General features: G+C 38.2%; 3 protein-coding genes across 3 annotated transcripts; 2 read left to right on the top strand and 1 right to left on the bottom strand.

The window, feature by feature from the left end:
* The first annotated feature begins 2,810 nt into the window (after positions 1-2,810).
* Positions 2,811-3,908, top strand: LOC110797062 (uncharacterized mitochondrial protein AtMg00810-like). Its single transcript, XM_022002157.2, has one exon. The coding sequence runs from the start codon at positions 2,811-2,813 to the stop codon at positions 3,906-3,908; it is 1,098 nt and encodes a 365-aa protein (XP_021857849.2).
* A 28,507-nt stretch (positions 3,909-32,415) lies between these two features.
* Positions 32,416-33,892, top strand: LOC110797066 (E3 ubiquitin-protein ligase PUB23-like). Its single transcript, XM_022002160.2, has one exon. The coding sequence runs from the start codon at positions 32,502-32,504 to the stop codon at positions 33,765-33,767; it is 1,266 nt and encodes a 421-aa protein (XP_021857852.1). The 5' UTR covers positions 32,416-32,501; the 3' UTR covers positions 33,768-33,892.
* Positions 33,893-41,258: 7,366 nt separating this feature from the next.
* On the bottom strand, positions 41,259-42,574 carry LOC110797064 (E3 ubiquitin-protein ligase PUB24-like). The gene is given in 2 exon segments (XM_056828898.1): positions 41,259-41,956; positions 41,959-42,574. Coding segments are annotated over 2 exon segments (1,314 nt in total).
* Positions 42,575-72,089: the final 29,515 nt, after the last annotated feature.

Below are 72,089 nucleotides of genomic sequence, written 5' to 3'. Positions count from 1 at the left end.
ACCTAAGAGGATTGAGAATGGGAAACCCCACCTATGGTCCGAAGTGGCGTTCCCACCACCAAGATCCCTCGAGTAACGATCCGCCACCAGGCCTCGATTGCGGAGGTCATCACCGCACAATGAAAGGGGCCGCTCGCCCACTCGATCATTAATTGGTCGATCACCTCCAAGAAGGGAAAGGTCTAGGCACGACGTCGGAGGGTACGTCATGAAGGGGAATACAGTTAAACATATAACATGTGCGGAACATCCCCAAAGCCAGGAAACATGTATAAAGCAAAGATTAAGTATACTTACATTTGAAGTGTGTTTTCCCGAGTTTAGTATCAACGAACACGAACAAAGAACTCCAATTTTCGTTCCTCTATTTGGTTCACCGACACGTTCAGATCCGTCTTGATAATTGTAGCTTAGACAACGTTCAAGAGTGTTTTCTTTTTCGGGAAGAACAGTTTTGAGTAGAGAGCAAAACTGAACATACGTAATTTCAGAATTAGGTTTATGGTTATGGAAAAACTGATTGGGTGTTTGGAAATATAACATAATATTATATTTAGTGTAACCGGCCAAGACACAAGGCCTTGACCGGCCACACACACACACACCGCAAGCCTTGCGCGCGCAGCCCACTACAGGCTGAAGCCCACAGCGCAGCCGAGCAGCGATGGGACATGGGCCACGCTTTGCTTGCTCGCTGCTGCTGCTCTCCTTATGCCCGCACTCGCAGCCACGCGGGCTGGCTTGCTTCTCTGCGCGAGCTCGCTGGCTCGTTGGGCCTTGCGCGCATGCGCGCTTAGCTCGACGGGCCGGCAGCTCCGTTGCGGCTCGTATTCGCGACGAACGCCTTACGGCTATTATTTATCGTATCGTACACGACGAATCACCATCGTACAATATGATTATTCGTTTCGCCAAGCTTACGAATATTCGCGATACGATATACGATTCCGATGCAAGGTCGTATCGTATATTATGTTTTTCCGAACTAATTCCCGAAAAGCTATTAAATGAATTTCAGATTCATTTAATCCGTGATCTGTTACATATCATGTCCTTGGTGTGACCTTATAGGTTCAGTCAAGAGTAAGTTGTGAGCCTAATATAGATTATAAATCACTGATCGGAAGCATTGCTCCAACTAGCTGTTCCGATCACTTGATCTCACTAAATTAATTGTTTATAATTAATCTAAACCTTGGTATTAGACTCAATGCACCTTGGGTAAAGGACACATTTCCTTCAGTCTCCCACTTGTCATTCAGACAAGTGTGCATTCACATTCCTTTTTCACTTAGTGTTACTTGCTGAACATAAGGTAAGATCCAAGCCATCCTTATTAGGTCAAGAAGTGTTTCTCGGATTACTGAGCTCAACTGTTAAACTTTTACAGAAGGTTAAGCCTTAACCATTATGATCACGACCATGCATTTTCACAGTGTCTAACTCTCCGAGAGGCCTTGTTACACAACAACACCATATCCTATCAAAGATAGGAGGACAATCCATTCATGCAATCTATGAACACTCACTTTGATTCATAGTACGCCCAATAACTTCTTTTATAGCCTCCTTTTACGGTGCGACGTTTTGCTAGCATTAGAGCGAACTAATTCTCAAACGAGCGGACATAATCACTCATGTTCTGAGGAATGGTTCTAATCACCATTAATGAGAACTACTTATGACATGACTTTAATCTCTTAAAGTGTTCTCATGGTCAATCTGATACAAGATCCAATAAGTATCTATGCAAAAGATTCTGACATCCGGTCAATCTAGTTCAAGAAACCGAACTACAAATCTACTTGCAATCTAGTCTTCATTAGTCATTGGTCGTCCACCTTTCAATGACCTGGATTAGGGATCCTTTGTGACTTCAATATTCAAGTTCACTTATGGGTGTTTCTTTGTCAATCAATCCATCTTGACATCCCATTTGAATGTTTTGAATCACATGGACTTATCATTTAATACTAAACCACATTAAATGAATATGAAATAATAAATTTCATAAATATGAAATGGTTAAATCAATTGTTTTAAACACAGATCTAACAGATGTTCTAAAACAAAACTTAGAAAATCAAAGCCATTCTCCAATATGCTTGATTCCCATGGTTGCTACAAGTGCGTTGTGCTTCGCTTGTGGCAACGTTTTAGTCAATGGATCCGCGACGTTGTCGTTAGTTCCAACCTTGCAAATCTAGATTTCTTTCCTTTCAACGATTTCTCGAAGTATATAAAATTACCGCAGTACGTGCTTGGACTTCTGGTGGCTCCTATGCTCCTTTGCCCTGGCAATGGCTCCGCTATTGTCGCAATACAAAGCCATTGGTCCTTTAATGGAGGGGACAACCCCAAGCTCATCAGATGGGGTACCCAACAACATTCCCCTCCCTTCACTGTAGCTCACCGAAGCCCAACCACCGCCTTGGACCAGGCCACTGTGCAACGCCACCTTTCCTTAACTGATTCAAGTCAGCCACAGTACACCCCTCCACCAATGTGTGGCCAGAAACCCATCACCCCTACTAGGCCATAGCCTAATTCTCCGCAGATGCAAACCCGAGCTCGGCATGGTATTTTTAAACCTAACCCCAAGTATGGTTTAGCAGTCTAACCCATTGGCCCAACTCCTCGCAGTTCTCCATTACCTAAAAATCATAAACTATCCTTGGCCGACCCTAATTGGAATGTGGAGATGCAAGATAAATATGGTGCTTTAGTTAATACAGGGACATGGGATTTAGTGCCTCGGCCTACGGGGGTGAATATTGTTAATTGCATGTGGATTTTTACTCATAAGGAAAATGATAAAGGCCGGTGACCTTATAAGGCACAAAAGTCATCTTGTTTGTGATGGAAGGTCTCAAGAGGTTGGTGTTGATTGTGATGAGACATTTAGTCCGGTTGTAAAGACGACTACTATTCACACAGTGTTGGGCCTTGCTATGGCTCAAAAGTGGATTATTCATCAACTTGATGTTAAAAATGCATTCCTTCATGGTGATTTAAAAGAGACAGTTTATATGTATCAACCTCTAGATTTTGTTGATCGTAGGGCTCCTAATCATGTTTGTCTCCTCCGTAAGGCATTATATGGTCTCAAGGAAGCACCTCGTGCTTGGTACCAAAGGTTTGCTAACTTTTTATTGCAGATGGGGTTTATCATTGCCATGAGCGATACTTCCTTGTTCACATTCAAGCATGGTGATGATATTGCCTATCTCCTACTCTATGTTGATGACATTATTTTGGTCACCTCCTCAAATAATTTGCGTGGCCACATGATTACTACCTTACAGACCGAGTTTCCTATGTCTGATTTGGGACCTCTTAATTATTTTTTGGGTATTTCTGTTACTCGTACTCCTTCTTTTATGCTTCTATCTCAACAGAAGTACGCACATGATATTTTAGAGCGCGCAGGTATGTGCAATTGTAAGCTTGCTGCTACTCCTGTGGACACTCAGTCCAAACTGAGTGTAGAATCGGGTCCGAAAGTTCAGGATCCTACTAAGTACCGAAACTTAGCAGGTGCTCTACAGTACCTCACTTTTACTCGCCCTGATGTAGCTTATGCGATACGGCAAGTGTGTCTTTTTATGCATGACCGACGGGAGCCCTACTTTGATGCATTAAAGCGCATTTTGCGATATGTTCAAGGCACCATTGATCACGGGTTACATTTATATCCTACTACTGTCTTGCAATTTATTACTTATACTGATGCAGATTGGGCCGGGTGCCCAGACACCCGCCGGTCGACTTCCGGTTATTGTTGTTTTCTAGGCAACAATTTAATTTCTTGGCCCTCCAAGCGTCAGCATACATTATCTAGATCTAGTGCAGAAGCAGAGTATAGAGGCGTCGCAAATGTTGTTGCTGGAGGCATGTTGGATTCGTAATCTCTTACTTGAGTTGCATTGTCCTCTCCGAAAGGCTACTTTTATTTATTGTGATAATGTTAGTGCAATCTACCTCACTCGGAACCCAGTATAACACCAACGTACTAAACACGTTGAGTTGGATATTCATTTTGTTCTGGAGAAAGTTGCATTGGATCAAGTACGAGTACTTCATGTTCCTTCGAGATATCAGTTTGCCGACATATTCACGAAAGGCCTTCCACGATAATTATTTTTAGATTTCAGAGACAGTCTTAGCGTACGACCTCCTCCCGCTATGGCTGCGGGGGTGTGATAGAGAATAGAATTCTCTTAGGATATAAATTGTACAATTCTAGTCACATTAGGTTTCCTAATATAATTAGGACTATTGTAACACTATAAATATGATCAATGGAATACACTCCAATTCACGGAGTTTCACGATATCTAACAGGCAGCATACCTCCCAGCTGAGGTTTCCTCCATACTCAAGCCTCGAATCCGAAACATTAATTAAAGAATAAAAGACCCTTAACCACTCATGTCAACTCCAATTGTACATTTGATGGAAGCTAGCTACTCCGTACATACATGGAAAACGAGGAAACAAAAAGGCGGGGTTTTACTTATTACTCCGTACGAGTATATACAACATGCATGTTGTTAATTATGTGTGCATGTGTACTTGCCTTGGGAATTCTATTCTATATTCTCACACACACAAGCATGTATACGTATCACGTTAAAGATAAAAATTGAAAACCCCATAATGTTTATCTTGATCTAATGCTCCCTTTATATTTATTTTTTAGAAAATAATTAATGCTACCTTCATACTACCTCCGTTCCTAAAAATTCTTTACGCTTTTCATTTAAGTCCGATTCTGAAAGTTTTTTACGCTTATGCTTTATTCTATTTTTAAAATACAACTAGTTTTTGATCCCCGGCGATGTCCCGGGTCGTTACATGAAAAACCATATTTATGCCATTACATACAAAGAACGTGATTAAGTGCTTATATTATTTTTCTTCTTCACCATTTTGTCATTTGTTATATTTTGTTTTAAAAGAAAGAAATTAGATATGACATATAGCTTGGTGGTTGAGTCTTTATTGTTTGAAATCTGAGGTCAAGGGTTCAAGTCTTACATAAACAATATTTCTATTTTTTTTTAGTGTACGCATATGCATGGAGTACCACCATTTAAGAAGGAAGAGGGGGCCGGGAGCGCCACGTGGAAGATGAACTTGATTGTAAACGCATTTTAATATATAGTATAGATGTTGACAATTATACTCTCTATTCTGATTTTTTATTCATCCACTTGCAACATTTATTGACCCACTTGCATAATTATACCCTTTATTTTGATTTTTTTATTCATCTATTTTCACACGTAAATAAGATGTCACTTTCGTCCACTTGAAAAATAACTAAATCACTTGCTCACCCTCTCTTTTACCTTAATTTCCGTGAAAACAGTAACCGTAAAAAATATATAGGAAAGGAGGTAATATTTCATATTAATTTCATAGATTTTTGATACTTAATTATCACGTTTTTGTATTTACCACCTTATAAAATGTAATTTCATATTTACCACTTTAATTTATGGATAGTTTTACAATGGCTACAATAATTCTGTAGCCATTGTAATTTTTTGATCAGAACCGTTGATTTTCTAAATTAAATCTGGACCATTTATTAGGTTGACTTGGTAATTTAAAATATCTTAACAATAAAATAGTTCACAAGAATAAAATTAATATCAACATACGAAAATTTCAGTTTCTTACCATCCAATTTATCTGCTTCCATAATTGATTTCTAAATTTCAGATTTTAAAATCATATGGTGTCTGTTAAAACATATACGACTTTGAGATTTATGGAAGCAGTTAAAAACCAATTTCACAAATTGTATAGAATATGAAAGAGAAAAGAAAAGTAGTTAGTTGATCATTATTAATGGTGATATATATGTGTCCGGCATTTTTTCCGATATGTTAAATTTTATGTTGTTCCATTTGGATGGACATTAATGGAGATAATGATATGTTGACAACAATGATAATGTCTTCACTTCAAGATAAAATAAACATTGAACACACGGATATGGAATAATATGGCAATATCATGGCTTTCATTTTGGAGGCACAACAATGGAGATTGCAAAACATGTTGCCTGAGGTATCAGTTTTTTATTGAACAATGATTTTTTTTAAAGCACGGTTTCCTCAAAAATTAAAACTGAAATACATTTTATTTAATTGTGTTTAAAAAAAATTAACTTTTTGAAAATGTAATAGTCAAACAATTGGATGGTTAAGATTAGTCTTAGAAATTAAAGAGTTGAGATTGAAAGTAACTACAATGGCTACAGTTTTATTGTAGCCATTGAAAAGTCTTCCTTAATTTATATTATAATACATTATGTATTCTCCACTTTTTAACGAATTTTATCCAGCTTCTTTTCCACGTTAATTTAGATTTTAAACGATTGAAACCATTGATAGAAAGATAAGTTATGTAGGTTCCAAAATGGCAACCTACTAAGAAAGAGCAAAGCTTGTTCTTTTCACCCCCGGCTCATCAGTCATCAGTCATCAGTCATCAGGTACATAATCTTAACTACCTTTCATTAGTCCCAAAAAAATGAAATATTCCAAGGTGCAATTGGGCAGAATAATGCAGAATAGGAAAGAGCAGAGGAACCTTTTCAACTTGTGTGCGATAGAGTTCCGTGCGATTTATGCAATATCTACGGAACTAACTCATCAGAGACTTAATTAAAATGGATTGTACTATTTTATTGATTATCAATATTCCATATTTTACAGCATGAGACACGAAAATTTAAGAAGATTTAGTTTCAAACATACGGATAATGTTAAGCGGTACGTTGTTGGCTACCTTGCTCTTTTTAAATATGTCCGGTAAGGTGTACTAGGTAGACAATGCTACAGACGCACATCAAATTAATTTAGCTACGATAGTTTTGTACTTAATAGAGTATGAAGTATTCAAGTGTGTTGGTAGTGATAGGTTGCTTTGGTTAATTATTTAACTTGCATTTTTAATAAATTTTGTAAATAACGGATATTTATAAAAGATATTTAATTATTTTGGAGAGTGAGGCAATGCATATGATAAATAGCATATAACAAAAGGTCCTTCTATTATCAAAAGAAAAAAACAAAAAAAAAAAAACAAAAAAAGGTTAAGTTATTCTCCTGCAATATTCGTAGTGGAGAATAGGATGGTCAAATAGAAGCCTATGAACACAAGTTCAATTCAAGATGCATCGCGCGCGGAATGTTCCTTGTGGCTTATGCTCTAAGATATATCCTTACTTCTTTTTTTTTCATTTTTTTTCCATTATCATGCATCATTATTCACCTTTTATTTGTTACAACAAAATATTTTTATTATTTTATCGGAATATAAGAGTAATTTATTACGTCGTTTAAATTTATGGTTCACAATTTTTCTTCTTCTACTTAATTTATGGTTCACAATTTATTTACAATTTATGTATTTATATAAGAGAATTTATTATCGTAGTAAATATGTTGATATTGATAAAGGTCGCCACTTTCAATTTTAAAATTTATACTCCTTCCGTATTTTTTTTAAGAGATACACTTGGTCGGGCAAGAGTATTAAGAAGAATAATTGAATGAAATAAAATAATAAAGCAAGTGGGGTTGGATAGATATTTTAATAATTAAATATGTGGGGACCATGTCATTTTGGTGGGTGGAGGGTGGGGTGGGTTTATGAAAATATTTGTTTAATAGGATGGTGGGTGATATGGTATATTAGATGTATTATTTAATTAGATGGTGGGGTTGATAAGTTACTAAAAATGGCAAGTGTATCTCTTAAATAAATACGGCCGGAAAAGGCAAGTGTATCTCTTGAAAAAATACGGAGGGAGTACTAGTACTAATATCATGTTGATTTATTAGTGGATGATTTTACAATGGCTATGTATATGTAGCCACTCTACACCCTTAATTTTTTGTATTCAACTAGAACAGTTTGATATTGTTGACCAAAAAATTACCCCCCAAAAAAGTAACTATTTCCTCTCCTTTAAACGGTTTTCTCAAATAATTCTACAAAAACTAATTAAAAAATCTAAAGATATAATTTCTCCTTTCTTATTTACATGATCGACACAATTGAGTTTTTGACATTATTCACACAAACTCATTTGACTTGCTTTTGTGATTTATACACAAGAAAAAACATAACCGTTTGGGGTCTTATTAGATTCGTCTCAATAAATATTTTTTAAATATCAACTTTTAATAACTTTTTCTTGTCTATAACAGAATATATTTATGTTTGAAATCGTGCATTGGCAAACGTGCCTAAATAATTGTGACATTTAAAAAAGAACAGATGAAGTAATTGATAATCCTCTTCTACTGTATGACAAATTAACAAATGTCAAATCAGTGCAAACATAATCCTCTTCTAAAGTAGCAGACCATTCAACTTTAAGATCTGTGTATTAAAAAAAATTGTATATTTAACGACAACCTAATTACGACGGAGTCGAGATTTTCCGTTAACGACGACCCCTTTTTCATGACGGATTCGCGACAGGAAATCCCGTCATTAATCAACTATTATTGACTTTTAGCGACAGGATTTTCCGTCGTTAATGATACAAATTTTTGTAATGCTAGTACGTTCCTTGTAGTTGAAGTGGATGGGAGACGGAAAGGAATTCATGCATTCCTAAAAAATTGTATATTGATGTATCTAAACATGTCCTAAATGACCTAACGGATCCAATTATCAAACTAGTTGGAATAGGGAGTACAAAATTGAATGAGCGGATCCGTACCCGATAGATAGGAAGTACTCCATAAAAGTGAAAAGAGAGAAAAGACAAGTAGTGTGTATGAGCTGAGGTAAGAAAGTATGTGTGTGGGAGATTGAAAGGGAGAAAGATATTCGGACACAACAAAAATGCAATGTAAGATGATTATGATAAAGCTTTTATAGGAAAAAAAAAAAGTGTGTTAAAACAAACAACTTTCTGTCATTCTTGAATGTGTTGAAAAATCAGAAGATCTTCCCTTAAATTTCATCCCACTTTGATTGGATGATTATGATCTGATGGTACACAACCAAAGGACAACATTGAGAATATGTTTTTTATTTTTTGAAAGAAATTCTCACTTCCACTTATCGAATGAAAACGACCCACGTTTCGGAACCCTCTTTGACCACGTATCTTCTTTTCTTCTCTTCCTTTTTTTTTAAAAAAAATATATTAAAATAATAATTATAAGAATGTGTTTGGCTATGGCTTTATTTGTTGCGCCTTTGTTCCATGGTCCAAGCCTCTTCTTTAAGCTAAGCAAGCCCATGATGGTGAAGACCAGTCACCACTCACCACTTGTCTGTTTTTCTTTTTTCAGAAATTGGCAGCCAGCCTAGCAAAGTAGCAAGAACGTTGGATTTTTATTTCATTTTCTTACTTGTCTATTTCTACAATTCTACTATTCCTTCAACTACCATCAATAATAGGTTCAAAAAAAATCTACAAATTCTCTACTCCTACATTTTCTCATTCACATTTTCCACGAGCTTATATATATATACGGTAGTTGATACATACGCAAGTACATAATAAAAAATACAATATAAAATAGAGATATATGACTGTATATAATTATTGAAGAATTTTTATCAATATAAATCGACAATAAACATATAATGGCATGCAAAGAGTTGAACCAACCTAACAAAAATTTAAAACAGTTAATTTAAGTGAAATACATTTTGATACTGTCAAGGGACCAACTCAACCAAAAGCTTAAGCTGATGGTTGAAGCCCCAATATTAGTTTTATACTCTATCAAAGTTAATATGGAGTAATAAAGTATGTTACCTAAAAACTACATAGTAACAATAACTATAAAGCATAAAACGGACTTGTAAAAAAAAACATAATTAAAACGGAGGATCACAATGCTAATTGTTACATTCTCATTCGTGGTGGCTAAAAGGAGTGAGAAAAAGAAAAGAAAATTAAAGAAGAATTAATAATGTAATAAGTAATGAAAAGTATAAAGTGAAGAGAATTATAGGTTGTTTGTGTTTTTTTCTGTTTGTAATTTCTGCCCAAAAAAAAGGAAGAGAATTATTAGAGAAGGGTCCAATTTATCTCGTGAACGATAGGTCAACTTTGGTTGATTACCGTACCTCTGTTTATCGACGGTTCTTAGAGGGGAAAGGCCGGTTACGAAGAGAGTCGTGAGGACTATGAACTGGTGTTTTTCGCGGTGGTTTTCGATATAGTTTGATGGTGATTCGGTTGTGCCGAAAGTTGATGAATTTATCTCGTAACATGAATTTGCATACATGGCGCAATGGTGTAAACCCAACACAACCCCAACTCAATTCCTAATATCTCATTCTTTCCGCACTATAATATACGAAGTAATTAATACATAGCTAGACGCACTCGATCTACTATCGTAAACTCTCTTGACCATGACTGCAAGTTATTCTCAAAACCATATACTTCCTCCGTTCCGGAAATATTGCACCATTTGTTTTTTAACACTATTCACACTCGACTTTTGCCATTTTTTGTGATCCGTACGTAAGGAAATTTTGGTCATGTGGGGTCATGTTGGATTCGTATCGATATATATTTTCTAAACATTAATTTTTTATAATTTTTACTTACACACGATTAGAGATATTAAGAGTCAAAGTAATGGTTAGAAGAATAAAAGTCAACCATGGTGCGATATTTCCGGAACGGATGAAGTATATAGCATGAGGAATGAATTTCGTTTATCATTTATCAGTCTATCACCATCGACTTAAAGTTTCATAGTTAAAAAAGTTATAAATTCCTCGTCCATAATTAAATTATTTTGTTACTATTCAATTTAGGTTTCGTTTGTTTTGTAAAACATTTTCATGGAAAACTCAACCAAAAGTTTAAGCTGATGGTTGAAGTCCCAAGATTAGTTTTATACTCTATCACGCCCTCTCACATGAAAGCCCTTTGGGCTTGAAGTGGGGATATGATGCATCATAGGCCTCCGCATACCCAACGCGAAATATTCCACTTTGAAAGGAGAGGTGGATGAGATTTGAACCCGTGACCTTTGCGTCACGCTAGCTCTGATACCATGTGAATATAATGATATGACTTACCCTAATATGGGTGTCTGAGACGCATCTATTACTATATACTAAAAGAGACACCAGGAATGACACGTGTCAATTCCTGGTGCGGTTTTTCCCGCCAAAAATCACTTTCCCAAAAAATTGTATCTGTTTGATTTTCTTTTTATTCTCTACCTTTTTTTTATAAACTATTTATGTATGGAAACAAAATTTAGTTTATAAATTATGACAATAATAGATACGACGTAATAGTAATTATTCTAAATTGGTAATATTTTAGTCAAATCGCTATATTAATAATGGAAAATATATCACTCAATATTTTGGTCAAATTACCATATTAGCATTTTAAATATGCAATTAGATGAATATTTTTTTGGTTCTACTACGAGGAGTTCCCACCGCCTTCGGCGAGGTAATCTCCTGTGGGAGTTTGCATGGGTACCTCGATGGGCAGCATCCCTCCCAGTTGAGATTTTTTCCATTCCCAAGGCTCGAACCCGAGACCTTGGTTAAGGAGCAAGAGGCCCTTAACCACTCATGCTAACCTCAATTGGTCCAATTAGATGAATATGAATACATTGAAACGAGTATGTTAAAAATGTTATAACTATGCAGTAGTTTGGGAGGTATTCAGTTAAATATTTTGTAAAAAAAAATGATCAAAATCCGTGCGTGCACGGGATCTAATGTAGTATATATATATATATATATATATATATAATAGTACAATTACGAGTATACCCTTAGTATCCTCTATTAAAAACGATTTTTCCCTTTTCAATCATTTTACGTTGTTTGGTTTAAAAAGAGTTGAAAAAAAAATTCTCATAACTCTCTCAAATTAAAGGTTGAAAAATCATATCTTTTCAATTTGAAAGGAAAGGAAAACACTTTTCCACATTTTCTCCTTACTTCACTCTCTTTTTCCCCTCAATCTTCACCTACTTTTCTTTTTCTATTAATTATGTTTTAAGAAATCAAACAAAAGAAAACTAGGTTGGAATTGTGTGTTTCCTGGAAAAATGTTCTCTTCAATGAAAACGCGCGTTTTACACCAAACCAAACGGAGCCTTAATATTTTTTTTCCCATAGGGATAATCTACATAGGCAAATAATGTAGAAGATATGAGATCGATCTCAAGTAATGTATCGAGTTGAGGGGTGTTGTTTGTGTATTTCATGTTGAAAATTGTGTTGTTTCTACGATGTATGCACTTTGAAGATCAAGATCAATTCGAGATATGTAGCAGATTCAGTTTTCAAGATAACTATAACGTTTGTAACGAGGTCCTCCATACAACGAAAAGATGCTTTGACATCGAAGTTATTTCAAGGCTACACATATACCATGATTTCGGAGCCGTTCTTCAATATTTGCTCATTTAGTTACTTGGAAAAGAGAATTTGTTTATATTTAGATTGGTTCTTGTTCTTGTTTAGGGAAATTTTGGTTGTAGATGCCGTATGGCTTTATTTTAATGAAAATTTCCCTTACCCGCTCCTCAAATCATTAACTAACTAGGATAATTGACATACAGGCGGGATGTGTAAACAACTAATTTACTTGTTAATATTTAGTTATTTATAAAAATTATTTATAAAATTCCAAAAAAAATGCTTTAGGGTAAGTAAAATGGGACGAAGTAAATACTAAAAAAATAGAAAATGATTTTGGCACACAAAAAAATTGATTTGACCCACCAATGTGTGTTTGGGAGAGCGCGCGCTCTGTGTCTGTATATAAATGAGTCACAAGGGCAATAAATTACCAATGGGGGGGGGGGGGGGGGTTGAACTTAATACCTACAGTACACAAGCCCTTAATCTTAAATATTAGGCAAGACTTCATGGTCTTTTGACACACGATTATGAGACACAATTTTTTGGATCCTACTCCCACATAATTTGACAATTTTTTTTTTTTTTGATTTGATAAAATCAGTTTCCTAAAGAACTATAAAAATTAGGAAAATTTGTAATTATTAATCCAACCTTTGCCCGATTTTCTTTAATTAAGCCTACCTATGCGATATTTCTAAATAATCCAACCTTTATGACCCAACTACTATTATTAAACCTAACAAGTTACTAACCTGCTATAGGCGGTATTCACCCTTACGTGGCATATAACAATTATAATTTATTTTTATTTTATTTTTCCCTTATTTTCTTTAATTGCTATTTTAATTTTCGTTCCTCTCTCCTCTGCGATTTTCTGCTTCATCTCTGCACTGCTCTCCATTATTTCTCTTCTACCTCTTCTCCACCATTGTCGATCCCTCATGCCTCTCCATTCGAAGTTCATCAAAAATAATCAGCAATTGCTATGGTTGGGGTAAAGCAATTGCCTGTTGGATCTGGATCTTCTTCAAATTCAAGGTTTTTATTTTCTTTCTAATTTTCCAATAAGACCAAAATAACCAACATCCCACAACATAAAAATAAACTATATTATTGCAACAGCTCGGGTTTTTACGAACTGACCATCAAGGAAGCCCAAAATTCAAAACTTACCAAAAAAGGAACAAAAACGCTAAGGTTCATAAGTTCACCTTCAATTGTACGATTTTGGAGACGAAATTTGAATGCACGTGGATGAAGTCACCTAATTCCACAAGAAAATCGTTGATGATGTCATGAACCAGTACAATTGTGGTTGAAGCAGCAGTAATGGAGGAGAGAGGAATTGAAACACGGTACAGAAAAGAGAAGGGTTAAGGGTTTTTTGGAAAAAAAAATGAAATCCTTGTTTAGGTGGCAAGTGATGATGACGTGTCCAATATTTTAGGAGGGAAACTAACTTTAGGTTGTCAACGTTTTTAACGTTGACTTTGTAGCAGGTAACTGGTCATCCAGGCTTAATAATAGTAGTTGGGTCATAAAGGTTAGATTATTTAGAAATATCGCATAGGTAGGCTTAATTAAAGAAAATCGGGCAAAGTTTGGATTAATAATTACAAATTTTTCTTGACTTTGTAGCAGGTAACCGGTCATCTAGGCTTAATAATAGTAGTTGGGTCATAAAGGTTGGATTATTTAGAAATATCGCATAGGTAGGCTTAATTAAAGAAAACCGGGAAAAGGTTGGATTAATAATTACAAATTTTCCTAAAAATTATGCATAGAATATATAGGTTAACTTTATGTATGAGCTCATGCATGACATGGTCCCTCAGTGTATATTAAAAATTTCTTAGACATTAAGCCAAGCTAAAACAAAGGGACATTGAAAAGGTGTTAGAAGGAAGATGAAACTTAAGTAGGGTACATAATAAGACATAACAAGATGGATGTGGTCCGACATATTAGGCCCAATTATCATTTTAATGTCACACGTAATTCTTGTCCATTCGACACCAGTTTTTTTGTGTGTGATTATGGACTATTTTTATTGCCTAGTTGCCCTTCTTTATTTCCCTAAAACTTTGTTTATGATTAGAAGGTAAAGTTGTATGCAAAATTGGAAATATAAGGCATCCAATACAGTAATTTGTGTTCTATTTAGACCCTATCACATTCCCACTTTAATATGCACTAACTACCTATATTTCCCATTAATTAATAATGTAATTTGTGTCACAATCACTAAACTTTATTAGGATTAGGGACAAGTCGGAAAAAGGGCATATTAGCATCGCGCGTAAAGATGTTAGCCCTGCTTAATTGATAGATGAATTAAACTTTATATACTTCATACTTCGTGTTTGGATGATATTTCATCAATGAAAAAACAATTTTTTTTTGGGTGTTAGTACCCGGTTCACCTTTAGGTTAATCCGAATTCAGGGCGAGTTCTAGGTGGATAGGTTCCAGTTCCCTCCCAATTGTTGTTGCGGGAGATCGAACGCGGGTTCTCCCTACCAAGTTCAGCCCCAATCACCACTGAACCAACAAGCAATTGGTAAAAAAAAATACTCCCTCCGTCCTAGATTAGTTGTTACACTTTCCTTTTTCGTCCGTCTCAGATTAGTTGTTACACACTTACACTTCTAAATTAGGAATGACCCCACAATTATTATATTGTCTCTTTCTTCCCACTAAATATTTTTTTTGTCCCCACACTCTTTCTCATTCAATTAAAAAAATACCCACCAACTATTATCACATACGAAGTATAATTTTTCAATAAAATAATAATTGATAACCAAATAACCATTTATCACCTAAAATTTTGTGCAAAAAAAGTGTAACAAGTAATATGAGACTAATTTCTTACTACTCCGTATAAACTTGTATTTAGATGTGTGCACTGCCCCCATTTGGTCCTTTGAAAATTTATGTTATTTTTCAGGATTTTTTACGTTATTTGGCCAGAGATATAAGCATTGTCAGTATTTATTGTAATAAACATAGATTTCAGTTGGGAATCACAAGCAAGTTGCAATTTGATGCAACATATTGCTGTAAAAATGGCTGAAGTAAGCAAGTCTAGGATCTTTGATTAGGCTCGCTCCATTAATTAACGCAAAAGCATCAGACACATTTTTTAAAGTATGCAAATATCAAGCAATGATTACAGCTTTTAAACAACTTAATTTGAGAGAAGAACAACACCTAATTCTAGAAAGATTGGACACGGCTGTATGCCTGTATGTCTGAGGAATGGGTTTACTGATTTTCCTTGATAGCAGATTAATTGACCAACTTATTGCAATTGTTTTTGAAACAATGGCCTTAGAAGTCAAGAAAAATAGGCCATACCAATTGGAGAATTGGTAATTTTCCTTTAAGCAAGTTGTTGAAATTATTGAAGAGGTGTGGAGATTACAATTTATAGGATCACCAATGTTTAACTTGACTAGGAAGTTAACTGTTGTTCGACATCGCTTACGGGATTGGTGTCTTACAAATAAGAAGTGTTGGGGGTGTCAATTGACAAAGGTTTTCAGATCCACTTACTAATGTTTTTTTTTTGGTTCTACTACGAGGAGTTCCCACCGCCTTCGGCGAGGTAATCTCCCGTGGGAGTTTGCATGGGTACCTCGATGGGCAGCATCCCTCCCAGTTGAGATTTTTTCCATTTCCAAGGCTCGAACCCGAGACCTTGGTTAAGGAGCAAGAGGCCCTTAACCACTCATGCCAACCTCAATTGGTACTTACTAATGTGGTTGAACAAGTCTCAGATTTGGCCACAGGTATGTTGTATCTGCAGAATGTGGCAGACTCTCATGACTGCGCTCAAATGCAATATAAGTTTTGGTCACAAAGGATGAAAGAAGTGTGGGTCGCCAAGGGGGACTGCCCTTCAAGGTTACTATTTGCTAGAGTCAAAAATACCACCTCAGCTCCAATATAGTTAGAGCATTGAAAGATGTGGATGGTGATTTAAAATAGGGACAAGAAGATCTGAACGCATAGTGGTTTCAAAGTTGAAACAAGTTTTTCAGTAAAAACTATCACCGACTTTATCAGAAGATTTTTATGGTGTATTAAGGGAAATCGATTTACCCCATCTTTCCCCCCTCTCATTGCTCATGTCTAATTCGACCTATGTCGTCTCAGGAAATTCATGGTGCTATATTTTCAATGCAAAATGATAAATCTTCGGGTCCATATGGGGTTTCGATTAAATTTTTTAAGTAACACTGGGAAGTGGTAGGAGAATCAGTGGTTCATAATATCCAACATTTTATGACTACTGGTTTTTTGATGAAATAATGTAATAGAACTTTGCTTGTCATAATCCCTAAATCAATTGATCCCCTTAAGGATTTAGTCAACTCCACCCAATTAGCTTGTGCAACACAATTTATAACAAGTGTGCATCTAAATGCTTGGAAACCCGTCTGAAGGTTGTTCACCCATATTTGATTTAGGATGGACAACATGCTTTTATCCCAGGAAGTTACATGTTTGACAACATTCTTTTAAACCATGAATTGCTTTCCTTTATTAATAGTAGAAGTAGCATTAGTTCAAATTTGGTGGCTATAAAGATTGACAAGAGAAAAGTTATGATCGAGTAAACTGGAGTTTGAGTTTTTTTTAATCAAGATATTACACGCTTATGGTTTCCTGCTCACTGGGTAAACTTAATTCATCAATGTATCTCGACAACTTTGTTCAAAGTGTTGTTAAATTGAACAGCATCTCCTTCCTTCCGTCCTAATTGTGGACTTCGACAAGGGGTTGAGAGTGGGGAGTGGGGGTGTGAATTTTTAAATGATTTTTTGTAGAGAGTAGGAGTGTAAGTGGGTTAGTAGGTAAGTAGGTAAGTGTGAGAAATAATATAATATTGATAAAATTTTCCATTTATAGAAACGGTACAAGTATTAAGGGACGGTTCGTAGAAGCGGTGCGAGTATTAAGGGACGGAGGGAATATATGATTGTTTCATAAAAAAAAAACGTATAAAATTGTTTATAACCATAAACATCAACTAATTGGACACTAAAGGCTCGGAATGACAGAACAAGCAAACGATGTGTGTTTATGGACTATAGTGGATTGTAGGAGGAGTAGAGGACGACAGGACCAGGCCCAAAAAAACAGAAAAAGAGTATTGGACTTCAAATCTCTTTCACAGTAAGCCCAATCCTTTTTCACTATCCTAGATTCCAATCCATATCAACCGTAATTCTTAAAGAAGGCAACAGAAGCCTAGATTTATAATTTAAGGTTGTGTCATATTCACGGAATTTTCACTTATTTTTTCTAAACTTATCATACCTGAACTTATCTGAATTTAACACAACTTATCTGAACTTATCAAAACTTATGTTAGATATAAATTGTACTTGGCCAACCCTTATTTTTCCTGAACTTATCTTATCTGAACTTATCTAAAATTAACTGAACTTATCTGAACTTATTTTTTCGGAAATCAGTGGAAATAAGGTGAACGAAACAGAGCCTCAATCAAACGTTTTTCATACACTAATCGAGTAAACGGTGTAGCAAGTCTGCATGTGTAAAGACTGCCGAGCAACTGGGTTGTCCGGAAATTTCAGTAAAATGGGAAAAATAAAAGTTACGGAATAATTTATTTATTTTTATGACGGGAAACTTCCACTTGCGTGGAAGCAAACCCCGACCTGCGTGAAGACCCCGTACCCCACGCAAGCAGGAGCTATACCACGCATTGGGGGTGAGCACAACAGGGTACCCCGTCAAAATTTCAGGAACCGGAACGGAAACCTGTTGCAACAGGTTCCAGAAAATGAGAACTGGAATCGGAACCTGTTGCAACAGGTTCCTAAAAATGAGAACCGCAACCGGAACATGTATCAACAGGTTCCGATTCAGGGTACCCTGTCATTTTAAAAGTTTGGAAAATTGTCAGAAATGACCTTTTAAAACATAAAAATTGTGAGAAAGGACATTTTAAAAAAAAAGTTGTGAAAAAAGGCCCAATTGGGTTTTTTGTTGTGAATAAGGAACATAAGTGATTTTCCGTTGGTCAACAACTGTTTTCCGGCGTTGACCATCACGTGACACGCACGTGTCTTAAATTTTAACAATTTTTTTAAAAAAGTTTCCCACCAATATGTTCCCTCACCTCCAACTAACTAATTCAGATGTAAAAATTAAAAAAAAATAAATCAATTTTCTCTCTCCTGCTCTGCTGCTCCTCCGCCATTTTCTTCTTCCTCCAACCACGAATTTCTTCTCCTCATTTGAAATCAACCAAATTCGCGCAACCCAATTGCTTTGTCGGTCCTTTTCGTACAAGGTAACACTAAAAGCCCCAATTTTTTTGCTCAACTTTCTCCAATTTTTGGATTCTTGAAATTAGGGTTCTTTAGCCTTTTTTTTTTTTTTGATTTTTCTATACAGGATTTTAATTCTGATTTTACCCAATTGCTTGTTTTTTTTACATCTGAATAAGTTAGTTGGGGGTGGGGGGACATATTGGAGAAAAACTTTTTAAAAAAAATTGTTAAAATTTAAGACACGTGTGTGTCACGTGATGGTCAACGCCGAAAACAGTTGCTGACTACCGGAAAATCGCTTATGGTCCTTATTCACAAAAAAAAACTCAATTGGGCCTTCTTTCACAACTTTTTTTAAAAAGTCTTTTCTCACAATTTTTGTGTTTTAAAAAGTCCTTTCTGATAAATTTTCCTAAAATGTTAAATAAATTATTGCTAATCTATTGAGAAAAAAAGAATCTATATTGTAGTTTGGGATTTGATTGTTTTATGGCTTAAATTGTAATTCATATTTATATTTTCCAAAAAGTAGCTTGGATTGTTTTATATTTTAGGCATAGGAAGCATTTTTATAAGGCCCGAACTCTTATTTTGGGTAATTCATATTAGAATTGGTGTGTACAGAGTACCCAACAGGGTACCCGTTCCGAAAAATTGAGAACCGAAACCGGAACCTGGTTTAACATGTTCCCAATTTTGTTACCCGGAACCGGAACATGCACAACAGGTTCCGATTCTGGAACCGCGGGTTCCTAACAGGTTCCTGTTCCGATTCAGGGTACCCTAACTTTTTGCTCAACCCTACCATGCATGCAGGATGTCATTCGCGGGGATCGAACACTGATCCCTCCTGCAGAGGCCTGACGCTCTAACCACTGAGCTCTTGACAAGGCGGGTTACGGAGTAATAATTAACAATATAATATTATACTTCCTCCGATTTTTATTATTTGCAACGTTGGTAACTTTCACGCATGCCTACGCAAACCTTTATTTTTTAATATCTTTTATTCTCTTTAAGCAAAAATTATAAAAAGTTGATATTTCGAAAACACAAATTGAGACGAATCTAACAAGATCTTACATTATTATGTTTTATCTTACGTATAAATATAAACAATTGTCAAAAAATAATATGTGAATATTGTAAAATACACAAACGTTGCGAGTATTAAAAATCAGAGGAAGTATTATATTAATTATATTATATGCACAAATCACATATAGACGATGTAGTACCAATAACGTATTGATATAGTGGTTAAGATTGAGAACTTGCGTACAACAAGTTTTAAAGTCGAATCTCCATGCCCCATTAATAATTTTATATGACATAGTCATATATGCCGCAAAGCATGGTACTGGGATTTACCAGAAACCATCTGTTAAATGTTAAGATTGAACTACGTTACGTTGGACTATTTAGGGCGTGTTCGGCGGTAGCGTTTGAGGTAGCGGGTAGCGTTTTGACCTAGTCAAGACGCTACTTGTAAAATTTGTAAGTGTTTGGTAAAGTAGCGATTTAGGTAGCGGTTAACGGTTGAGGTAGCGGTTGGGTAGCTTTTGTCAAACGTTAAAATTAGTAGCGGTTAAGGTAGCAGGTAGCGTTTGACAAATTTATAATAAAGTTTTAAATAATATTCTTGCTTTTATTTTTATTTTTATAATATCAACCGCTACTTTTACCGAACACTCATATTAGTTACCGCTACTTCGACAGCTAACTGTTACCCGCTACTATTCACCGCTACTCGCTACTTTAACCGCTACCCGCTACTTAACCGCTAACCGCTACCCGCTACTGCTAATTTTGCCGAACATGGCCTTAGCTTGCTCTTGGCTGTTCCCTGCTACTCCTGCTAGTGCTAACTGCTCTTTTTATTTTATGTTTTTAATAATAAAAAATCGTAAAAATGGTTGAACATCTAAAGATGCTTTTTTTTCTTTTTTTTTTTTTTAATAACATCTAAGATGCTTCAGTATTACTAGTACGTATGATCGAAGTAGTGGGAGATGGAAGTGTGAGGTAGATTAGAAATATAAGGCCGCAAATAATGAGTTTGCCAACTCTCAACTCGGTATTGGTTGGGTAGGATATGAGAGTCAATGCAATTAATAAAACTACTTCTAAAAAATTCAATTTGAAATTTACAGAAATCACAGGCCAGAGGAAGGTGGAAAATGGCAGATGATAATGTTTTATTATTGAATTAAATTTATTTTATATGATAATGTTATATGGACCATTATTTATAACTTGTAAATCAATTAAGATATACATGCATGTATATGCGTGCCTACTTCCAGCAACTCACCACTTAGCTTGCTATATCACATTTTCACATTATCACATTATCACATGATCCCTCCAATCCTTCATCACTACTACTACTACAACATTTGAGAACAATTGAAGTTCTGAAACTCCAGCAATGCACAGAGATATTTAGCCATTCAACCCAGCTTGTTCATTCATTCATTTTGTGATAAAAACTGCTCAAAACAAGGAGCATTACATGCCTTATATAGGCGGCGTATCAGCATGGGAGTTGGTGCCCTAAAACACCTCACTAATCCCTAGACATGTGACTAAGGAAAAGGACAAAATAGTGGATACACCACCACATGTGATAGCATAAAGAGAAAGCAGCAGAAAGGGCTAACAACTACTACTCTACTCTAGGCTGGGTTGGGCTTCATTAGTGGCTCATTTAGGCCACTATTCTCAACACTCCCCCTCAAGCTGAGAGTGAGGAGGAAGAACACACTCCCAGCTTGGAAAGAAGATGATTGTGTTGCTTTGTTGACAGCAGCTTAGTGAACACATCAGCAAGTTGGTTAGTGGTGTGGACATAGGTTGGTTTGATGACCCCATCAGTAGCTTTGTCTCTGATGAAATGGCAGTCAATGTCCACATGCTTGGTTTTCTCATGGTGCACTGGATTTGCAGCTATAGCCAGGGCAGCTTGATTATCACACATGATAGGAGTGTTGGTGAGATGGTTTAATCCAAGGTCTTTGAGTAACTGTTTCAACCACATAACCTCACACACAGTTAAGGCCATTGACCTGTATTCAGCTTCAGCAGATGACCTTGCAACAACAGATTGTCTCTTTGATTTCCAAGAGATGGGGGAATGACCAAGGAGGATGCAGAATCCAGAAGTGGATCTTCTGGTAGAAGGGCATCCAGCCCAATCACTGTCACAGTATGCAGTGAGTTTAGCTGCAGAAGTGTTAGCTAGTAAAATGCCTTGGTCAGGAGAGCCAGCAAGGTACCTTAATACCCTTTTTGCTGCCTGAAAATGAACTGTTGTGGGTTTGTGCATGAATTTGCTTAGAATATGGACAGTAAAGGAGATATCAGGCCTAGTGATGGTTAGGTAGATTAGTTTTCCCACCAACTTCTGATACTGCTCAGGGTGTTCAAGAACATCACCAGAATCTGGAGTGAGTTTCAGGTGACTGTCCATAGGGAGTTTTAGAGGTTTGCAATTTAGGAGACCATATTCAGTGAGCAAGTCCATGATGTACTTCTTTTGAGACAAAAATATCCCCTCCTGTGGTCTATCAACCTCTAACCCCAAGAAGTACCTGAGTTCACCCAAATCTTTCATGTGAAATTGAGATGACAGAAATGTTTTAGCTGCACAGATGGAGTCCATGTTATTTCCAGTGATCACCAAATAATCAACATACACCAGAATGGCAGTAAAGGAGTCACCCTCTTGTTTTGTGAATAGAGAGTAATCAGCTTTGGATTGTTTGAAGTTGTGTGTCTTCAAAGCAGTGCTGAGCTTGGCAAACCATTGTCTAGGAGCTTGTTTGAGGCCATAGAGAGATTTTCTCAGTTTACAAACTTTGCCAGACTGATCTTTAGGATGAGTTTCACCATCTTTGCAAACATGCAGTCTAGATCCTATTCCAGTGTATCCTGATGGCATGTTCATGTAGACATTCTCCTGTAAATCACCATGTAAAAATGCATTTTTAACATCCATTTGATGTAAAAACCAGTGTTCTATAGCAGCTACAGCCAAAATTGATCTAACTGTGGCAAGTTTTGCCACAGGGGCAAAGGTTTGGTCATAATCTATTCCATATTTCTGTCTGTTACCCAACACAACAAGTCTTGATTTATGTCTATCAAGATTTCCATCTCTGTCAAATTTAGTCTTATACAACCACTTGTTTCCTATGGCTTTCTTTCCTGGTGGCAAGTCTGTGATATCCCAGGTGTGGTTTGCTTCTAAAGCATCAAGTTCATCATTCATTGCTTTCACCCATTTGGGATCTTGAACAGCTTTTTTGAACTGAACAGGTTCACCAGCTTTTGCTTTAGATGCCATTTTGGTTAGATGAGTCATAAAACAGGAGAATTTAGGTGTGGGTGTTGTGTAGGTAATAGATTTTGCTTGAGTAGCAGGACTGTTGGTAGCAAGATTGAGAGAGTAATCTCCCATCCAAGCTGGTTTTTTGAGAGATCTGGTGGATCTTCTGATTTGAGGGGGGCTTACTGGGTTAGGACTGTCATTAGTGGGCTGTTCTGTGTGGTTGTCTGTGTTGTTTGGTTGGCTGTTTGTGGTTTCATGAGGGAGAGGTATGTTAGGCAAGGTGTCAGTGTCAATCCAGGGGTTTACATGGATAGGTTCTGAGGTATTTGAAGATTTGGATTTTGAGTTATGGAAAAGTTGATAGGGAAAGATGTGCTCATGGAATGTCACATCCCTAGAGACAAAGGTTGTGTTTGTAGTCAAGTTCAGAAGTCTGTAACCTTTCTGAGAGAAAGGGTACCCTAGAAATACACAGGGAACACCTCTAAATGCAAACTTATCACTGACAATATTAGGATTAGAGGCCATAGCTAAACAACCAAACACTTTCAAATGATCATAAGAGGGAGTAGTTTGGTATAATACCTCATGGGGTGATTTGTTGTGCAAAAGAGGAATAGGAAGCTTGTTGGTGATATGAACAGCAGTTTGTACACAATCTCCCCAGAATTGAAGTGGTAAGCCTGCTTGAAACCTAAGAGCTCTTCCCATTTCAAGAATGTTTCTGTGTTTTCTCTCCACTCTCCCATTCTGTTGAGGTCTCCCTACACATGATGTTTGATGAGTGATGCCCAATTCAGAAAAGAATGGCCTGCAGAGTTTGTCATCAAACTCCAGAGCATTATCAGATCTCACTTTCTTCACAACTTTTTGGAACTGAGTTTTAGCCATGTTGACAAAACCTCTGAGTGCTTCATATGCATCTGACTTTACTTTCAACAGATGAATCCAGGTTGCCCTTGAGTGATCATCCACAACAGTCAGAAAGTATCTGTAACCACCTCTAGTGCTCACCTTATAGGGCCCCCATGTATCAATATGGATTAGTTCGAATGGTTCTGCAGCTCTGGACTTGCTTTGTTGATAGGGAAGTTTAGTGAACTTTGCTAGAGGGCATGTAATACACACATCATTGCATTCAGTTTTGAATCCTTTTAAACCCTGAATATTGTTGAGCTTTGCCACTGGTGCATGTCCAAGTCTGTGATGCCACAGTGTAGTTGCATTCATTGGACTGGTGTCTTTCACTGTTGTGGGGACAGCAAGATCTCCTGTGACTGTCATGGCTGTTTTCTTGCATCCTGCAGCTGTGTTGTGATTCACATTCTTGGTAATATGTCTCATTGCCTGATTTACAGGTTCATTAACCAAGTAGTACAGCCCATTGATGACCTTACCAAGAGCAATAACTTTGGATGTCAGATTGTCTTGTATCAGACAATACTCAGAGTGGAACACCACCTTGCATTTTCCATCTTGAGCAAGTTTCTTTACTGACAGGAGATTGTGCTTGAAAGCTGGAACACATAGCACATTGTTGAGTTGAAGGTGATTGTGTAATTTCACAATCCCAGTGTGAGAGATGTCAGAAGTTTGCCCTGTAGGCAAGTTTATTTGTGGGAAATCGTTACATTTGACAGAGTTAAGCAGCATATTCAGATTTCCAGTCATATGGTGAGAAGCTCCAGTGTCAATGATCCACTCTTGACCTGATGCATCTGCATAATAGCAGCTGACCATACCAGCAAACCCTGTATCCATTTCATCTTCAGTATCTGAACCAGGAGTTGTTTTAGAAGGGACAGGAAGCATTTTCAGAAGTTGTTCAAGCTGTTGGGTGGTGAAGGTTGATCCAGTAGAGCTGGATGCAGTATCATTGTGTGTGTGAGCATTTGCAGCCATTCTATTCTTATTTCCACCCTTGCCTTTGTTCCACTTTTGTGCACCTTTGGAGTTGTTATAGGGAGATTTAGAGTAATCTCTTCCTTGGTGCTTGCTGTTGTCTCTTCCTTTTCCCTTTGATTCTTTCTTTCCCAGGGGGTGCCAACTTGGGTATCCAACAACAAACCAACATGTTTCTTTTGTATGTCCAGGTTTAGCACATTGAGAGCATACTGTGTCACTGTTTTTACTATACATAGCCACAACATCAGATTCTTCTTTGATTGGCCTATGTATATCTCTTTGGGATTCTTCTTGCTGCAAACAGCTACAGGCACTGTCCACAGTGGGAAGTGGTGTCATCATCAACAGCTGACTTCTCTGAGCACTATAGCCATCATCCAATCCATTCAGAAATTGGAACAGCTTTTGTTCTTCCTGTTGCTGATTCAAAGCTCCAATGAAAGCATTGATTTCAGGTGTCATGGTGGTTATAGGTGGATATATGTTCAAGGCCTCAAGTTCTTCCCACAAAGCTTTCATTTCTGTGTAATATTCTGAGATAAGCTTGCCTTGTTGCTTAGTCTCATAAATATCTTTGCATATTTTATATTTCCTTGACCCATTTGACACAGTATACCTTTGTTCCAGCTGTTTCCATATGGTTGCACTATCAGTCACAAACATAATGGACTTTTTTATGGATTCAGTGACATTAGACATGATCCATGAGATGACCATGTTGTTGCAAGTATCCCAATGATCTTGCTTAACTGAATCATTGGGATCTCGCTTGACAACACCAGTCACAAAACCAAGTTTTCTCTTTGCACCAAGAGAAATCTCTAAGGATCTCCTCCATGACCTGTAATTTGAGGCTCCCTGAAGTTTTTCTATGTTTATAGAACTACTGCCATCTGAAGGGTGAAGGTAAAGGGGGCTTGTTGTTTCTATTGTAGTCATAGTGTTGTTATTTCTAGATTTTCTTCTAGATATATAAGGAAAGCAAGCATACAGCAGACCCTAATATTAACTGACTACAGATTTGAATGAAAGACTAAATATAAAGCTTCAACCTTTAGGAAGAAAAATAGCCTAACAACATTGAATGAAGTGATTGAATGACATAATTTGTACAATAAACGAACCTGCAGCTCTGATACCATGAGAACAATTGAAGTTCTGAAACTCCAGCAATGCACAGAGATATTTAGCCATTCAACCCAGCTTGTTCATTCATTCATTTTGTGATAAAAACTGCTCAAAACAAGGAGCATTACATGCCTTATATAGGCGGCGTATCAGCATGGGAGTTGGTGCCCTAAAACACCTCACTAATCCCTAGACATGTGACTAAGGAAAAGGACAAAATAGTGGATACACCACCACATGTGATAGCATAAAGAGAAAGCAGCAGAAAGGGCTAACAACTACTACTCTACTCTAGGCTGGGTTGGGCTTCATTAGTGGCTCATTTAGGCCACTATTCTCAACAACATTGTTGAAGTTGAAGTTGAAGTTGAAATTAATACGGACTAGGACTTTTATTATAAATTATCACTATGAATTTAAAAAGGGTGCTAGAGAAAACTATTAATTTTGGGTCTACAATTAATATTGATTTTGGGTCCACACTAATATTAATTGTGGACTAGGTCCATGCAAGAATAATCCTAATTTTTTTATAAAGAAGAAGTAAGTAGCAAGACACACTTCATTACAGCCACAGAGTTGGGGATCATTTACAAATTAAGCTAGGATAAAATACATGCATTACCGTTGTGTAGGTCATCATCATATCATCTTGTATTGTTTTTGGATTCAATAGCATATTACTCCAACTTGTATTTTTGCGACTTGGTACTTTTATAAGAACTGCAACTTCTTTCTGATAGATTGTCCGTCCGGATAAATATTCCCAGCATATTTGAATAGGGTTCGATTTGGATATATAATATATGAAGTAGTTTTATTGACAGCCTATATATTACAAAGAATGGGTAACTATTATTGCCATTGCATGTACAAGTGGCATGTTATGACTTATGAGTGATTTTCTCATCTATTTAATTTTTTCAACTATTAATTTCATTTCTATTTTAGCATGTACTACTTCCGTTTTAGAAAGTTCTTTACAGTTACTATTTGCACGGACTCCAATGCAATATTTAACTACTAATATATCCAATTTTGTATGTGGAAAAAAATATAAAAAGTTGATATTCTGAAAATATATACCGAGACCAATCTAACAAGATCTTACATGTAACATTTTGATGTATATAATAGTGAGAATTTACAAACAAAGTTTTCATATTTTGGACACATATTCCTAAGCGTAAAGAACTTTCCGAAACGGAGGAAGTACGTAGTATGAGACAAAATGATCGATCTATTCATCGCGCATATCGCTAATAACAAGAATTAAAGAGATAACCAGGTCAATTGTTTGAAAAACAACAATGTCCTAAAATGTAAGTATTAATATTAATATGATTGATACTTAAGGATTGAAAACTTCATTCTTAATTGCCTTAATTTGTGATAGACCTTTTTTTTTGACAGAATTTGTGATAGACTTGAATTGGTAGTAGATTGGCTGGAGAGAATTGAAACCATTTTGGACCATGTTAATCACTATATTTAATGTATGTCCCCATGTGCTTGGTGCTCCAACAATTAATCCCACAAAACTTAATCAAATTTCACCTTCCAATTGTTGCGGAAGGCTTCCATACGCGCGCTATATATTACTCTAATCGTGATTTAATTATGAACATATTTGTCGGTACAACGCACACCACATGTACAATATGTATATACTTCCTCCATTTTTTTATTATTGCACCATCTACCTTGGGCACAAGAATTAAGAAAGGAGGTAAAATGTGAAAGATTGACAAAAATACCCATGTGATTAAGTACAAGTTTTTATGTAAAGAACAAGTGGGGTTTGGTCCCCACCACCCATATAAGGATACAAATGTCAGTAAACTTGCCAAAAAAGAAAATGGTGCAATTAATATGCAACTTCCGAAAAAAGAAAACGGTGTAATAATAAAAAAATGGAGGAAGTACTTCGTACCTTTTTGTCCTATTTTAACTTTTACATACTCCTTCCGTATTTATTTAAAGGATACACTTGGTCGGACACGAGTATTAAGAAGAAAAATTAAAGGCAAATTTGTTAAAAAGGACCTTTTATAATCCAAATTTTGCGAGAAATGACCTTATATATTTTTTTTTGTGAAATAACACCTTAATGTAAATTTTTTTGCGAGAAAGGACCTTATATAAATTTTTTTTTGTGAAATCACACATTAATGTAATTTTTTTTGCGAAAGACAACCAAGAGTAAATTTCCGGCATTGACTGAGTTTTTTCCGGCCATTGACTTGCACGTGAGAAGCACGTGTGGCATTATTTTGCTAATCACACCCAATTTTCCTCCAAAATTCTAAGCTTTAAAACCTAAAGTTGAAAAGAAAAACCGAAATAAAATCAAGTTTGAAAATTCAAGAGTCAGGAAAATCATTGTCTTTAGCCAACGTAAGCCACACGTGCTGCTCACGTGCAAGTTAATGGCCGGAAAAGCTCAGTCAATGCCGGAAACATTCCTTAGGTCATTTCTCGCAAAAAAAATTACTTTAAGGTGTGTTTTCACAAAAAAAATTATATAAGGTCCTTTCTCGCAAAATTTGAGTTATAAAAGGTCCTTTTTGGCAAATGGGATTGTGTAGATATTTTAATAAGTAAACAAGTGGGGACCATGTCATTTTGGGGGTGGGAGGTGGGGTAGGTTTATAAAATTATTTGTTTAATACTACCTCCGATCCGTTCCTAAATGATCTTTACGGTTACTATTTGCACGGTAATTAAGGAATTTTGGTGAACATGTGATGGTGGGGGTAACAAATGGAAAATGAGTGGCGATAAATTGTCCAATAATGTGAGTGGGTGGAAACTAATATTAAAGTATTGTGAGTGGGTAAGTTATGGTGGGCCAAATAAGAGTAAAAATGGAATAAAGTAGGAGTGTAAAGAATTTTCAGGAACGGACTAAAACGGAAAGCGTAAAGAACTTTTAGGAACGGAGGTAGTAAGATGGTGGGTCAAAAGGTAAATTAGATGTATTATTTAATTAGATGGTGGGGTTGATAAGTTACTAAAAATGACAAGTGTATCTCTTAAATAAATACGGCCGGAAAAGACAAGTGTATCCCTTAAATAAATACGGAGGGAGTAATAGATAATAGAAAAGGATACATTTTAACTTGTATTGACTGATTTACACAATCTTATCCATTACAAAGTAACACGCAACAATCATATTAACATCCATTGTATTAACAGTTAAAAGTATTCTTCTAACCAATGTAGTCACGTATGTACAACACATATTTTGATTTCTTTAATGTGCGCCCCTATGTGGAGGGAGGATCGCCATATATTTCATTGTCCTTGGTAAAAGTTTTATAGGTCATCCATCATGTTACGAAGGTACATTTTAACACAAGTTTGATAAATTATATTCTTAATTATTACAAGAATTTCTCAAAATAATGATAGAGAAGGAGACTTTCACTAAAAAGGATGTTTTATTTTAATTAATACGGCTGAAGTTAATTATTGTACACGTCATTATCAAAATAGAAGTTGAATACTTGATGGGAGATCATGCAAAAGTAAACGTTTAAGCTAGGAAAATATAACATTATCCAAGATTAAAAAAAAAAAAAAACATAGTAGAACGTGAAATATGGATCCTTGCCTTCCTTGGACTTTAAAGAAAGTCAAAAGAAAGGAGCCCCTTTCTTCAATGAATACATTACACCGACCGTTTCGAGTCTCAATACCACCCATTTCCATTCCTCCTTCTAACTCTATCATGTGGCTTCTCTTTCCTCCCCATACAACTTCCACTTTTTGTCTTTTTATTTTTATTTTTATTTTTATTTTTTACTCCGTATTTCTAAAGAATGTCTTAATTAAAGAGCCCATTAGCTTTCATTCATTGGCAATACATAAATTCAACTCTAACAAAGGAACAATACAAGACGGAAATTTCGCTAGACAGACTTTTCTATAGATTATCCAAGCAATTAATGAGCTAACTCAGATCAACCATAGGAAACCTTAGCTTACTATGTACCATCTCTACATAGAAACATAATCGATTTTAACTTCTACTTTTAGGCCTTGCTTGACATTCACTTTCTATTAGCCTTTGGATTGACTTTTCGATTTTTCATTTGGTCAAACAACGAATATTATATTTGGTAATTAGCTTTTTCAACCAGCTTAATTTTCAAGTAATGAAACAACAATTGAGGTAGCTTTTGACTTTTCGCCTTTGAAATTGTTAACTAGTATGTGGTCCGGGTGTTGCCCCGGGTTTTGAATTTTATTCGGATTTATTTGTTGTGATGGGATGACACAATATTAGCGGCCGATCAGCAACCTTCCCAAGCTGAAAGCCCACATCCGAAAATCAAAATAAAGTCGGATTCTTTTCTTCATCATTAGTTGATTCATTAATCTGGACATTATTATGCATCGTCCACCCAATAGAACTTTTATATCCATTGGTGGTCACTATCACATTTTCTCCTCACATGTAAGGATAAGATGTGAGAGAGTTCACGGTGCACCCGTGTGCATGTATATTGTTCTATAATTACTCAACCACCGTCAATGTTTTTCCTCTTACCCCGGGATTTTTTTAGGCTTAATCTAAAAAAATAATAATTGTACATTTATAAATGAAGTAATCATTCCCCTTTTTTGCATTCAATTTGTTATTTATTGTAAAAAGAACATATATGTTTATATAGAAAATATAACATAAGCTGTAGTTGGTTAAGATGGTAGGAAGTGCAACGTTTAACAAAGAGTTCTGGTGTTCGATCCTTGCTACATGTTTTTTTGGTTGTCAATGACATGTCATGATACTGATTAGTGGTGATGTGACGTAAGAAGGAGGGATATACGTGACACGTATACGTTCTCAAGAACGCCTTTTAATATATTAGTATAGACACTACAAAATTATGCATCAATTAGAGATGGATTTTGAGACGGATACAATAAACGTCTCAAACTTGAGACGAGTTACTAAAACTTGGTCTCTAAATTAAAATTGAGATGAAATTGTACATAGTGTTTCAAAAATTCCGTCTCAAGTTTGTAATGGATTCGCAAAAATTCCGTCTCAAATTCTTTTGAGACGCCCTCTATAGAGACGCCCTATTTATGTCTCAAATCCGTCTCTAAACATCATTTTAAGACGGATTTGGACTATATAGAGATGAAATTCCTCGTCTCTATAAAATGATTATTTTGTAGTGAGATAGTATACAAAGGTCGATTTTACTAAACATATTTTTAAACAAATAAAAACTCAAACAACCAACCAAAACCGAAAAAACAATACAAACTGTAAATCAAACCAGCAAAGTGAATGAACAATGACCAATTGCTAAACAAAGCCTTAATTTCACTATACTATATTTTCTACTCCCTTCATTCGTTTTTTGTTCTTTGCATGTGATATGATGCACACGATTTAACGACTGGTGAATGTAGATTGAAATTCCTTTTATTTTTTATTTAATCAATGCAAAGTACGTTTATTTATAATGTTTTTACTTTATCCTTAATCTGATATTAAGAAAGTGCACTGACTCCACCCCATTTTTTTCATCACGTATTCCGTTTAAGGTGTCTCATTTTGTTCTTTACATTGAAAATATTTCTTTTTATATCATCACATAAATGTCCTTAATATTCTATAAAAAGTGTGCTAAGTGATTATTTAACAAATTAAATTCATTAAAATATTTAATCTCTCACACTTTTTCATTGGGGCATTAAATATTTCACACTTTTTCAATGTCGGATTTTAGATAAATTAAAAGTGAAAATATTATAAATAAATAAACGTAATGCATTGTTTGAATAATAAATAAAATGAATTTCAACCTACATTGATTAGTCGTTAAATCAGATGCATGGTACCAAACATAAAGAACAAATATGGGACGAAGGGAGTAAAAGATATAATACCCTTATGAAAAAGTGTGAGATATAAAATTCTCCAATGAATTTAATTGGTTAAAATAATCACCCGCATAAACTTTTGACATAATTATTAAAGACATTGAAGTTTTACGTAAAGAATAAAGGAGACACCCAAAATAAAATACGTAAGTAAAGAAAGGGACGGAGGGAGTAACTTTTTAATTTTTTTTCATAAATTTTACTGTAATAATTATTGAGCTGGCAATAGGTCAAATTTCCACTTTTGTCCTCCCAACCAATAATAAAAAGTCAAAAGAAAATAAAAGGAAAAATAAAAGTTTATATTAAATTCCTTTCAAATCTCCCGCTTTGAAAACAGCGTGTTTGACTTTGTATCTGTAATTAAGAAACAAGTTGTAAACATACAATTCTCACATATATAAGCTCCCCCTTTTCACCTTCTTTCTCCAACCAATTTAAGTTTTCCTTCTAAAATAACTTCTAGATAATACAAACAATAAAAAATAAAAAATAAAAAATAAAAAATAAAAATGGAGGTGAGTAATATTGAGATCCCATCACATTTTCTATGCCCAATCTCTCTCCAACTCATGAGAGATCCAGTTACAATTTCAACAGGTATTACTTTTGATAGAGATTTTATTGAGAAATGGCTTTTCTGTTGTAAAAACACCATTTGTCCTGTTACCAAACAGCCCCTTATGACGAAATTGAATGATGAGGATGATCTTAGCTTGATGATCATCCCTAATCACACTCTACGCCGTCTGATTCAATCATGGTGCATCCTCCATGTATCCGACGGTGTAGAGCGTATTCCTACTCCTACGCAGCCCCCTACTCTAACCCGGTCAATCATATGTAAGCTCATCTCTGATGCGAAGAAGTCAACTCAGATGCGGTATACCTTCTTGCAGAGGATCCGATCCTTTCTTACTAGTTCAAGAACAAAGAAGCTTCTGGTATCTTCTGGAGCTTTCGAGTATGTAGCTTCTGTGTTAACAGAAAAGGATGTTACGAATGTTGAGAAGGAAGAGGTGATATCAGTCCTTGCGCAGATGGACGGCTATGATCAAGAGCTTAAGGATGTAATGTTTAGAAATGATGATGATGCTAGCTTATTTGTAGATTCGTTAGTTGGGTCGTTGCGCAGTGAATCATCTTCTCAACAAGAGAGGGAAAATGGCATCAAGGTGTTGAGGTTGGTTTACAGTGTAGCGGACCCCACAAAGTTGAGTAACGTTAAACATGAGATGTTTGATGAGATTGTTAGCATTTTAAGAGATCAGATATCTAACAACGCTACAAAAAATGCGTTGAAGTTACTTGTTGAGCTTAATCCTTGGGGAAGGAATCGGGTTAAGGCGGTCGGGTCTGGGGCAGTCCAAGTGTTGGTGGAGCTTCTTTTAAGCGAGTTATTGGAACGACGAATCTCGGAGCTTGGGTTAGTAGTGTTAGACCAGCTATGTGGATGTGCAGAGGGAAGGGCGGATCTGGTAGGGCACGGTGCAGGGTTAGCAGTTGTGTCTAAGAAGATTTTACGGGTGTCACACGTGGCAAGTGATCGGGCGGTGAGGATTTTGTCATCGATATCGAGGTACGTTGGAACAGGGAAGGTGATAGGGGAGATGATGGAGGTTGGGGTGGTGGCCAAGTTGTGCTTGGTCCTACAAGTGGATTGTAGTTCAAAGACTAAGGAGAGGGCTAAAGAAATGTTGAGGTTGCATTCTAGGGTTTGGAAGAATTCTCCCTGCATCCCTCCTCATTTGATCTCTGCTTATCCATCTTCTAATTAGATTTTATTTGTCAATCAATGGGAATTTGACAATTTTTGTGACAATTTTTTTCACTTTTTTCACTTACAACTAATTGTTAACACTGAGAAAACATCGAAATTAATTATATTTAATTTGGTTGTTTGCACAAATTATTCTCCTACATGCAATGCATTAGTTTACTTTGTACGAGAAATGTATACCTCCAATCTCCATGTACATTAATATTATTTATTATCAAGAAAAAAAATCGTACAAAACCTGCAGATGTGATGCTAATTAATTTTTGTACTAGCATCTTAACTTTGAAAATGTATCAAATTAAATGATCATATATAAGTATTATATTATACGTATTCTGTACTCCGTATTATGCAAGGGAACGATATCATCTGTATAGTCCGTGAGATGGATAATCGAGTATTGAAGAATAATTTAATGTTGGCAAAAACATCATCGTGGAGATAGCTAGGTTCTTGCAGTAAGGAAGAGGGCAGCCACACATAATTAATTTACTTCTCAGGCTATGTCGTTCGAATATCAGCATTTTTTGTCAAGTGGCCATTTTTATTACATACTTGTAGTATGATTTAAATTAATGTTACTATATTTAATCTGTACAATATATTTCATTCTTTAAAGCAATTTAATCTATAAAATATAAATACCCATGAATTGAACTTAATATGCACCATTTCGATTTCAATTTAATTACGAGTCCTCTCCTTCGTCATTTCATACAAATTCATTATCATCAAATTGTCTATATATAAAAATATTCAAACTTATCAATGATCGATCTAGCGCCTGAGGGCGAAGGTAGTTGACAAATACAAAAATAAGACCACTTTTTAGTCGCGACCAGAACATCTCCGACAACCATTTTCCGACTACTTTTAGTCGGTAAATTTTTTACCGACCAAAAACGCTCTTTTTCCGACTATTTTTGACGGTCGAAAATTTGCCTTTTTCTTGTAGTGGGAGAGGAATGATATCGATGTTTTTAATCCATATAAGGATTAAGGAGTAAGTCGTGATTGGCACAATTCTATATGAAATGACAAAGTACAGTTGAGTTCTTCACATAAGGAACGTACACATTTGTAAGACATCCATCTAGATTACTCCATCCGTCCCTTAATACTTGCACCGGTTTGATCGGTGCGGAGTTTAAGACATTTGAATTGACTTATTAATTTAATGGTGTTAGGCTCTGTTCTCTTCACCTTATTTTCACTTATTTCAGGTCTGATAAGATAAAATAAGGGCCAATAAGTTCAGATAAGATAAGATAAGATAAGTTCAAGGTCAATAAGATAATATAAAATAAGATAAGTTCATGGCCAATAAGATAAGATAAGATCAGATAAGATAAGATAATATAAGATAAGGTAAATATTACATAAGGGCTTCCTATAAGTTTCAATAAGATAAGATAAGATAAGATAAGGGTCAATAAGATAAGATAAGATAAGATAAGATAAGATAAGGGTCAATAAGTTCATATAAGATAAGATAAGATAAGATAAGATAAGTTCAGAGCCAATAAGATAAGATAAGATAAGTGAAATTCAGGTGAAGAGAACACTACCTTAATTGATAGTGGAGTATTTTTTTAATATTGTTAGTGGGAAATGTGTAAGAGATGGGGAGTGGTGAATGAAGGATGTGAATTTTTAATTAATTTTTTGTAAAGAATAGGGGTGTATGTGGGGTAGTAGATAAGTGTGAGAAATAATATAATATTGATAAAAATTTCCATTTATAAAAGCGATTCAAGTATTAAGGGACGGCCCGAAAAGGAAAGCGGTGCGAGTATTAAGGGACGGAGGGAGTATATAATCATTGCTCTTAGTCTCATTCACTCTCCGAGTCTCTGGGGATATAATTACAATTTTTAATTTCAATACTTTATCAGTAATAAAAAAAGGAATGCGAACCTTCCCCAAGTTGCACCCACGGTTTGCTAGAGATAGGAACCTAGGGTTAACTTAGCTTTGTATATAAGCTACTGAATTCGCTCAAGCCAGACTATGAATGTGATGCATCTATGAAGTACTTTAGAAAGCGATATATCTCTCTTAAGGAACTACACGTTTGCATTCAAAGCCATTGAAAGGAAACTTGCAGGCTTATTATGGGCAATGTAATGGCTAGTCTAGAGTGTAGGAATAGTTGTATGTTATTTGTTCAACTCTATAAAAGCTTCCATTGTTTAGGTTGATCCAAAATATTGGGAAGAACGCTGGAAGAAGCATCGGACAGAGGGAAGATCTTTAAAGGCAATTGAAGCAGCAAAGAAATTTTATGATATAGTATACAGAGACAAGAAAGGTAAAAATGTTAATGAAGAAGAGTCTACGGGAACTACCGATTCAGAGTTGTTATGTGATTTAGGGTCAGTTTTAAATTATAAGACTTGAATACTTTACACAATTTAGTTTTATGCCGCCTTTATTTATTTATTATTATTATTATTATTTTCTTATTGCAGAATTCATTTTATAACTGAAGCTTATCTTGTACTAGATTATTAGATCCCGTGCACGCAATTATGAGTAATTATTTTTTACAAAATATTTAACCAAATATTCCCAAACTACTGCATAATTATAATTTTTTTTAACATACTCAATTAAATTTATTCATCTAATATGCATATTATATATGTGTAATATGCTAATTTGATCGACATATCGAGGGAATATATTTTCCATTACTATAATACCGATTTTACTAAAATATAATCAAAAAATATTTAGCAAAGTTATTATTACGTGATAATTATTGCCATAATTTATAAAAAAAAATTTCCATACAAAGATAGTTTACGAAAAGGTAGAGAATAAAGACAAAATAAAAAGATATATATTTTTGGAAAGTATTTTAGGCGGGGAAATTTTACACCAAGAAGTGACATGTGTCCTTCCTGGTGTCTGTTTTAGTATATATATAAGTAATAGATGTAAGGTTGGACAAGAGATTCTTTCTGAATTCAAAACGGGTAGAGAATTTAAGGATTCGAACACTGTCAATGGTTCAAAGAAAAAGTAGCATGGCTTAAACAAATATGGGAGCAAACGCAGGCTGAGTGGATTGAATCTGAGCCATCTAAACCTAAAGCTAAACGTAAACATTCAAAAGATTCACCTTCTCCTTCAACTAAAGATTCTCCTCCTCTATTTCAGTTTTCAGTGAGAGCTAATTATTCTATAACAGAACACGTTGGTAATTATATTTACAGTGGATGTGTAACGATTTCGTCTTTTCTCCAATTAAAGAGTTTCATAAGTGTTCATAGTAATTTGAAGATCGATAACTATATAGAGACACTTAGCCGACTCGCACAGGCTGACACTTGCATTTTAAACTGCACTAACTTTGTCCAGGAAGGTTCGCATTCCTTTCTCATTATGATGAAATTTCATCCGTTGATGGCTTCTTTAAAAAACGCTCATTTAACAAAGTGATTTTTTTTACTTTTAATTCGATGATTTCTAAAAATTTTAAGATATTTACCATAATTATGATTACTTATTTTTAACAAAATAATAATTAAATTATATGAAAAAAAAACAAAATTTTTTATAAAACCATAAATGACATAATAATGTTTACTAAAAGAATAAATAACATAGAATTTATTACAGAGTATTAAACTATGTATTTATTTACACAACCTAGCTACAACGCGTAAGAATAAACCTCAACTTTTATGAATTTTAAATGTAATTTTCATTAATGATTTGAATATGAACAAAGAAAATTTGAATATATGTGATACTGTAGGTATGGATTTTTATTTCATTTAAATTTGTTGTAACTATTTCATTAAAATGTTATTATTTTTGTGATTTGATTATAAAATTGTACAATCATTTTTGGAAATGTTTTTCATATTTAAGTTTTTACAGGAAACTAAAATTAGTTAAATATATGGAGTATAAAAAACAATCAGACATTTCATTATATTATTTTTAACCGCGGTTGAATTATGACATCAATTCATATTCAACTTAATTTTTTATTTATTATATGTCGAATAAAAATTAAATCAATTAATATATGAAAAATTCATTTACGAAATATAGTTTATTTTATTAACTTTTCTGTAAATAATTGTCAAATTATTAAAAATATTAATACGGTGTATTAATTATCGCACGTTGTACATGTCCTAATCTTATGACATCACAAAAAACTTTAATACTACATTTTTTTTAACATACAAGATGATATGAGTTTGATATAGATCGTTTTTTTCATGATAAATTATTCCATTAAAACATTATTAAATACTAGGTTTGCTCATCATTATATTTTTTATTTGATTAAAATATTGTAATTAAATTTTGGAAAAAAAAAATTGTACTTATATTAATTTTATGGGAAATTAAAATAATGAAACATAATAAATAAAATATTTTAATGTATGGTTTTAAATTGTAGTTCAAATGATAGCATCCAATCTATATCATTTAATTTATGTTTTTTAATTATTTATTTAAGGAAAATTAAATCAATTGGTGTGAACTCATTTACGAAATATATTTTATTTTATTAACTTTTTGTAAATAATTATTAAATTATCAAAAATATTTAAGGAGCAGTAATCATTGTGCGTTGCACGAGTACAATAGAATTAATTAAAGCCTGCTGGTGTGTTTGTTTGGTTGTGCCAACAACTAGCTTTTGCCTCTCTTCCACTCCTTTACTCTCTTCTTGCTGTAGACCAGACCAAAACAGGAGTGTTCAAGTTATCTTAATATAATATATTCGAAACATAATTCATGCATTACATTATATCCACAACTCAATACGAAATAGTAAATATAGCACTCACCTTTATTCACTATACAAACCATCTCATTCGAAAACTACCAAAACAAACTATATATACCATTCTTATATCTCAAACTTTTTAACTAGCAAATGTCCTTGCTAGTATCGAAGATCAACAACAATTCAATTTCAGTCACGATCATGTAATACAATTATTTGATACAACTAATGGAATACCAGATTATGTTGAGGAACACTACTCCACCCAAACTTAACAAAATGGTAGCAAACCAGCCCCAAATCCAGAGATGTGGCTTAAGGATCATATGGATATAGAGGTTGATAGACACAACTTACTTTTTTTTTTTGTTTTGGACACACCTCACTTGATGTGGCAAGAACTTCCTACAATTTCCAAAAGATCGTAATCACCGGAAAGAAAAAAAAGTTGTTAACGTACAAGATCCATAAAAGCATAATAATTTAAAAAATTCTTTGAAGCGTTGTTGAAAGAATCCATCAAGGGGTGAAACTTCATCAGTAATGAAAAAGGAATGCGAACCTTGCCCAAGTTGCGCCCACAAGTCTGCTAGAGATAGGAGCATAGGGTTAACTTAGCTTTGTATATAAGCTGATGAATTCCCTCAAGCCAGGCTATGAATGTGATGCATCTATGAAGTAATTTAGAAAGAGATATATCTCTTAAGGAACTACACGTTTGCATTCAATGCCATTGAAAGGAAACTTGCAGGCTTATTATGGTCAATGTAATGGCTAGTCTAGAGTGTAGGACTAGTTGGATGTTATTTGTTCAACTCTCTAAAAGCTTCCATTGTTTAGGTTGATCCAAAATATTGGGAAGAACGCTGGAAGAAACATCGGACAGAGGGAAGATCTTTAGAGGCAATTGAACCAGCAAAGAAATTTTATGATATAGTGTACATAGACAAGAAGGGTAAAAATGTTAATGAAGAAGAGTCCACGGGAACTACCGATTCAGAGTTGTTATGTGATTTAGGGTTAGTTTTAAATTATAAGACTTGAATACTTTACACAGTTTAGTTTAATGTCGCCTTTATTTATTTATTATTATTTTCTTATTGCAGAATTCATTTTATAACTGAAGCTTATCTTGTATGTGAGGTTGGAAAAGTGATTCTTTCTGAATTCAAAACGGGTGGAGAAGGATTCGAACGCTGTCAATGGTTCAAAGAAAAAGTAGCAGGGCATAAACAAGTGTGGGAGCAAACGCAGGCTGAGTGGATTGAATTTGAGCCATCTAAACCTAAGCCTAATCTTAATCTAAAGCTAAACGTAAACATTCAAAAGATTTTCCTCCTCTTTCACCTAAAGATTATCCTCTTTCACCTAAAAATTCTCCTCTTTCACCTAAAGATTCTCCTCCTCGTCATGATTCTCAAGATTATCCTCTTCTATTTCAGTTTTCAGTGAGAGCTAATTATTCTATAACTGAACACGTTGGTAACTGTCTTTACAGTGGATGTGTAACGATTTCTTCTTTTCTCCAACCAAAGAGTTTCATAAGTGTTCATAGTAATTTGAAGATCGATAACTATATAGAGACACTTAGCCGACTCGCACAGGCTGACACTTGCATTTAAAACTGCACTAACTTTATTCAGGAAGGTTCGCATTCCTTTCTCATTAATGATGATGTTTCACCCCTTGATGGCTCCTTTCATGGTAAGTACGGTGTTTCGTGGAGACGGAGGTTGGATTTCTCGAGTGGGGGTAGCTTTTCTAGTGGGGCTGGCAAGGAAGAGGGGTGCGATGCTGCTTGTAGTGGGGTACGTTGTTGTGGAGGAGTGAGAAAGAGAGGGGATATGCGAGGGTGATGGGGTTGTAGACTTGTAGTATATGGGTATTTCTTGTGGTGATTATGAGCATTGAGTTAGGGTATTTTGTGGGTATCTCCGATTCTCCGGTGTGGTTAGTGTATAAATGGGCGGCGATAATGGTGGTCTTCCCTGAATGAAATGTAAAAGCTAGAGTTTTAACTTAAAGAACAAAACAGAAGAAAGAGGAGGGAGAAGGAAAAAGGAAGCAGAAAATAAAAATAAAAAATAAATAAAAGCTGACCTTCTTAGTTGATTCTCGGTCATTAGGGTGTAGTAAAAGTGGGTGGGGGTGCAAAGGTTGAATTATTAAATAATAATTCAAAGGTTGGATTCATAACAAGAAATCGTCTAAACGTTTAATTATTTAAAACAAAATTTCCATAATATATATTCATATATATAGTAAGGTCATTTCTCGCAAAATTTGGGTTATAAAAGATCATTTCTCGCAAATTTGCCTACAACATACATACCATAAATGTCAACTTGTATTAATATTTTTGGAAGGTACAATTAGACCTTGTCAAACATAATTCACTGTCTACCCAAAAGTCAGCAATCAAATATGATCCAATTACTAGTTGTGAAATCAATCAAAACTAAAATCTGATAAGGATGTGAAAGAGTGTATTGTATCCTTATATCCTTGGTCCAAATAGCTCTCTAATTGTACGTACCTCGCACTACTTTACACTCCGTATACCACCTCGATCTCTCAAATTATAATATGGAATCGATATTAATAATTGAAAATGATATGAAAATTTTGTATTAGGATCATGTATATAAGTAGTAGGAAGTGAAGTAGTAATTTACAATTGTAAAAGAAAATCCCAAATTAAAAAGAAGCAAGTAAGCTTATAAAGTATTATCAAAATTGCAACATAGGATACCTTGTTAAAAGGTAAACCTGAACACAAGGTGAGTTGTTCCAAACATGGGAATGCATCCTTAGTATTTCCCTCACTTTATCTTTCAAATATTTTGCACTATCTGCCTGCAACACCATGCACAACTTTGATACTGCACCCACCTTTAACATCTCATGCAACACTTCTTTTGTGCCCGAGAATTTCGATATTAGCCCGAAAATATGAACCGCCCGGTCATCCACCACCGCTGACACCCGCAATATCCTCTTTGATACCACTGCTATACCCCCTGAATGGGCTAGGAACTGGGCTCTCCCGTCCGCACAGGAGCATAATTGGGCTAAGAGGCAAAACACTAGCTCGCTCACTTTTTTAATCTTGTCGGGTTGGGCCAGGCCCAACTCTAATTCAAGCTCAATTAGGTGGAAAATGGTGTTGGCATCAATGATTCTATGCCTGTTCCGCCCATGTTTACACACCTCCAGTAAAACTCGGAGGGCTGCCTTTACAGGGCCCACATTGATGTTTTCATTATTATTATTATTATTATTATTATTATTATTATTATTATTATTATTGTGATGATAATCTAATAAGATACCCACAACTCCCTTGAAGAAGTCAGGCTTGAACCTCTCGACGAGGCTGGAGCCCGCAACCTTAACCAACTCCTTAATTAGTTTGACCTTTCGACTATCTCATCCTGGTCTAGTAGGAGGACCCATGTGATGGCATCAATTAGTTCAATATTGTCTGCTACAATGGCTCTCACCTCAGAAGACACGTTAGCCGGAATCCAAATAGTCGTAATAATCCTTAAGGCTTCCTCAAGAAATGTGGTCTTCCTTTCCTTAAAACATTTGATAATCAACGCAACCATAGCTTTGACGACCCCACATTCCGCCATGAGATTCCTATCTTCATCCTTGGCATGATCAATCAATGAAAGGAGCTGATCAAGTGAGGCGGACTGCAGGTGAGGTATACTAAGCCCACGAAGGATCTTCATGATGTGGGCCCGACAAAGGACAGCTTTAGGGGTGGGGATTCGTTCCACACCATGGCTAGCATTGGCAACGCACCAACCTTGGATGAGCCGCCGTGGGGTGTGGTTAGGGGTCAGATGTTGGCTAGGAAGAGCCTGTTTTGTCACGGGACATACGGGTTCATGATTCACAGCCGCCTTTAGCCACCGCTCGATACTAGATCGATCGTACGTGATGCCGGTGGCGGCGGTGACGGGGTCTAGCATGATTTGGAGGGAAATGGGGCAAACAAAATATTGGGGCACCTCGACTTCGTCGTGGTTTTCCATGTTGTAAGTGAAAAAAAACAAGAAAAAGGTAAGGAGTTAAATAAACAAAATATTCTTTCCCTGAATTATTATTATGGTAAAAATAAGCGGCTGTTGAAGATGTTTAAAATAAAAACGAAGAAATGTGATTTTATTTGATTTTGTAATAATAAAAATAATAATGAGGTTTGAACGTAACGTATGATCGAGACTAAAGAGAATATGTACTATTACCCATATATAATATATTTATATTGGAATCATTTATTGCAAAGGTTAATTAATTAATTAAATACTGGGTGTTCCTGTCTTTTGGCTGTGGTTTACCGGTCATAATTTCTCATTTTGCTGGTCAAATTGTTAGAGAAGACCATGCGAATTATATCACATTTTTATGTGACTTTTTTGGAAAAAATGATTGACATGTGTAAGTTTTAGATTGGAGGTTTATTTAGGCCCACGTATTACGTATACGTACTTGAAGTATTAAAAAAGATTCATTTTCATGGCAAATTCTAAACTTAAAAAAAAAATTAAAAATAAAGTCGAGCTGAGGATACCTTACAAAGTTACAAGTTACAAACTTACTGTTCCGGTGTTGTAAAGGTGGAAACAATGGGCTTCGAATGAAGGCCCTTTTGTATGTGTTGAAGATCTTACTTGTTTGAATGAGTCGAGTCCGAATTCACCTGCACAAGAGTAAAGTTACTAGCCTCGGGGGTGTTTCCGAGGAAAGCCCCTCCGATGCCTAAGTAAGAACGATGCTCGGATTCTAGAGAGAAGTTCTCTAGAAGAGTAGTCTTAAGGCGATAAATTGGACGTACCTTGAGGTGTGAGCCTTGGCGGCCTATTTATAGTGTTTGCATAATAAATGCCCATAGGTCATTTATTGCTATTGGGCCTTGGGCCTTAATGGATGGCTGAATAGCCATTGTGGTAGGTTTGATGTTGTTGTTTAGAGCCATTGGGCTTTGGATTTAGTGGCTCAATTGAGTATCAATTGGGAGCCCAAACAACATGCCCCCCAGACCCGGTCCATTTAGAATTAAATGGGTGGGTTTCCAGTTGTCAGAAGTCCAAAAGTTCCCTCTCCTTTTTGAAAAGGGATGATTTGCATTGATGACAAGTGTTGGGATTTGCATTGTGTCATGGAGATCGTGGGTTGAAAATAAGTTGATGCGCTTCCCTTCTCTATAAATACTGGGCGCCAAGCTTCCTTCAAACTTTACTTTCTCTCTCTTTTAAACAAACTTCCTCTCTTTTTCCGGCGATCGCAGTTTTCGAGTTTCTTAAGATCTACGAAATTCAGCCAGCTTTAGACTTCGGGAACTTGTATCGTTCGTTTTGTCGGCGAATTCCGCTTCGGAAAAAGGTAACTTGCTTCTGAATTTCCCTTACTTTTTCGTTCTTTCCTCTACTCCTCAATCTAAACCCTAGGCCGAGAATTCGCAACCATGGCAAAGAATAAGGGCAAAAGTAAGTTCTTCGTTGGCTCCTCTAGTGAGAGGGAGGATGTGCCTTCGGGAAGGGTACAGAAAACTTCGAGGGGTTGGCCTTCGGAGAGACCGGTGGAGAAACGCTCGACTGGTTGGGACGCCTCCAAAGATGGCGCTGTTGGCGGGTCTGGCGTGTCTGAACGCGCTGCTTCTGGTAAGAAAGCTGGTTCTTCGGGTGTCCGTCGTCCTTACCCTGAGTTTCCAGTTCATTGGACTGAAGCTGATCCGAAGGGTAAGTATGCTCCGATCTTGCATGAGACCACCAAGATCGATGGTCCGTTGGAGAAATCGGTTAGTGGAGACTGGTTAGTGGAGGCGAAGCTGGGGAACTACCATCGGAAGGCCGAGGAGCTATACGTAATCCAGCATGCCTTGGGGTACTGGTGTGAACTTCCCTATCAGGAGCGTCCTCGGGTGACTCATCCGCCGAGGGGGTTCATCTCTGTGTACACTCATCACTTGGAGAACGGTCTCCGCTTTCCCTTGGATCCGTTCATTTCCGAGCTCCTGGTGTCGTACAACATCTGTTTGGCCCAACTTACACCCAAGTCTATGAGGCACATCATCGGATTTAGATGGGTGTGCGACTTTGTTAACTTTCCCTGCTCTGTCTCCGTTTTTCGGGATCTCCACGATCTGTCTTTCAACCATGCTTCCAAGGGTGATGGGTATGGTTGGTGGACCATCATCAACAAAAAGTCCCGAAGGAGAGGGTAGCCGAACTACATTACGGCATACCCTTACCTTAGCTCCGACCATAAATGGAAGACAGAGTGGTTGCTTGTTCGCGTGCCGACGGATCCGAAGCACCCCAATTTTTATCGCCCTCCCAAATGGTTCGTGACTCCTGATCCTGACATGGTGGGGGTGGCTGCTCCGGATCGGAACCATCAACACTACGTGGATCTCCTCCAGTGGTTCTTGGCTCGGGAGGATAATTATAAACTGCCGTCTAGCTGGCTCCCGAATCTTAACTACATCTTGCGGGAGGACATTCTTGCTGTCGCCGGTCTCAGCAGGATTTTTGACAGGGGTAGGTGTCTTTCGGCTGGGACCGTGTTTCAGTGAGTTTGTCCTCCTCTTTTTTCCTTCGTTTTACTGATTCGTTTTGTAATTTGTTTTTGCAGAGTACGGCTTTAGCTGTCTTGATCCTAAGATTTTGGGCATTTCTTTGGATCTGCAAACTATTCACGACTCGGCTCCTGATTACAAGTTCGGGAAAGAGAATCCTCGTAATCCTCGCCTGAAGGATTACGTGTTGTCTCCTTCGGGTGTTGCTCGGATATCCGAAGTTCGAGCTGATCCGTGGGATTCTGCCTCCTCTCCCGAAGCTGTTCCAGTGAAGGTCGTGCTTCCTGTTTTGAGGACAACTTCGGATCCGGTGAGTGTTTCTATCGGCTCGGTTTTTGTTTGTCTTTTCTTTCTCTTTGGTTGGCCGTCGGCTAACGTCTTGGTCCTGAACCATATTTCTAGGGTCCTGGGACTGACGCTGTGCCGCGCGCCGTTCCTTCGGTTTCATCCCCGGCTTGGATAGATATCTCTTTATCTAGGAACCGGGTACTTCGCCTTTTTTCTTAATTTTTTCTTTTGTCTTCTTCTGAATTTATTGATCTTTTGTTTCCTTTTATTAGGATCAAAGGAAAAGGAAGGGTAGCACTCTTCTGAAGTCTTCTGCGCATCTGAAGAAGGCGAAGGTTTCTCAGTCCTCGGAGAAGGTATTTGCTCTGACTTAGGAGCTTTCTTGTAGTCCGTATTTTCCTTTTCCGAAGCTGATCTTTGAAAGCTTGTTTTGTAGGAAACGGCTTCGGAAGACATGCCTCCTCCTAAGAACCTTCTTCACTTCATGCCCTTGCCAGGGCAGAAGTTAAAGAGTGTGGTGGTTGCGGAACCGCCGCCCGTGGACCAACCGTTGGCTGAGGAAGATACCATCCCTTCTCCTCTGAAGCCGTCTACTGCTTTAGGGATTGAGATCCAGGATATCACCAAGGTGATGGAGGCGATCGAAAACGACTCTGTTCCTGGCTCGGATGTCCCTATCGTGGCCGAGGAGAAGAAGGAATTTGCTGACGTTCCTCTCAAAAGAGAGAGAAGTCCAGATAAGGAGATGGTGGATCTCACAGGCCCCGATGTTGAGGTTCCCGAGGCTAAGAAGGATGTTCCCTCTGCTGAGGAGGAGCAGCCCGAACAGGGTCTGACGAGGAAGAGGCGCCACTCAACTTTGGGCTCTACTTCGACTTCGGCCCTGGACAGGTTGATCCATGCTGACCCTTGCTCGGATGTTCCGCTGAAACGGATCCCCGAGGAAGTAAGGGAGGCGATGGCTCGGTTTGCTAGGGCTCCGGTTTTGGGAGAGAACCCCCTGGCTCACGTGTGATCTTTAGTGGGTCCCGAGCTGCTCGGGAGAATCTACTTCGGGCCAATCCGCAGTGGAGGGTTCCTGGAGCTGAAGAGAGGAATCCGGCTATGATGGCCCAGTACTACCTGAATGAGGTAAGTGTTGGATTTCTCTTTGATTTGTGTCTTTGTTTTATGTTTTTCCTACTCTTTCTCATCTTTCCTTCGCTCCCAGGCTGTCTTCTGGTCCTCGTTCGCTTCCGAGTGCAGCTCGGTTGAGGAGAGACAATTGAGGAGATATCAGGAGGCTTATGCTCGTAATATTCCTATCTTGGACCAGAAGGCTGGGCAGCTCTTCTCCGAGCTTGTGGAAGTCAAGCAGCTGTACCTTAAGTACAGTCGCGAGGCTAGAGCTACTGCTGAGCAGATCGGGACCGAAGTTGGTAAGCTCACCTTCCGAGTCGAAGAGGATGCTGAAAAAATAGCTTCCTTCGACAAGGAGAAGGAGGATATGGCCGCCAAGTTTGCGAGCGAACTTGAAGAAAAAGACAGATTTCTCAAGGAGATGACGTCTAAATTTGAGGCGGCTGATAAGGAGAGTAAGGATGCGGAGGCGAGGCTTCAGCAGTTTGTCAAGAATCGGGAGATGATTCAGAACCAAGCTGACAAGGTGCCTGTTCTTAAGCTGACGATCCGAGAGAAGGATGAGACCATTCGGAAGTTGGAGCAAGAGCGAGCTGACGTCTATACTGCTGATCAGTGTAGAGAGCAGTATTGGAATGGTATCCTGGGTGCTCGGCGCATGTTTGCGAAGCACATGCCTCATTTCCCTTGGAATGAGAAAGTTCCTCTCTGGATGCGGGCCCAGGATCACTTGGTGGAATGCCAGGCTGACCGAGACGAAGCTGAAGCTGAACGCCAAGATGCTCTTGCAGTGGCTCGGGCCCAGAAGGCGAATTCCGAAGGTGACACTACTGCTGGGGGTTCTTCGAAGGTTGCTCCCCTAGGGGCTGTTCCTGAGACTCCCAAGAGTTAGGGATTCGGGCAGTCGTCTTCTTCAGAGTCGGTCGGTTCCAGTTGAGGACTTCCGAATGTGTGCTTGCCTTTCCCCCTTTTGCCTCGGCGCTGCGTTGTACTTGTTTCTTTTTGCTTTTTAGTACTTCGGTAGGCCGGTATTATCTGTTGATGGCTGCCGATTTTAACTGTTTCATTTTGTTTTCAATTTTTGAGGGTCCTCGGGTGTGTCCCGAGTTGGTTTGATGTATTTGTACTTCCCCCGAATATTGAATAAAAAATGAATGTTCGTTACTTGGCTGCTTCTTTTCAATATATTTTTTTTTTTGCGCTTTCCGAAGTTTTAAGTCTGCCTTTGAACTTGTAATTCTCGAGCTTTTCTTTGTGGATTTGTTGAGGGATCCTTTGATCTGTAGATCTACTAAGAGACTCTTCAATTTTGCGAGTTCTTCAAATCCGTAGATCTGCTAAGAGACCCTTTAATTTTGCGAGTTCTTCAAATCCGTAGATCTGCTAAGAGACTCTTTAATTTTGCGAGTTCTTCAAATCCGTAGATCTGCTAAGAGACTCTTTAATTTTGCGAGTTCTTCAAATCCGTAGATCTGCTAAGAGACTCTTTAATTTTGCGAGTTCTTCAAATCCGTAGATCTGCTAAGAGACTCTTTAATTTCCATACTCTTTAAATCCGTCGATCTGCTAAGAGGTCTGAATTGTTCTTCCGATCTTTTGTGGTTCGGAAACCTGGGCAAGAGATCGCTAGTCTGCCTCTTAGTTATGACTTTGGCGATCCATGGATCTGAGCCGAAGTTTTATAACTTGATTCGAGCGACTGTTTGTTGCGAACAAGGTTTATCGAGGTATCGCGAATCCGAGGATTCTGGACGATTCCCCGAAGTGTATGATTTGGTCATTTCTTGCATTTTATCAAGGAATGGGCAAAGTCAACCTGCTTTTAGTCTCGTACTGATCAGATCCGAGGCTGCATGTATATATAAAAGGACAATGAATTTGAAATATAGAGATAGGTTTAATGAAACACATGGTGCCAAACGGCTTTCCTCTTCTCATTAAACAACTTACTTGGTTTACAGACAGAGATCATACAAAATATTTCTTGAGAACCTCGGTATTCCAATGGTTCTTCAAGATTGTTCCATCTAACTGTTTCAGCATAAACGTGCCTGGCCTTTTTTCGGAATGGATGATGTATGGTCCTTCCCAGGTGGCTGAGAGTTTGCCATGGATCCGTCCTTTTTGAACCGAGGCGGCGTTTCTGAGTACTAGATCGCCGACTTTTAGGGGTCTGGCGTTGACTCTTCGATTGTAATGCTTGTTGACCCTCTGCAAATAAGCTGCGTTGAGTGTCCTTGCATCGTTCCGAGCTTCATCTAGTAGGTCGAGAGCTTCAGACAGAAGTTGGTTGTTGCTTTCTCCTTGGAGTCCATCATACCTGTTGTATGCCTGGATCCTCAAGCTTTCTGTTCCGATTTCCACAGGGATGACAGCCTCGGATCCATATACAAGGTGGAACGGTGTTTTCCCAGTAGCTTCTTTCTCGATGGTCCGAAGGGACCATAACGTTCCGGGTAGCTCTTCCAACCACTTGTTTTTGTCATCCTCGACTCTTTTCTTGAGTGCGTTGAGGATGAGTTTGTTTGCAGCTTCAGCTTGCCCGTTGCTTTGTGGGTGGCAAACTGCCGAGTAAGCTAGGTGTATGCCGAACTGTTTGCACCATTTTTGTAGCGGGGTGTTGTCGAACTGTCTCCCGTGGTCGAAGGCCATCAATCTTGGTATGCCGAACCTTGTGATGATGTTCTGCCATATGAACTTGCGGACCTGAGGTTCGGTGATGGAGGAGACAGCTTCGGCTTCGATCCATTTGCTAAAATAGTCGACTCCTACAATCAACCACTTTTTCTGGTTCGTAGCTGAGGGGAAGGGACCAATGATGTCTAACCCCCACTGTGCGAATGGTAAGGGATATAGTGTTGATTGTAAGGTTTGAGCTGGTTGATGGATAGCTGGTGCGAACTTTTGGCATTTCTCGCATTTCCTTGCCATCTGCTTTGCTTCGGAAACCATAGTGGGCCACCAGTATCCGGCCCGAAGAGCTTTGTGTGCCAATGTCCTGCCTCCGATGTGGTTTCCGCATATTCCGAGGTGGATTTCCCTTAGGATATAGTCAGCGTCTGTTGGACCCACACATTTTAGCAGTGGAGCGGAGAATGATTTCCTCATGAGCTCTCCTTCGGCGTCGATGATGAACCACTTGTTGAATCTTTTCAGCCTTCTCGCCTGTAGCTTATCTTCGGGAAGTTCTCCCCTTTCTTTGTATGCAATTACTGCGTCCATCCAGCTGGGTTCGGTACGTAAACTGCATACTGTGGGGGGTGGCAAGTCAATGCTTCTCTCTTGGTGAACTTCCACGTGGACCGACCTGTTTAGGTCGATGAGTGTTGAGCTTGCGAGTTTTGACAGTGCGTCTGCTTGCGTGTTTTGTCCTCGGGGAATGAGAATGACTTCAAAGGATCTTAACTTTGACGTTAAGGATTTAAATTTTCGCTAAGTAAGCTGTCATGCTGGGCCACTTGGCCTCATACTCCCCTCGGATCTGGTTGGCTACAAGCTGGGAATCAGTTTTGAGGCAAACATGCTCGGCCTCCAGGGATAAGCAAAGCTCTATCCCTGCGATTGCGGCCTCATATTCGGCCTCGTTGTTAGTTGCTTTGAATCCGAACTTCAATGCATACTCTATGCTTTTCCCTGTTGGGGGGATTAATACAACTCCTGCTCCTGAGCCGTTTACTGTGGAAGATCCGTCAGTGAAGACCTCCCAAGTGCTTTTCGTATCATCCAGCATCTCTTGGTATGAGCACTCGGCCAAGAAGTCTGCCAACGCCTGTGCCTTGATGGCTGTCCTCGGCTGATATTTGATGCCGAACTCTGATAGCTCGAAGGCCCAGGCAGCCAATCTTCCTGACCTCTCTATTTTGTCGAGTACTTTCTCGAGTGGTTGGTCGGTCAGTACTGTGATCTGATGGGAGTCGAAGTATGGCCTCAGTTTTCGTGCAGCTACCACCACTGCATATGCAACTTTCTCGATGAGCGGGTACCGAGTTTCGGCCCCTGTGAGTGTTCGGCTGGTGAAGTAGATTGGCTGTTGCTTCTTCTCTTCTTCCCGAAGAAGCACTGCACTGACGGTTCCGGGGCTGACTGCGACGTATAGATATAGGGTTTCCCCTTCCTTTGGTCTGGCCAGTGTCAGCAGTTGGGCTAGGTGGGCTCTGAGTTGTTGAAAAGCCTCTTTTTGCTCTTGCTCCCATATCAGCTCGGGGTCTACCTTCCTCAGGACCCCCTTTTTCTTGATTGGTTCTGCTTCTCCCCCCGGGAGGCTCTTTGGTTTTAGTGCTTTGAAGAAAGGGGCTCCCTTGTCCGAGGCTTTCGATATGAACCTTGTTAGTGTGGCTAACCTGCCGGTTAGCCTCTGCACGTCTCTTTTGGTCCTCGGCTCGGGTAGATCTAACGCTGCTTGGACTTTGTCCGGGTTCGCATCGATTCCCCTTTCGCTCACCATGAAACCGAGGAACTTTCCTGACTTCACCCCGAAGACACATTTTTTCGGGTTCAGCTTCATGCTGTATTTCCTCAGATTTCCGAAGGTCTCGGCCAAGTCCTTGACATGGTTTTCCTCCTTGATACTTTTTACAATGGAGTCATCCACATAGACTTCGACGTTCCTCCCTTTCTGGTCGGCGAAGACGTGATCAACTAGCCTCTGGTAGGTAGCGCCGGCATTTTTCAAGCCGAAGGGCACCATTTTGTAGTTGAACACTCCTGCACTCGTGATGAATGTTGTCTTCGCCCTGTCGTCGGGGTGCATGAACACTTGATGGTAACCCGAAAAGGCATCCATGAAGCTGAGCAGTGCGTGGCCGCTGGTAGAGTCGACCAATTGGTCTATCCTCGGCAGGGGATAGCAGTCTTTGGGGTAGGCTCGGTTCAGATCTGTGAAATCCACGCACATTCGCCAAGAGCCGTTTGCTTTCTTGACCATCACCACGTTGGCCAACCATTTCGGGTACATGCCTGGCTCGATGAATCCAGCTTCCTGCAATTTTTTCACCTCTTCGGCGATGGCTTTGTTCTTCTCCGAGGAGTAATTCCTCTTCTTTTGTTTGATTGGCCGAGCTTCAGCGTTGACGTCCAGCTTGTGACAAATCAACTTCGGATTTATCCCTGGCATATCTGCTGCTGACCATGCAAAAATGTCTTTGTGATCCCTGAGCAGTTGGATCAAATCGATTCGGAGCCCCGAGCTTAGGCCCTTGCCTATTCGGACGCTCCTGTCTGAACCCTCCTCGATGAGGATATCCTCCATTTCTTGATCTGGCTCGGGAGATAGGGTTTCGGGGCAGGCATCGACCTCTGCGGGAGATAAGCTGCTCGTGCCTGCTTTTCTCCTTTTTGCCTCCTTCTCCTCCTCAGCAGAGGGAACATTTATTATGTCAGCCTCGGAACCGTCTCCTAATTTGGGCTTTCGGATGGCGGTGTGGCAGGTTCTTCTTGCAACCTCTTGATTACCTCTAATTCGTTCGGCGAATCCTGCGTCTGAGACGTATATCATCAGCTGATGGTACGTGGAGGGGACTGCCTGCATCTTGTGAATCATGGTTCTTCCCATGATTACGTTGTATACGGAGTCGCAGTCCATCACCAAAAATTCGTCCCGAAGGGTTTTTGCTGCTTGGCCTTCGCCCACTGTGACTGGTAGGGTGATCTTTCCTCGAGGGATAGCTGCGGATCCGTTGAATCCGATCAGGGGGTAACTGACTTTCGTCAATTCTTCCTCTGACTCCTCGAGGATCAGTTGCTCGAAGCAGTTTCTGAAGATGATGTTGACGGCACTTCCTCCGTCGACCAACACTCGGTGTACGTTGTGGTTATTGAGGTCCATGGAAATGACTAAAGGATCGTCATGTTTGTACTGGACTCCGAAGCAATCATCGGCAGTAAGGTCATGTTCGGGGGGTGTGGTTGGTTGTCTCCCACTGCGCTGAAGTTGACTCGATGGGTGAGAGCTCTTAGGTGTTTCTTGCTGGCCTGGCCAGACTTCTGTCCCCCGAACACCACTAGGATGTCATTCTTCTTGTGCCCTGTTGCTTCGTAGACCCTTTTCTGGGGTTGCTCGTGTTGTTTGCCACTTGCGGCCTTTTCTTTTTCCTCCCTTCGGTCTAACAAGTATTGCTTCAGATAACCTCGGCGAACGAGGTCCTCAATGTTGTCTTTCAGCGAGTTGCATTCTTCGGTGTGGTGACCGAAGTCATCATGAAACTCGCACCATTTGTTCTTGTTTCTCCTAGCTGGGTTGGACTTGAGCTTCCCAGGTAGTTTCCACTTTTCATCATTTCTGTTGAGGCTAAAGATTTCCTTTCGGGGTAGAGTTAGTGGAGTGTAGTTAGCGTATTTGGGTTGAAGTTCACCCCTTCTCCCGTCTTTCTTCGGGCTCATTTCTCTAACTCCTACTTTCTCCTTCCCTTTCCTTGAGCTGCCCTCGGGCTTGCTCTGGACATTTTTTGTGTCTCTCGGATCCGACGATCCTTTCAACCTTGCAGCAGCTTTGTTGAACTCTTCGGTTCTGATGAATGCATCAGCCATTTGGAGCACGTCGGCTATTTTGGAGGGGTTTTTCATCGAGAGCTTGTCACGAAATTTCCCTTCCTGGAGCGCGTGCTTCAAGGCGAAGATGGCCACGTCTGGCTGCAAGTTTGGTATGTTTGTGGATTCCTTCATGAATCTGGCCATGAATTCTCTTAGACTTTCGTCTCTTTCTTGTTGGATTGAGGTTAGTTCTGCTGTGGTTCGCTCGGGGCGATTGTTGCTCACGAACTGCGTGCAGAATCTCTTTTTCAGCTTCTTCCAGCTTTTGATCGATCCCTTCGGCAGCGATCTAAACCACTCTCCCGCCACTCCGGTTAGCGTGGTTGGGAAATATTTACACCAACATGCTTCGGAGTAGGGGCTCAAGAACATTTGCTGCTCGTAGGAGATGACATGATCCCTCGGATCTGTGATTCCGCTATATGTCAAGTGTGCTGGCAGCCTCACCTTCGGGATTTCTTCCATGATCAGCTCGTCCGAGAAAGGGGATGACGTGGGAGTCATGATTCTTTTCCCGAATCTAGCCCTGATGCCTTTGTTCGCCGAGGTTCTGTGATTAGAACGTTCGGGCGTACGATGGGGGCTAGGGGTTCGATCATGCCTCCTGTCTCTTCTTCTTTCTCGGCTACTAACCTCGGGTCGTTCGCCAGATCTGCTTGATTCGCCTACCCCGAGTCTCGTATGGATCGAAGGTCTTAACCTTGAGTGGACCGAGGGCCTCAACCTGCTGAGCACCGAGCTTCGGATCCGAGTGTTACGAGTAGTCGATTCGCTTTGGAGAGCTGTTGGAGTAGGCGTTGGTCTTGCAAACCAATCTGGTTGTTGTTGGGCCCTTTTTTGGGTGTCCCACGTGCTTTCCATCCATCTCGACGTCAGGTGTGTTCCTGTCAAGGGAGGGAGCTCTCGTTCGGGTCTGGACACTTCTACACTGGGCGGCTCGTTCAGCCTTCGCCTGGTCCTCCTCTCCTCTCTGCGGTCTTTTGCCAATCCTTCCTGCTTCTCATTGAAGAGGAAGTTTTGCATGATGGTCATGGCCGCAGTGAGTTCTTCCTGAAGGAAATAATGCCCTTGGTCCAAGTATGCATTCAATGTTAAGTCTAATAAATGCGCTTTAGTATTAATTAACAAGTTAATAATTCAGTGAGATCAAGTGAGCTGAATGCCTGGCTAGAGGCCGCTTCAGTTCAAGTGGAATTAATGATATTAATCCACAGCTTACTCTTGACTGAACCCGTAGGGTCACACAAATAGTAGGTAAACGGATCAAGTATTTAATGGCATTAAATACTCCATCTATGGATATTCGGAATCGACGGATCTTGGTTCCAGTGGAAGCTGAGATCGTCAAAGGCAAGCAAATGAATACTCCGGAAACGATGATATTGTCGGAAACGGAAATATGGATCGTATCGGAAATATAAATATTATCCTAGTCGTAGATGTTGCCGGAAACGGAAACATGGTACGTATCGGAAAATATTATCGGAAATAGAAATATTGCCGGAATCGGAAATATTGCCGGAAACGGAAATATTGTCTGAATCGGAAATATTATCGGAATCGGAAAATAATTCCGGAAACGGAAATATTAAATATTTGTTCGAAACGGAAATTAATTCCGGAATCGGAAATATTAAATATTGTTCGTATCGGAAATGAATTCCGGAATCGAGAATTTAATCGGAAGCGCATCGTACGAATTAGCATCGGACGAGGCCTGCCAGACGAAGGCCCAGCACAAAGCCGGGGCCATCGCCCAGCAAGCCAAGCGCAACAACCACACGCCAAGCATGCGACCAGGCCCAGCGCAAAAGCCAGGCCCAGCCGAAGCTTGGGCGCGCGCGCGGGGCTGCGACGAGTGGGCTGGCGCTGTGCGTGGGCCGCAAGGCCTGCGTGCGGTGCTAGCGTATTACTCGAAGTGTGTTACTCGAATCCTAAAGCGTATAGAATTCGCTTAATGATTAAATTCCTAATCCTAAAAGATAAATTAATTAAATAAGAGTTCCACTAGGATTCTAATTTAATTAATTCGTATCCTAGTAGGATTCCAATTCTCTTTCCATACCCCTATAAATATGTGGCCTGGGTTCACAATTTATAACGAGCTTTCAAGTGTTCAAAGTGAGTTTTTGAGAGAAAAATCCAGTCACATACCTTGCCTAAAAGTGCCGAAATTATTAGTACCTTAAGGGCGATTCTAGTTGGTCAATCTTAAGGCGGATCCGGACGTGCTGTGGACTATCTACGGAGGGACGATACTTGGAGTCCTAAAGACTTGTTCTTGTTCGGTTCGGGCGCAGCTAGGGAAGGCACGCAACAAAGAGTATGCTTCTAAACTATGCTATATGATTATGTGTAAATAATATGTATTCCTGGCTTAATGGTTGTTTCCGCATGATTTATGAATTGTCATATGTATCATAACCTAACAGTGGTATCAGAGCCTCTTATTATTTTCATAATCTAAATTGCATAAACATGATTAAATATTACAAATTTGCAAGAATTAAAAGGGGTGATTAATTTTCGTAATTGTTAATTAATTGCAAATTGCGTTTATTTAATTATACGTACGCAGTTTTTCGGCAGTTTCTTCGTTACTCATCCAAAATGAGTGATTTTTGTGTCAATTCCGCATGTAAAAGGCATTCGAATCCTAACTATGACTTTTCGAAGGTTTTAGTTTTTCGAATGCAAAATTTCGTAAATTTAAGATGTTAAATTAAATATTTGCAATTCTTGTTGGTAAATCTTGAATTTTTGATTGACCTACTGTATATGTTTAACAAGTTTGAATGCCTAGCCTTGTTAATTATGCAATCTAATTTGTAATTATGATTAATTTGTTGAAAATTAGAATAATTTAGAATTAATTTGATTTTCATAATTAATTATAATTTAATTAGATACCTATGATTAAAAACCACCATAAAAATTGTAAATTTATGATAAATTTTAAATTTTTATGACCTAGACTTGAATCCATGTTAATCGGAAATCAATTGAATAATAAATTTTCGATTTTTCGCCCTAAAATTATGAAATTAATATTATTTATTAATTTGTCATTAATTTTAAGTATAAATTTTTTAAATTTTATGCGATTCGTTCATATAACTTGCACGCACAAAGCAATGGACGCTACGTGTTTCCCTTAAGGGGTGTTGTATAGTGCGGGCATGTGACGACGAGCAAGGGAGCTCGTCGCCCATGCGGCACGAATGCAATGAGCAAGGGCATGGTGCACGAGCACAAGGCAGCAGCCCTGCCTTGTGTCGTGGGCTATGAGCAATGGACGAATGGGCATGGGCGAAGGCAAGGCACGGCAGTCGCGTGTGGGCAGCAAGCGAGCTGCGCCACAACGCGCACTGCCTAGCGCAAGCGCGCGCAGCCTCGCGCGCAGCGAGCGCAAGCTCGCATGCCACCAGTGCTGCGCCCAGCGTCGATGCCGCGCGCAGCGAGCGCTGGCTCGCACCAAGCGAGCGCTAGCAAGCGCGCACAGCATGCGCTGGCGAGCGCTGGCCCGCGTGCAGCGAGCGCTAGCGAGCGATGGCTCGCGTGCATCGAGCGCTGGCGCGCGCGCAGCGAGCACATGCTTGCGTGCATCGAGCGCTGGCGCGCGCGCAGCGAGCACCAGCTCGCGCGATGGCTTGCGAAGGGTAGAAGCAGCAGCTATGCGACGCAGCGCATGGGCTGCGCGCACATGGCCAGCGATGGCTGTGTGCGTGTGGCCCATGGGCGTGTGATGCGTGAGGTGTTTGCGTTGCGATTAGATCGTTTTGAAATTTTAATTTGAAATTTTCAGTTTACGTAATTTTAATTAATTTTAAAATTAATAATTTAAATTATTTTCTTGGATTTTAATTTTGAATATTATAATTATAATAAATTTTATTTATTCTAATTATTTTACTAAAATTAAAATCATGAATTAATTTAAATACGACTGAAATTAAATTAAATTTTTTTTTTTGGATTCAATTATAAATTTATATGAGCTTTAAATTTAATTAAATTTGTATGTTTCCGGTTAGACTAGAAATACATTTTTATGTTTAAAATTAGTAAAGCATATGAATTTATTGGTTTAAGTGGGAGCGCTTTTAGTCATAAACTCTTGATTAGGTCTACAAATCCTTAAGGTTAAAACAACTTGATTAGAATTAATAAGGACTGAATAATTGGTAGATTATTGGTGCCCTTGATTAATTGCTGCAAATGTTTACGTGATGCATAATGTGTTTTACCAACCAGCTATGTGGGCCATTCATGATAATGAATGGGTGAATGGTATATATTGTATATGTACTGTTTTGCAGGTTATGAAGTGACTAGTATGGCCCAAATAGGATAGAAAATATGGTCTGCGTACCATTAATTTGAATGTAATTGGTCTAAAGTACCAAAGTCGTTTTTCAATTCAAATATGGTCTGCGTACCATCAAATAGTTGTAATTAGTTTTAATTATAGCTTATTCTATTTGAAGAAAATGGTGCCTCCCACGGAGATTTTCGAGACGGACTTTGAAGTTGAAGCTTCAAGATGAAGTCGGGCCATACTAGATCACATTTATCTTATGCATGCTTTAAGTTATTTATTGCTTTAAATATGTCTTAATTATGCATGAGATTGTGGCTTGATTATGTTGCATGATTAAGGATTTTAGTTCACTTAAAATCTAACCAACATAGTAAAAGCCTTAAAGTTCCAAACTTAAAAATTGAGTTAAAAGGTGCCATGCCAAAATATACACTTGCTTGGATATCCTTTACATCAATCTAGTAATAGTTTTCGCTCAGTGAGGTGTTACTTATTGGTCCTAAAGGGGAAAGGTACACAAATAATTGTGAGTACATGTTAGTTTTGGTGAAACTCAACGATATAAGTAAGGAGTCCTTTAAATGTCGTGGCAAAATCGATAGGTTTACCTAATAAGTTCTTAGACGTACCTATCAACCAAGAATAGTTTCTAGACTATTAGGAAAAGGCTTTTGCTTACCTAAGATGTTTTAGGATTAAGTCGACAAACTGTGCTTAGTTCTTCAATGATTTTAGGATCTTGGAATCATTTTATTCACACCTGCCGGAACACATAACTTGAATAAAATGCTTAATAAACATTGAATTATGCATGTATGCTAGAATTTAAGTTTATTAAGAGAAACTGTGAATGGTTATTTATTTGTTTATTCTTTTCAATTGTAGTTTTTTAATATGGCAAACAACAATTCATTCAACATTCGATCAATTCTCGAAAAGGAGAAGTTGAACGGGAAAAACTTCCTTGACTGGCAAAGGAACTTGCAAATAGTTCTTATGCAGGAAGAAAAGGAGTATGTCCTAGAAGAGGCGATGCCCGAAGCCGCAGGCGACGGGGTCACTCAGGCAGCCCTCAATCGTTGGATTGATGCCAACAAGGATGTGAAATGTCTAAAGCTCGCCACCATGAGTGCGGATCTGCAGAAAACGTTCATCAACTCAGATGCTTTCACAATCATCAGTGAGTTGAAGAACATGTTCCAAGATCTGGCTCGAGTCTAAAGATTCGAGACTCATAGGCAAATTCTTGAGACCAAGCTTAAGAAAGGCGAGCCCGTAAGTCCACATGTTCTCAAAATGATTGGACTCATTGAGAATATGAGTCGGCTGGATCAGCAATTTTCTCAGGAAATGGCTATAGACACCATCCTCCATTCTCTTCATAGCGGGTATGATCAGTTCAAACTGAACTACAGTATGAATATTCTGGACAAAACGCTCACTGAGCTTCACGGTATGCTGAAGACCGCTGAAAAGACGCTCAAAAGTGATAAGCAGGATGTGCTTATGGTGCGTGGGGGCAAGTTCAAGAAATCTGGAAAGAAGAGGAATGCTAAGAAAGGTGGCAACAAGGCCAACCCAACTAAGCAAACTGGCGCCAAATCTGTAAAGAGGAAGGTCAGTCAACCCACTTCTGAATCCGAATGCTTCTACTGCAAGAAGAAGGGGCATTGGAAGAGAGATTGCTTGAAGCTAAAGGAAGATCAGAAGAACGGAACAGTCGTTCCATCTTCAGGTATTTTCGTTATAGACTGTATACTTGCTAATTCAACTTCTTGGGTATTAGATACAGGTTGTGGATCACACTTATGTTCCAATCCACAGGGACTAAGAAGAAGTAGAAAGTTAAGCAAGGGTGAAGTCGACCTACGAGTGGGAAATGGAGCACGGATTGCTGCATTAGCTGTAGGAACTTACTATTTGTCGTTGCCCTCCGGGCTAGTTTTGGAACTGGAAGAATGTTTCCATGTTCCAAGTCTTACTAAAAACATCATTTCAGTTTCTTGCTTAGATGCTAAGGGATTTTCCTTTTTAATAAAAGACAATAGTTGTTCGTTTTATTTTAAAGAGATGTTCTATGGATCTGCTAGATTAGTCAATGGACTTTATTTATTAGATCACGACAAACAAGTATATAACATAAATACCAAAAAGGCCAAAAAGGATGATTCAGGTCTCACCTATCTGTGGCATTGTCGATTAGGCCATATAAACTTGAAACGCTTAGAAAGACTTCAAAAGGAAGGAATTCTAGAACCATTTGACTTAGAGGATTATGGTAAATGCGAATCATGTTTACTTGGCAAAATGACAAAGCAACCTTTCTCTAAAGTTGGAGAAAGAGCAAATGAACTATTGGGTTTAATCCATACAGATGTATGTGGACCAATGAGTACGAATGCTAGAGGTGGTTTCAGCTACTTTATCACTTTCACTGATGACTTCAGTAGATATGGTTATGTCTACCTAATGAAGCATAAGTCTGAATCCTTTGACAAATTCAAGGAATTTCAGAGTGAAGTAGAGAATCAATTAGGCAAGAAGATTAAGGCACTGCGGTCTGATAGAGGCGGTGAATATCTGAGCTATGAATTTGATGACCATCTGAAAGAATGTGGAATTCTATCAGAATTGACTCCTCCTGGAACACCACAATGGAATAGTGTCGGAACGGAGGAACAGAACCTTGCTAGACATGGTCAGGTCAATGATGGGTCAAACTTCCATTAGAATTTTGGGGACATGCACTAAATACAGCTGCACTCACTATAAATAGAGCTCCGTCTAAAGCTGTCGAAAAGACTCCATACGAATTATGGTTTGGAAAGCCTCCAAATGTGTCTTTTCTGAAGATTTGGGGATGTGAAGCATACGTCAAACGATTGATTTCAGACAAACTTCATCCAAAATCTGACAAATGTATCCTTGTGGGCTATCCAAAGGAAACAAAGGGGTATTACTTCTACAATACATTTGAGAACAAAGTGTTTGTTGCTCGAGATGGTGTCTTTTTGGAGAAAGATCACATTTCCAAAATGACAAGTGGGAGAAAAGTAGACCTCGAAGAAATTCGAGTCGAACAACAAACTCTAGAGAATGCTCAAGATGACATTCAGGATGAAACTCAGAGATCTTTAGAAGAATCTGGTGAGAATCATGGTCAATCTAGAAATGTTACCCCGCGTAGATCGCAAAGATATAGATCTCAACCGGAAAGGTACTTAGGTATTTTGACGAACGAGAGCTATGACGTTCTATTACTTGAAAGTGATGAACCTGCGACTTACAAACAAGCTATGACGAGCCCTAGCTCCAAGCAATGGCAAGAAGCCATGCAATCTGAATTAGACTCCATGTCTGAAAACCAAGTATGGGATTTGGTCGATTTGCCAGATGGCTACCAAGCCATTGGAAGCAAATGGGTTTTCAAACTGAAAAAGGACAAGGATGGGAAACTTGAAGTTTTCAAAGCTAGATTGGTTGCAAAAGGTTACAAGCAAGTCCACGGTGTGGATTACGATGAAACCTTTTCACCAGTTGCAATGCTAAAGTCTATTCGGATAATGTTAGCAATCGCTGCATATTACGATTACGAAATATGGCAGATGGATGTCAAAACTGCTTTCTTAAACGACGTTTTAACAGAAACTGTGTTTATGACACATCCTGAAGGTTTTGAGGATCCAAAGAATGCTAAAAAGGTATGCAAGCTAAAGAAGTCAATCTACGGATTGAAGCAGGCATCCAGGAGCTGGAATATACGTTTTGATGAAGCAGTCAGTGACTTTGGTTTCATCAAGAACGCAGACGAATCTTGTGTATACAAGAAGGTCAGTGGGAGCAAAATTGCTTTCCTAGTATTATATGTCGACGACATATTACTTATCGGAAATGACATTCCTATGTTGAACTCTGTCAAGATTTGGCTTGGGAAATGTTTTTCGATGAAAGATCTAGGAGAAGCACAGTACATATTGGGCATCAAGATTTACAGAGATAGATCTAAAAGGATGATTGGACTTAGTCAAAGCACTTATATCAATAAGGTGCTTGATAGGTTCAAGATGGCGGACTCCAAGCGAGGCTACCTACCCATGTCTCATGGAATGACTCTAAGCAAGACTCAGTGCCCAAAAACACTTGATGAGCGTAGACGAATGAATGGGATTCCATATGCATCATTGATTGGTTCAATAATGTATGCTATGATATGTACACGCCCGGATGTTGCGTATGCACTCAGTGCTACGAGCAGATACCAGTCAGACCTAGGAGAGGCGCATTGGACTGCTGCCAAGAATATTCTGAAGTACCTGAAAAGGCACAAAGATGACTTCCTGGTCTATGGTGGAGATGATGAATTAATTGTTAAAGGCTATACGGACGCAAGTTTCCAAACCGACAAAGATGATTTCAGATCACAGTCTGGGTTTGTCTTCTGCCTCAACAGAGGAGCAGTAAGCTGGAAAAGTGCTAAGCAAAGCACCATTGCGGATTCTACAACTGAAGCGGAGTACATTGCTGCACATGAAGCAGCAAAGGAAGCTATATGGCTAAGGAAGTTCATAGGTGAACTTGGTGTAGTCCCCTCCATTAAAGGACCAATAGCCCTATATTGTGATAATAACAGAGCTATTGCACAGGCAAAGGAGCCTAGACACCACCAAAGAGTCAAGCATGTACTTCGTAGATTTCACCTTCTACGAGAGTTCGTTGAAAGAAAAGAAGTCGAGATAAGCAAAATTGGAACTGATGACAACATATCAGATCCATTGACTAAACCTCTGCCGCAGGCGAAGCACAACTCGCACACTGCAGCAATGGGAATCAAGCATATTGGAGAATGGCTTTGATGTCTCTGTTTAATGTTTTAAAGTTTTAGAGTTTAAATCTTTGTAAAACATTATTGGTTAATCATTCACAATAAATGAAAGGAATTCATTTTTCCATTTAATTTGTGGTTTATTAAATGATGAGTCCCTTCAATTTGACGATATATTCAAGATAGACTGTCAGGACCAGTCCTGTGACTAAGAAATGTCTATCAAGTGAACTTGAATGTCAAAGGTTGAAAATGGTCCCTAGTCGGAGTTTTCTATAAAATTGGACGCATAGAAAATGTTAGACGATTAGAATGCAAGATGACTAGTAGTTCTGTTTCTTGAACTATGTGGACATGGAAATGTCATAATCATTTGCATAGATACTTACTTTGGGAAGACTAGTATCGGACAAGACCTATGAAACTTTACTGTAAGAGATGAAAATCTGTCATAAGTAAATTTCATTAAAATTATTAGACACTAAATCCTCAATACCTGAGTGATTTGAGATTACTTGTTTGAGAACTGGTTGCTTTGACGTTGACCAACCGTCGCACCGTAAAAGGAGGCTATAAAGGCAACGCTCAGGTAATCACCTATCAAACGAAGTCTAATCTCAAGATCGCAAGATTGGGATTGTCCTCCCATAAATCGGGATGAGATGCTTAAAAGTTGTACAAGGCCACTCGGAGAGCTAGAAACTGTGAAATGCATGGCCGTGCTCGGATGAATCATAGGCTATGATTATCTGTTTATTTGATCAGTTGAACTCTGAAACCGAGGAACACCTCTGGACATAATAAGGATGACAACTCTTACCTTATGTTCAAGAGCAAGCATCGAGCGACAAAGGAATTAGGAAATGCACACTTGTCCCTAAGGACAAGTGGAAGACTGAAGGAAATAATGCCCTTGGTCCAAGTATGCATTCAATGTTAAGTCTAATAAATGCGGTTCAGTATTAATTAACAAGTTAATAATTCAGTGAGATCAAGTGAGCTGAATGCCTGGCTAGAGGCCGCTTCAGTTCAAGTGGAATTAATGATATTAATCCACAGCTTACTCTTGACTGAACCCGTAGGGTCACACAAATAGTACGTAAACGGATCAAGTATTTAATGGCATTAAATACTCCATCTATGGATATTCGGAATCGACGGATCTTGGTTCCAGTGGGAGCTGAGATCGTCAAAGGCAAGCAAATGAATACTCCGGAAACGATGATATTGCCGGAAACGGAAATATGGATCGTATCGGAAATATAAATATTATCCAAGTCGTAGATGTTGCCGGAAACGGAAACATGGTACGTATCGGAAAATATTATCGGAAATAGAAATATTGCCGGAATCGGAAATATTGCCGGAAACGGAAATATTGTCTGAATCGGAAATATTATCGGAATCGGAAAATAATTCCGGAAACGGAAATATTAAATATTTGTTCGAAACGGAAATTAATTCCGGAATCGGAAATATTAAATATTGTTCGTATCGGAAATGAATTCCGGAATCGAGAATTTAAACGGAAGCGCATCGTACGAATTAGCATCGGACTAGGCCTGCCAGACGAAGGCCCAGCACAAAGCCGGGGCCATCGCCCAGCAAGCCAAGCGCAACAACCACACGCCAAGCATGCGACCAGGCCCAGCGCAAAAGCCAGGCCCAGCCGAAGCTTGGGCGCGCGCGCGGGGCTGCGACGAGTGGGCTGGCGCTGTGCGTGGGCCGCAAGGCCTGCGTGCGGTGCTAGCGTATTACTCGAAGTGTGTTACTCGAATCCTAAAGCGTATAGAATTCGTTTAATGATTAAATTCCTAATCCTAAAAGATAAATTAATTAAATAAGAGTTCCACTAGGATTTTAATTTAATTAATTCGTATCCTAGTAGGATTCCAATTCTCTTTCCATACCCCTATAAATATGTGGCCTGGGTTCACAATTTATAACGAGTTTTCAAGTGTTCAAAGTGAGTTTTTGAGAGAAAAATTCAGTCACATACCTTGCCTAAAAGTGCCGAAATTATTAGTACCTTAAGGGCGATTCTAGTTGGTCAATCTTAAGGCGGATCCGGACGTGCTGTGGACTATCTACGGAGGGACGACACTTGGAGTCCTAAAGACTTGTTCTTGTTCGGTTCGGGCGCAGCTAGGGAAGGCACGCAACAAAGAGTATGCTTCTAAACTATGCTATATGATTATGTGTAAATAATATGTATTCCTGGCTTAATGGTTGTTTCCGCATGATTTATGAATTGTCATATGTATCATAACCTAACACTTCCCTAGTTGGAATCGGGGTCCTGCGTTTGTGGCCTCGCCACTGATTGAGGGTGCTCCTCTTCGTCAGATTCCGAATCTGACCGCACTATCATATCGTCATCATTGCTGTTGACAGCATCATTAACCATTTTGCAGAAAGAGGTGGTTAATGTCTTTCAAAGGCTTTGAAGTGTTCTTCTCCCCACAGACGGCGCCAAATTGTTCCGGTGTTGTAAAGGTGGAACAATGGGCTTCGAATGAAGGCCCTTTTGTATGTGTTGAAGATCTTACTTGTTTGAATGAGTCGAGTCCGAATTCACCTGCACAAGAGTAAAGTTACTAGCCTCGGGGGTGTTTCCGAGGAAAGCCCCTCCGATGCCTAAGTAAGAACGATGCTCGGATTCTAGAGAGAAGTTCTCTAGAAGAGTAGTCTTAAGGCGATAAATTGGACGTACCTTGAGGTGTGAGCCTTGGCGGCCTATTTATAGTGTTTGCATAATAAATGCCCATAGGTCATTTATTGCTATTGGGCCTTGGACCTTAATGGATGGCTGAATAGCCATTGTGGTAGGTTTGATGCTGTTGTTTAGAGCCATTGGGCTTTGGACTTAGTGGCCCAATTGAGTATCAATTGGGAGCCCAAACACTTACAATACGGAGTACTTCATTTCATTCGATTTTGAATTGATACATGGCTTGAATTGATGACATTATTCATATACGTAGCGTTTATAACTTTTGACCTTATACTTTCTACGTTTTCTAATACTCGTAATATTTGGACCTTTTACACTATTATATTTTCTAATTTGGTTATTCTTGTTGATTTAGGTCCTGTTCTTTAGAGCTTAACTGAAATGAAATTAACCGAACTGACTGAACTGAACTTAACTTAACTTAACTAAATATTAATGAAATAAGTAATAAATAATAAATAATAAATAATAAATAATAAATAATGAATAATAAATTAAAAAATACAAAAAAATTATAATTGCATGGTACGGACTTATGAATTTTAGTGACTTATGAATATTTAGCTCATTCCATGGTACGGACTTATGAATTTTAAGCTCCTTCCATGGTACAAGCTTAAATTGCATAAGTCAATACCATGGTCGAAACTAAAAACTCATAAGTCTGTACCGTGGTACAAGCTTAAAATTATAAGCCTGTACCATGGTACAAGCTAAAAATGTCATAAGTTTCTAAAGAAAAATCCAGACAAAAAAAAAACTATGGTGAAGACTCGACCATTTTGTCGCCTATGACGTGATAGTAGTGGCCAGTGATAGTGGTCGGAGATGGTGGCCGGCGGTGGTGGGGTGGTGTGAGAGAATTTGAAAGTAAGATTAAGTAAGGTACTAATGAGAAAAAAAGGAAAATAGTGAGACGATTTTGAGTAATATGGGGCGGCTTTTAACGCTCCACTATATAAAAAGTCAAAACGATCCTTTAAATAGAAACAAAATAGAGATTAAAAAACGAATAAAAGGAAAGAAAATAAAAAGGTGGAGGCTAGATTGCTAGAAGCCTAGAATGGGGTAATGGTGGGGGCAGACTGGATTCAAGAGATTTTAGCTAAGACATGGCCCATGGGGACGGTTGGATATTTGGACGGGTTTCGGTCTCTACAAGAAGCAAAAGACAAAGAGAAAGCCATTATGGTTTTTTTTTAATTTATTTTAATTTTTTTGGGGCTCTTTCAAATTCGGTTAAAGTTAACTTGAACATCTTTATTATATAAGTGAAGAACTGAGGTTATTTTAGTAAATTCACTTTTGGTGTCACCATCTTACTTTATACTAAAACAGACACCAGGAATGACAAATGTCAGTTCCTGGTGCAAAATTTTCCCTCCAAAAAAAATTCCTAAAAATATCTTAACTTTAATTTTAAATTTTCTATCATTTTTATTAACTATTTATGTATAGAAAAGAGAATAAATGTTTATGGAATAATAGATGTCACATAAATATTTGTTATTTTTGGCAACATTTTAGTCAAATCAATATGTTAATAATGGAAAATATATTTATTAACATTTTTGTCTAATTAGCATATTAAGCATATAAAATAGGAAAATTTGTAATTATTAATCTAACCTTTGCCCGATTTTCTTTAATTAAGCCTACCTATGCGATATTTCTAAATAATCCAACATTTATGACCCAACTACTATTATTAAGCCTGGATGACCGGTTACCTGCTACAAAGTCAAGGAAAATTTGTAATTATTAATCCAACCTTTGCCCGATTTTCTTTAATTAAGCCTACATATGCGATATTTCTAAATAATCCAACCTTTATGACCCAACTACTATTATTAAGCCTGGATGACCGGTTACCTGCTACAAAGTCAACGTTAAAAACGTTGACAACCTAAAGTTGGTTTCCCTGCTAAAATATTGGACACGTCATCATCACTTGCCACCTAAACAAGGATTTCATTTTTTTCTTCAAAAAACCCTTAACCCTTCTCTTCTCTGTACCGTGTTTCAATTCCTCTCTCCTCCCTTACTGTTGCTTCAACCACAATTGTACTGGTTCATGACATCATCAGCAATTTTCTCGTGGAAATAGGTGACTTCATCCGCGCATTCAAATTTCGTCTCCAAAATCGTACAATTGAAGGTGAACTTACGAACCTTAGCGTTTTTGTTCCTGTTTTGGTAAATTTTGAATTTTGGGCTTCCTTGATGGTCAGTTCGTAAAAACCCGAGCTGTTGCAATAATATAGTTTTTTTATGTTGTGGGATGTTGGTTATTGTGGTCTTGTTGAAAATTTAGAAAGGAAAAAAAACCTTGAATTTGAAGAAGATCCAGATCCAACAGGCAATTGCTTTACCCCAGCCATAACAATTGCTGATTATTTTTGATGAACTTCGAATGGAGAGGTATGAGGGATCGACAATGGTGGAGAAGAGGTAGAAGAGAAATAATGGAGAGGAGTTCAGAGATGAAGCAGAAAATCGCAGAGGAGAGAGGAACGAAAATTAAAATAGCAATTAAAGAAAATAAGGGAAAAAAAATTATAATTGTTATATGCCACGTAAGGGTGAATACCGCCTATAGCAGGTTAGTAACTTGTTAGGCTTAATAATAGTAGTTGGGTCATAAAGGTTGATTATTTAGAAATATCGCATAGGTAGGCTTAATTAAAGAAAATCGGGCAAAGGTTGGATTAATAATTACAAATTTTCCTATAAAATATGCAATATGTAATCGGAGTGAAATTGTACGATGGTTATATGAATAATGTTCAAGATTTATTAATTATGCGGTAATTTATGGGAGAAAAATATTTCAGCCAAATATATTATAAAAAAATGGCTAAATAATTTTAGAAAATCCGTGCGTGCACGGGACCTAATCTAGTTGGATTACTAAAATAACCTCCACACTTATAGAATAGATAATATAATGACAAACTATATATCAAATACGAAAAGCCCAAAGAAGTATTTTAATCAATCTAACCCTTATATGCGTTCGACTCTATCTAACTTATATGTTTCTTATATTCGCACGCATCGCATTTATATTATATTTTTTACATGTTATTTCAGGTTTAAATGTAATAACACAAATTTGTTTCTTATATTCGCACGCATCGCGTTCATATATATAAGACTAGTAAATAAATAAATAAAACTTGTGTTATGCTTAAATTTTGAATATCAATGAGAACAATTGTATGTTGATCGCAATTAAATTATATTTTGTTTAGTCATATTGAAAAAAAATTAACTGTTAATTTTCAATAATACATTGTGAAAATAAATAATGTCGTAATTTAATCTCAACAAATTATATTACATGAAAATTTGCATATCAACAAGGAGTCATGGGACTATACAATATGGCCAAAGATTAGGCATTTTGATGGCTTACCAAACACAACGTCAGTCATGCAAAGGGAAAGAAAATCATGTTAGAAACCTAAACGGAGTACTCCGTACTTGTTAAGTTGTTAGTTACAGATAATAAGATTGTTTCATTCACTGTTACTCTTTTATAGTCTAACTTGTAGGTCAAGTATTCCAAATTTGCGGCTTTCTAGTAATTACTTGTCCTTACGCGAGCTACAACTAGACTGCCCCAATTTGATTTTGTATTTTGTATGCAACTTACCATAATGATAGTTACGGAATTACGTCTGAACTTTGATTAGTTTGATTACTTTCTTTTTATTTTTGAGTTGGGGGAAGAACAATTAATTAAACATCACACTCATACACAGTCATTCTTTTTTTTGATCCAGTACTTCCTCCGTCCAGGGCCGGTCCTGGCATTTTAGGGGCTCAAGGCAAATCACGATAAAGGGGTCCCAACTCTCAAGGAGCCCTTATATATGGTGCGAGGTCTTAAAATCCACCGTATGTCCATATTACATATAAAGTTTCGAGTATATTTATCTCTCCTTTAAATAAAATAAAATATACAAATAATACTTACTAACTTACTACGTATTTTTTAATGACACAATATTTAAAAATTTGCACATATATATTTTGTTTAAAGAACCGTAAAAAAGAAGTCCATTTAAAGGAGAAGTGGATTAATATCAAAAGAAATAGAGAAAATCAAAACGTTAAAAAAATGTTCACCAAAAATTCGGCTATGGGTTTCGAACTCCTATTGTCTACCAAGCATTGAATGAATTCAACCAACTAGCCACCAACATTTCATGGTTACTATCTTTTTTTTTTTGGTTAATCATGAGTACCTAGCATTACTTCAAATAGTTACCAAAAGGCATTACATCAGTCCTTAGAGAGTCTCCCATAACATTGTCTATGGGTACCAAATTTAAAACAACATCATTGTTCGAGCAAATTGTTTCACAACTTTTGGGGGGTGGGTTAACTTTAACATCTTTGAACAGCTTTCCGTTGACATTTCTTGCAGTTTTAGCAACATGATCCGCTTCCTTCACATTGGTCCGTGGCACGTAGCATAGTCTCCCTCTTGTTACCTTTCGCAGGTACTCCCTACACAATATGTAGATGTTACCAAGCATGTCCATGGGTGTGTTGTCGTTATTAATACCAAGAACCGCCCTTTGACAGTCTGACATAATCATCACATCATTCCAAGAGTTTTGGGTGCACCATTTGATGCAGTGGAAGATGGCCATTGTTTCCGCTGTTATGGGGTCCGTGGCAACGGTATTACCCGCCAAGCCTAGCACCAATTGATTATCTTTTTTCCTGCACACTGAAGCATACCCAACAGACAAAGAATATGGACAAAAGGACGCATCCACTTGGACCACAAACACTGAATTACCTATGTTAAACGGCAGATTACTTGGGCTTGTAACTTTAGGTGGATTTTGGTTTAAAAATTCTTTCACCAACCACAGGTTCTTATTCCAAACCGACTGTATGGGATTAGACTCCTTCTTAAACACCCATCTATTTCTTCTATTCCACAGACACCAGAGAGAGTAGCTAAAAATTGCAGACCAAGGGGCATCAAACTTGTTATTCATGTCTTTTCTCACGAGATTAAAAAGGAACCAGTCACTAAAATTATTGGTTGAAGCTTTCAGTTGGTGTTGTGATAAACCAGCAGCTTCCCAAAACTCTAGGGCTCTAGGACAGGTGAGAAAAATGTGCTCTGCATCTTCTTCATGATTAGGGCAAAAGGAACAGTTAGGACTTGGTATAATATTCCTATGAGCTAGATGTTTCGCACAAGGTAACCTCCCCCAACTGATTAACCACAAGAAAATTTTTATTTTTGGGACACACTCAGCATTCCACACGTTGTTCCAGTCCTGAATCTTAGCCAATTGATGAAATTTTTTTTCCCATAAAAAAGAGTAGGTGGATTTTGAATCAAAGAAGGATCCTTTCCCCATCTTACACACGGGGGTATCCTCTCCCGTGTGTGGGATGGGGGTTGCCTTGATCCACACAGTAATATCAATTGGGAGGGCAAGGGTAATATTTTGCAGATTCCACTCACAGTTAATAATAACATCAGAGACTTTCCTATTCTCCTCTTCTACAGACATAGGACCATGGATGATTTTTCTAAGCGCCCCCTTCCCTGTCCAATTATCCATCCAAAACAGGATTTTCTCCCCAGTTCCCAAACACCATTCAGTCAAATTATTAAAATCCTCCCACCCTTTCCCTATGTCTTGCCAAATATGGGAACCCTTTTTGAAGTTTACTGGAAACTCTCTATTTGACACATACTTATCCCTAAGCAAGGTTGCAGCTAGGTTAGTAGAGTTATGCATTCTCCAACAGAGTTTGATCATGGACATTTGGTTAAGGATGTTGGCTTTCCTGACATTTAAGCCCCCTTTATTGGTGGGTGCACACACTCTATCCCAAGAGAGGAGATGAGTTGACTTCTTTTCAGTAGTTGAATCCCACAGGAAGTTTGCACACACTTGGTCTATTTCCGTAATTATTTTCCTAGGAAGGGCAAGGGCTTGCATCGAGTAGGAGGCTACTGATGTAAGGGTTGATTTTAGGAGAGTTAATCTCCCAGCTTTTGAGAGACATCTAGCTTTCCAGGTTGACAACTTTCCTTTGATTTTTCTAGCAATGTGGCTAACTTGGGAATAGGATGGTCTCTTATCCGTAAGAGGAAAACCAAGATATATGCCTAAGTCCGGGCTCTCAGGGACACCTAAATGGGTTGTGAACATTTCTCTATCTTGCTGGCAGGTGTTCTTTGAAAAGTAGAGCTTAGATTTCAAGTGGTTCATTTTCTGGCCCGATGCTTCCCAAAATTTATCAAGAGTGTCACACATACCTTGAAGAGTGGTGGATGATGTTTCCCCAAAAAGGAGAAGATCATCCGCAAAGAGCAGGTGGGATATAGGAGTCCCTCCCCTTTTCAGGAGGAAGGGCTTCCACATCCCCTCTGTCTGAGATTCACTAATCAAGGTGGAGAGATATTCCATGCAGATAATAAAAAGGTATGGGGAAATCGGGTCTCCTTGCCTAAGGCCCCTAGAAACATTGAATTGCTCAGTTAAGACCCCATTTATCCTAATTCTCGTGGAAGTAGTGGTTACACAACACATAATGAGGTCAATCGACTCCTTATCAAACCCATGTCTCATCAAACAAAACCTAATGAAGCTCCATTCCAACCTATCGTAGGCTTTTTCTAGATCAATTTTTAAGGCAAACCAACCTTTCTTACCCTTACGCTGCTTCATAGAGTGAAGAATTTCAGAGGCCGCAATATAGTTGGTGTCACATCCCCTCCCTGGCAGAAAGCTGTTTTGATTTGGGGATATTATGGCATTAAGCATGGGTCTCAGCCTATGGACAATGACTTTCGAAACAATCTTGTAACTTGTGTTGCACAAACTAATCGGCCTGAACTGTTTGATTGTTTCCGGGTGGTCTATTTTTGGAATAAGGCAAATGGACGTGTCATTGACTGATCCTGGGAAGGACTTGGTGGCAAAGCAATTGGTCACAAACGAAAGAATATCTTGCCACATACTACCCCAGTGTTTCTGGAAGAAGTAAGCATGGAACCCATCCACCCCTGGGGCCTTAAGGGGTCCAATGGCGAAAAGAGCCGAGTGAACTTCAGCAAGGGATGGGGGAAAGGCAATGGCAAACGAATTCCCAAAAGAGAAATTAGGTGG

This window comes from Spinacia oleracea, chromosome 5 (genome assembly GCF_020520425.1).
Source record: "Spinacia oleracea cultivar Varoflay chromosome 5, BTI_SOV_V1, whole genome shotgun sequence".
In the NCBI taxonomy this organism is placed as follows: domain Eukaryota; kingdom Viridiplantae; phylum Streptophyta; class Magnoliopsida; order Caryophyllales; family Amaranthaceae; genus Spinacia; species Spinacia oleracea.
This window is presented reverse-complemented; position numbering and strand designations above follow the sequence as displayed.

Bases quoted from the DNA above. Each gene is read 5' to 3' on its own strand.
- LOC110797066 (XM_022002160.2), top strand. From the start codon at position 32,502: ATGGAGGTGAGTAATATTGAGATCCCATCACATTTTCTATGCCCAATC.
- LOC110797062 (XM_022002157.2), top strand. From the start codon at position 2,811: ATGATAAAGGCCGGTGACCTTATAAGGCACAAAAGTCATCTTGTTTGT.